The 72089-nt window shown below is 34.2% G+C and overlaps 1 protein-coding gene and 1 pseudogene across 1 annotated transcript; one reads left to right on the forward strand and one right to left on the reverse strand.

Moving 5' to 3' along the window:
• Positions 1–19610: 19610 nt before the first annotated feature.
• Positions 19611–28779, reverse strand: LOC133200001 (uncharacterized; annotated as a pseudogene).
• Positions 28780–29769: 990 nt separating this feature from the next.
• LOC133199758 (uncharacterized) lies at positions 29770–30527 on the forward strand. The gene is made up of 2 exons (XM_061335611.1): positions 29770–30054; positions 30277–30527. Exons 1-2 carry the CDS (start codon positions 29888–29890, stop codon positions 30503–30505), a joined length of 396 nt encoding a protein of 131 aa, XP_061191595.1. The 5' UTR covers positions 29770–29887; the 3' UTR covers positions 30506–30527.
• Positions 30528–72089: the final 41562 nt, after the last annotated feature.

Genomic DNA, 72089 nt, shown 5'->3' on the forward strand with positions numbered 1-72089 from the left:
CTGCCAATACACTGCAGACAACTCCTGTTCCACGTCATTTTTCGAAGTACGACGTCACAGGTACACTGGTTTCCCGAACTTTCTGTTACAAAATGGCGAATGTGCGAATAGGCACTGAACGTAATATAAGGTATTCTGTCATTGTAGTACAACACTTAAACTTTACTTCATTAGCAGAATGTTTTCTTTTACCTGAGCAATCAAATATCACAAGAGGAAATGAAAGCGAATAGTGTTTAGTACAGAAAACGGACTATAAAATTTGAAGCTCCAGGATCCGCCTACTTGTTTCACCTCAGCTAAGAGGTGCAGATTTAGTGTGCACATCTAAAGTTTTCGATCTATTGTGACGTGTCACTCGGGGAACAGTAAAATCATAAAGAGAACGACATTAGTCTATGCAAGAACAGAACATCTGTGATATAAGAATTATTTGTATTTATCGATTCCTGTTTTCAAATAAAAAAGATTAATAACATTTTAAAACTGATGTTTTTCAAGGAGAAGTAAATTAATATTCTGTATCTCAGCTCTCTGATTTGATTCTCAAAAATTTCCAGCCCTCTCATTCCTTTCTCAGAATCAAATGATCAGAGATCCACAAATATATAGAGAATATACTTGGATAATAAGGATGAATACATGCGTATATTAATCTACGTTTTTTTTTGGGGGGGGGGGGGTAATTATTTATTTTGTTTAATTCGTAACATCCAGAAGAGGAATCCAAAAATCGGCATGAGTATTGAAAAAAATACTTTGAGAAAATGACTAAAGTAACAGTGTTTGCATTACATTTTGAAGATATTCCATACATTATATAAGAAATCCAATAACCTTTGCCCCCTCCCCCTTTTCACTCAGTCTCTCTCACATACACACCAGGTCCGTAGTCCTGAATAAAGCAAATAGAAAGATCTTTTTTAATTTTAGTTAGTCTGAACTTAAAAAAAATACGCCATATATGACTGACACTTTGAGGGGGCACAACCGTTCATTATTTTCAGTTGGGGGGGGGGGGGCTCAACTACTATGACCAGCAAGCAAGAAAAAATAAATTATTTAGTTAATATATGGCAGCGAAATGGGACATGCATAGAAATGCCGCTACCCACTTTAAAATAATAGTCAAAATAAATTTTCAAAGTTTCCGTAGTAAATTTAGTGTATACGGGAGAAAAAACAACAAATGAAAAAATATTAGACTAGCGATCCCATAATGTCCGTTCCTTCTCTTTCGCTAGTCTAACATCACTAAGCGTCCTCCCTTTGCGTTGATGAAATAAATCTTAAACAAGAACTGTAAACCATTTGTAATTTTTGATAAATTAATTGTGTCTTCTGTGTTTATTTGATAAAATTAATACATTTAGTACTAAAAAATCATTTCCGTTGAACTCCATGTTTATATACATTCATAAAACGTGATAGAAAACAGTTTCGGGTTTAAAAGAGCTTAACGGGGCTCAAGAAAATTAACACACGTGTATTATATATTACATTTTCACCGAGTACCCCGGTACTCGATCGAAAAAACGTCCGAGTAACCGATTATCAAAAATTGACCGATTTGACATCCCTAGAAATAACAGCTCTATAATCATGTAAAATTATGTCCCACGATTTATAAATAATCAGTTGATATATGTTTATTGATACATCTACATCCCCTTCCACCGACCGCTTATGTTATTTTCAGGGTTTAAGAACTACCCAGCGGTAATATGAGAAAGGTTATGGCAAAAGACGGTATGTTGAAATACTAGTAAACTTACCTGTGTAACTTTTTATGTTTTTATGTATTTCACAAGTTGAAAAAGATTGGAATTGCTCATTTGGCGCTGTATAACTTAAATCTTCAGGTACATATCTAAACTGATCTGCCTTTAGTCAGTTGATGAAGTTTTAATTAGAAAAATATATTTGCTGTCTTTACATGTAAGAGTACAGCGTTTTGAAGAAATGGATGTCCTCATATTTGTTAACCGCATCTGATGCAAGCCAATAATTCATCATGTACAATATTATCATACTAACGGGAAGTTACAAATAGCTTCGTGAGATAATGGGGGGGGGGGGTTACTTTGCTTTATGAATTGAATTAAATAGATCTAAAAAGCCCGATTAAGGGATTATGCATCCCCCTTCTGTTCCGCACTTGCAAATGAAATTCGGTAAGTTTAAGAGTGAACTGAAAACCCTTAGCGTAAAGATATTCCATGCTTGAAAAAGAGAAATTAATTTTTGAAAGAATAATGGGTAAATTTAATCATTAAATACATATAAAATATGCACATGAATTTGATATTCATGATAATTTGTCATGATAATCTGATATCATTATTATAATATTTTGAACTATTTATATACTAGTGTTGCGTTGTAATATTTATCAATAAAATCTCCCTCCCTCCCTCTCTCTCTCTCTCAGCGGAAATGTCTCGACTCCGCATATAACGATCTGATTGAAGAAGAATATGTTGAATCTTTTTTGGTTGCCTCTACGTTTTTCCCAGTATTTTCTTATTTTAATAGTTGGTGCCCCCCCTTTTTTTTTGTTTTTTTGTTTGCTTATCTAGTTTTTAGGTCACCTGAGTCACTCAGGTGACCTATTGCTATCCGTTCTCGTCCGTCGGCGTGCGTCGTGTGTTAACATTTGAACATTTTTAACTTCTTCTCTGAAACCGCTCAACCAATTTCAACCAAATTTTGCATATAGCATCCATGGGTGAAGGGGAACAAAAATTTTGAATTTCATGGTCCCTGCCCCCCTGGGGCCTGAGGGGTGGGGCTAAAACCACCAAAAATAATGCAATCTTTAAAAATCTTCTTCTTTACTCCAGGACATCAAGCAGTCAAACTGTTGGCATCATTGTAACAAGCATTGAGCCCTCTACTAAAATTGTGAAATTCATGGCCCCAGGGTCAGGGGTTCTGGCCCCAGGGTGGGGCTATATAGATCATATAGTGAAAGTGCATTATTTCTTTGAAAATCTTCTTCTCTGCTCCTGGGTATTACATAAAGTAACTAAGTACATAGTTATGAAGAGAAAGAGTGCCTCTTCCAAAATTCTGAAATTCATGGCCACAGGGTCAGGGGTTCTGGTGTTAGGGCGGGGCTCTATTGATTATATAGTGAAAATGCATTAATTCTTTAAAAATCTTCTTCTGTGCTCCTGGGTATTAAATAAAGTAACTAAGTACATAGTTATGATGAGCAAGAGAGCCTCTTCCGAAATTGTGAAATTCATGGCCCCTGGATCAGGGGTTCTGGCCCCAGGGTTTGGCTATATAGATCATATAGTGAAAGTGCATTATTTCTTTGAAAATCTTTTTCGCTGCTCCTGGGTATTAAATAAAGTAACTAAGTACACAGTTATGAAGAGCAAGAGAGCCTCTTCCAAAATTCTGATATTCATGGCCCCAGGGTCAGGGGTTCTGGTGTTAGGGCGGGGCTCTATTGATTATATAGTGAAAATGCATTAATTCTTTGAAGATCTTCTTCTCTGCTCCTGGGTATTACATAAAGTAACTAAGTACATAGTTATGAAGAGCAAGAGTGCCTCTTCCAAAATTCTGAAATTTATGGCCCCAGGGTCAGGGGTTCTGGTGTTAGGGCGGGGCTCTATTGATTATATAGTGAAATTGCATTAATTCTTTGAAAATCTTCTTCTCTATTCCTGGACATTAAAGTGATAAACTAAGTACATAGTTATGATGAGGAGGTGGGCCTCTTCCAGAATTGTGAAAGCCATCGCCCCTGGCTCAGGGGTTCTGATGTTAGGGCGGGGCTCTATGATTATATAGTGAAAATGCATTAATTCTTTGAAAATCTTCTCTGCTCCTGAGTATTATTTAAACAAACTAAGTGCATGGTTTTGATGCATAAGGATGCCTTTTCAAAAATTGTGAATTTCATGGCCACAGGGTCAGGGGTTCTGGTGTTAGGGCGGGGCTCTATTGATTATATAGTGAAAATGCATTTATTCTTTGAAAATCTTCTTCTCTGCTCCTGGGTATTATTTAAACAAACTAAGTGCATGATTTTGATGCATAAGGATGCCTTTTCAAAAATTGTGAATTTCATGGCCCCAGGGTCAGGGGTTCTGGTGTTAGGATGGGGCTCTATTGATTATATAGTGAAAATGCATTGATTCTTTGAAAATCTTCTTCTCTGCTACTGGAGATTATTTAAACAAACTAAGTGCATGATTATGATAGGCAAGGATGCTTCTTCCAAAATTTTAAAATATATGGCCTCAGTTTTTGGGGTTCTTGAGGAAAGGGGGGGGGGGCTCTATTGATTATATAGTTAAAAAGCATTAATTTTATTAATTAATCATTAATTAATCCTGTCTGCTCCTTAGCGTTGAGCTGATAAATTGCTTAGCTATGATGAAAATGGGAGCTTCGAACAGAATTTTTAAATCTTGTGGTCCTAGGGTCAGGGGTTCTGGCATAAAGAAGGGGGGGGGGGGGGCTTTTGATAATATAGTGGAAAAGTGTTAATTCTTCGAAATCCATAGTTATGATGATGAGGGTAACTCTTCCAAATTTGTAAATTTCTTGACCCTTGGTCTTTGGTTCTTGTGTTAGGGTAAGGCTTTGTTGAATCTGTAGTGAAAATGCATTGCACCTGTGAAATTCTTCTATGAATTTGTATTCTACTGAGAGAAGTTATTCCCCTTTTCCGTTCACCTTTGATAATTAATCACTGTAAATAATGTATTGAAAGATTAATAGAATAAGATAATTATGCAAAAATGTTTATCATATAATTCAAAAAGTATTTTCTTAGTTTTAATAATCAGGTAGACCTGTAAGTAATTGATAAATAAAAATGAGACAAAAATAACTTATCTTATTAAAAGTTCTTCAAAGACCATAAGAGAGGTCAATGCTAGAGGTCTTAATATGGGTTCAAAAATAGTACAGAAGCACTAATAGTTTGTTAATAGTCTGAATGGTGATAGTGTTAAGTGTGGGACAGATTAGAACTTAATTTATGAGTTGATACTGAATACTAACTAATTATTTTATTGATCCTGATCTTCCTACTTCTCTTGCTTTAGGGTAACAAAGCTTCATCTACCAGTGTATTTAACTTCTAAATTGTTGTATTATACTCAGGTGACCGTTAAGGCCCTTGGGCCTCTTGTTTTGGAGTAGGACTGACATCCTCAACACCTTACACACATACTCTTTGAAAAACGATGTTTAGTGCTTGATAATTTTACACCCCAGTACATAGTAAAAAACAAGCTTTAACATATAGCTTCTCAATGGCATCTCTTTTAATTTTATTCTTCCAAAGAATTCCTTAATTTCTTGAGACCCTTTCTTAATTTGTCTTCATATATTCTTTTCTGTTGTTTAATATATTTTTGTTGTTCATTAAGTTCCTCAGAAACATTTACTGTGACAACAGTCCGCAGTTCTCTAGGTATCTCCCCTCTGGCGGCCTCATCACAGAATTTGATAAATGAGCTTGGCCCCAGTCTAGTGTTGACTTTAATGGAATCTGTAAAAAAAAAAAAAAAACAGTATTTTTTTTTATTAATGTAATATACTCTCCCAGAAAAAGAAACACAACATGCGAAATCCCGACTTTTGTAGAGCACATTAAAGGTAGTACACAATCGATAGGCCAAATTTTTTCTTAAAATCAAGTTTTTAAATTTTTTTTTCAAGAATACAAACCCTATACAGTGTATTTACTAGTATATGTAATGTAAAAGAAATTCAACCGCACATTTATTGCCCAAAAAGTTTGAAATATATGCCCCATCAGACCCCTGTAAGAGATTGTGAAATCAGACATTGCACTTCAGAATAAACATTTTTTTTTATTACCAATCAATCTTTTGCAAATTTGCATTTTATAAATACAACGTTTCTGTTACTAAAGAGCCATAGCGCATTTGATACATGTAAGCATTTTCGCCTACTGTAGTAGTGATTTCTCAAATATAACCAATATTTTGTTATACTATCTTAGGTTATACATTAGTAAACTCAAATTACACTATAATAGTATTTAAATATTAATAGTTCCCTTTAACGATTAATATGGACATTATTCAGTTTGTATGTGTAATATAGTAAATATTAAGGTAGCTACCTAAACTATGACAAACTGTTGCAAAAGGCCACCCTTAACCAGAAAAAACAACTTCTAAATAATTTTATTTGGGTATGACTGCACCTTATTACATTTAGATAATTTTGGTTAAAGATGGTCTTAATATTGAAATGATAAAAATATATATTCAATTTTCCTTCTCATATTTCCGTAAGATTTACTAATCTGTCTAAAATTTATTATTAGAACATGAATGGCTTCGTGGCGCAGTGGTATGATCGCTGGGCTGAAAATCCCGTGATTCCGAGATTGAGACCAGTATTTTCTATTCATGTGCTTTTTAATATTTTTTTGCGTTTCTTTTCTACGTTTTTTAAAAATATTTTCTAATGAACACAATTTCAAAAAGTTTCAATATACACGTTGCACTTTGAAAGTATCTCGGGAAAACACAGTTCTAAACTATTTCATTAAATTTCACAAATCCATACCTCCTTCTTTTATTGTTAAAGATTTTCTAAACCTTTTGTCTGAAAATTAGAGTAATGAGCATGTAAATGACTTTTATATGTTATACTTGCACTTAAAAAGATATAATACACATCAACAAATGATATTTAATATGTTGGCTTTGAATTGAACAGGAATGTCTACGAATGAGTTCCTTTTAAATTCTCGAGTCGGCCGTGTCGTCGGCAAGGCAGCTCTGGCTCTTTTTAATACGATATGGGAAAAAGGTAATTTTCTACAATCCTGGATACAGGCAACAATTATTCCTATTCTAAAGCCTGGAAAGGACCATGCAGATCCACATAACTATAGACCAATTGCTTTAACAAGCTGCTTATGCAAAACCATGGAACGGATGATCAATGAACGCTTGATATGGTTTCTTGAAACTAATAATATTATTACAAATATACAGTGTGGTTTTTAGAAAAAACCGAAGTATAATAGACCATCTAGTAAGGCTGAAAAGTATGGAAAGCGATAGGGAACCCCCATGTCATTTTCTATATATTTCATTGAAAATCAATCCTGGCCGGTCAGGATGGTAATCATGACCATGTCAAGATTTCAGACATGACAAAGCAATGAATTTTATCATCTTGATCAAGTCAGGATTGATAACACGGCCATCATATCTTGACCGGTCATGATTCAACGTTGACCAAGTCAGGATTGATAAAATGGCCATCCTATCTTGGCCAAGTCAAGATTTATAACATGGCCATGCTATCTTGGCCAAGTCAGGATTGATAACACGGTCATCCTACAGTACCAACCAGACCCAACCTGACACCAAAGCAGTCCCAGAAAGCAGTCCCCGGGACTGCTTTGGGACTGCAAAGGGACTGCTGTGGGACTGCTCTAGAAAGCAGACCCAGCAGTCCCAGGGACTGCTTTGTTCACTCATGCGTGAAAAAGGTTCTGAGTGACATGATAGCTCCGCCCCTTGTGTATTCTGAATTTGCAGCTCCTTGTTGTTGTTTTAATTTGTTTACTTTCTGCAGAGAGGTGTTTAAGATAAAAGCAAATATTAAAAAAAACAAGTATTGATTTCTTACAAAAATTAAATAAATAGAGATAGTTATACATGTAATGACTAAATGTCTTCAGAGGGCTGTAAATTTACACAATTGTAGTCTAGAATTAATTGTAAGATGATAAAAGTAGTTAAAAAGGGAAGTCAGAGGATGATTTTTATCCCTTAAATTAAATTTCAATACAGGTGTTCGAAAAAAAAATTATCTAGGCCTATTTAATAAATTAATACTGTCAAATTACATATGTACTCAAAGTTTGCATTAGCACTATTTAAAAAAAAAAAACAACAACAAACAAACAACAAAAAACAAACAAACTTGTCATTTCACTAAGATACATGTATTTAGAGGAACGTACTGTACTGGATTTTTTTTCTTAAGTGAAAAAGCTAATGCTATGCTTAAAAAAGAGCACTCCATGCTATTTTTTACCACCCTCAAATAAAACCTAATAATTTATTTGATGACCATGAAATAAAATTATTCTACCATTCTTCTGTCACATAATCAATGTGAACAATTATTTCAATGATTTATTTATGAATTAGTTTTTAATTTATAAACAAGTCATTGAAAGAGTACATTTATTTAAAAGAAAAATTTGAAAATATCGGGAATTGTGACTTGTTTCTTATTTCTTTTGTTTGTGTTTACCTGGCCGGTTAATACAATGGGATTGTATAAAATGGTGTCAACACCTGAGGTTTCAATCGCCTTTGGGCATAATTAGCAGAAAGTTAATGCATGTTATTTGGGTATCAGTGTTACACATCACTGAACACGCTGGTCAACATTGACACTAATTTCAATCTATGTCATGCAAAAAATCTTAGTTTCAATAATTGTATATAAATTTATTTCGGGATTAATTAATTTTGAACGTAAGCTGAGGGTTCCATTTGCGTGATTTACAGAATGATGTACACTCGAACATTTATATAATAAAACACTTAAATCTGAGAATCTAAAGATAATTAAATTGGGAAGTCATTGAAAATAATCATGACTGAAATACAATACTCGGCAATGTTTCACAAAGAATTTTTCAAAAGCTCCAATACTTTAGAAAAATGCATTCAGAGTATAGTATGGGAATCGGCCTTGCTCTATAATTATTATTATCTATTTAAAGCTAATTCTGGTATAAAATGAACAATTCAAGTTTAATTTTCTATATAAAAAAATAAATATGAAAACCAATATCAATCACAAAAAATGAAGAGGTTGGTTTATTTTGGTTAAAAATTAATATACCAAATAATTGTGTTTAAATATTCATGTTATTAATAGGTGTGAACGTCTTCTTCATTCAATAATTATAATTTGTTTCTATACGCGTACTGTGATTTCCTTAACAGTTCAGAAATGACTGTCGTGTAAGAATTGTAAATATTTGTTGATACTTCTCAGAAAGAATTGCTCATCAATTTCAACTGCCTTTTATATAGTTACATTGTTTATTGGTAATCTCATTCTGAGTAAGCTCCGCCCATTAAATTAATTAACCCCGCCCACTGGGACTGCTTTCTGGGACCGCTGGGACTGCTCTGGGACTGCTTTAGCAGTCCCAGAAAGCAGTCCCCGGGACTGCTCTGGGACTGCTTTGTGTCAGGTTGGGTCTGGTTGGTACTGTATCTTGGCCGGGTCATGATTCAATGTTGACCAAGTCAGGATTGACAACATAGGGCCATCCTATCTTGGTCGGCCAGGATTGCATTGCGCCAGGATATATTACTTCCAAACGCAGCCAATATTTCTTCAAGCGTCAATCCTGGCCTAATCAGGATAACATTGCGCCAGGATGTATGACTTCCAAACGCAGTCATGATTTATTCAAGCGTCAATCCTGGCCAAGTCAGGATGTATTTCATCAAACGCAGTCAAGATAGCATTGCGCCAGGATGTGTGACTTCCAATCGCAGTCAAGATCGCTTTTAAGTGCTTCCCTAACAGCGAGAAACCGCTAGATTACACACTTTACGTTCGCCTTAGCTGAGAAGTATTAATGTAAGTACAGGTAATTTTACCCTGAATCTTAGTTTGTTGTTCTAAATATGTATTTTACGTAGAGTTTCTTTTCAATAAACGGTATGAACAGCAACAACCAAAAGAATTTTTAGTTTTCATCGAGGAAATTCGAATTTGTCTCTTCATACACGTTTGTATACAAAATTTTAAAAGAAGGCTATTTAAGAACAGGAAGGAATATGGTATTTTATAGGTCATTAAGAATCAATATGTTACACAATACATTCATAAAAAATCGATTACTCCCTAATCAAGACCTACTGCATTATATTTTGCATTGAAATGCATCTGACACATATATTATATAAATGTTACTTTTAGTACCAAGAACTTGAATCACGTCAATAATCTGACAGGAGTTTTTGTTTTCCGTCTTTAAGAAAGATACTACCTGACTACAACTGACACAAGGTAAGAAACTATGCAGTTACAGAATAGAAAATTTATTTCGAAATTAAGGCCTCATGGGGCATATCATGTAACAACTAAGGAATTAATTTCATAGCTACCCAAGTTATACTGTATAACCTGGGCTGGGGCAGTTTACGCATTATAAACAGCAAAGTTGTTTATAAAAAAAAGAGTAAACTGCTCCAACTCAGGTTATACCAGTATAACTTGGGTAGCTATGAAATTCATTCCTTATGATTTAATTCTCCATTATGAAGTTTTGAAACTAAGTTAAATTATCTTTCAAAAATGCTTTCAAATTGAACAAATTGTAAATGTAACGTCAAGCGGATTGAGACGTTTTTGACGCTAGTAATGCAAGTTGTACAATATGTACTAATTAGGGCCCCGCTCTGCGGTCCCCTATAGTGATCAGTATGTCCGTCCGTCTGTCCGTCCGTGATCTCTTGTCCGGAGCATATTTTCTCTCTCCTTGGCCCAATCTGGCTCATACTTCACCCACAGAGTGCATTTGGGTAAAGGGTGTGCACTGACCTTGAACCATGTTTATAGGTCTTAGGTTAAGGTCATAGCAGAATTATATGAAGAGTCCTTGTCCAGAGCATAACTTCTCTCCCCTTGGTCCAATGTGGCTCATACTTCACTCACCGAGTGCCACTTCTCAGTGGATGTACAGTGACCTTGAACGAAGTTTCTAGGTGAAGGGTCATTTTCGAAAAAAGCCTCTGTTTTTAAAATCTTTGTTCGGTGCATAATTTCTTTCCCTTAAGTCCATTCAGCCTCAAACCTTACCAATTGACTTAGGGTACGGATCATTTGTGATTTTCCTTCCATATTTCTGATAGAGGATATGCAACAATTTTCATAGAGGATATGCAGTATTCATGATTTTTGTGCCGTTTTTTGATGGAAGGTGTTGAGCACTCGTGATTTTCGTGGTATTTTTTATTATAACAAGATAACATACATTTCCTTGTTCATTGCTGAAAGCGGGGCCCTTTGAGATGGCCACCATCTCAATAATATCTAGTTAATTTATCCAATCAAATGACGCGTTACAGCCAAAATTAAATTATTTATGATAACATATCAATAAACATAGAACACATTAGTACAATTTACATTAACTAATTAGCTCATTGTTAAGTTTGTATAGTAATATAATAATATGAAGACAGGGCTAGAAATAATTATTTTTGTTTACTGGTCACACGGGCTATCGCCTTAAATTTTTACTGCTCAGATTTGTACTTTCACTGTCCCATTGGGCCAGTAGATTTTAAAAAGACTGGCCCAAAACCATAATACTTATAGTAATATTTTCTTATATTGTGATACTTAGAAGTACAACTTAACAAAACAAGAAACAGCAGAAGTTGGGGCACACAACCCTGCGAAGTTAACTAGCCCGACTGTAAACGAATCTCATTATGCATAAAAAATGCTGACCCAAAGGGCACTTCCCTTTGCAATGTACTAGCCCAGATTGAAAATTCACTGGCCCCAGACTAGCGGGTTATCAATTAATTCGAGCCCTGGATGACTTAGGTACCATGTAATTTGGAGAAACAACTCATTATTGAAATAAATATTGTGTAGAAGGTAAGTAAACTAATCATATAATCATTTTTTATATATATGGACCGCTCTCTGGGAAAAGGGGTCTTAAGGACATTTTTTTTTTTTGGAAAATGAGTTTTCCATTGGATATTGATGGCACTGCTCTGATGAATAATATTTCTAAGTTTGGTCGTTTAACCCCTTCACTCCCACATCGGTCAATTTGACCGGTGGCGCTTTAAAACACGACTTCGAGAAAATAAGATCTCCGTATCTATGATAGCATAAAGGTATATAAACTATATCATCTTTTTGGAAATTTTCTCTACTTTTAAACTATGTTAAAATTTTATGTCTTAATGTCCCTGATGAATAGATTGTACGTTTTGAAGAATACATGACTTTTTGAAAATGGCGCAATTTTCCATAGTAATTGACGATTTTCCCGACGATTGACATTTTTTTCCTGATTAACTTAATAAAGAAAATATGATATATTCTTAAAGCATATTTTCTCTGCTTTTAAAATATGTAAAAATAAATTTTACTTTAAAATATTTTGTAAAAACAAGAATTTTCTTACACTTATGTGTTTTTTCTTGTTTTTATTCGTAATATTTAAACAAAGCTCAGATTTACGTGTATTTCTGTACTGAAATAGGGAAAACAAAATAAAGCTGGTAAAAGTAGAGGAAATTTCCTTTTCAACAAGCCTTTACAAGTCTTCTTACTCTCAGTATTTCCTTAATTACGATAGTTTGATTTTGTGACCTTCGCATAATTTTCGTAGAAAAATCGGGGGCGAGCAATATTTAACGTCAAGGTCAATTTTGTTGCGTCTTACTCGGAACAACATATTGTTTTATAAGTACTATTTTAATATATACTTTTAATGAAATAAATGCTTTTTTGATTCTGCGTAAATGTACAGAATTATTTATATCGAAACGTAACATAACGTTTAAATTTAAAAAAGATAACTAAATTACAATGAATAACAAACACACTGAAAAATTCAAACTAAGGAATTAAAAAAAAAATGTTTTAATGATATTTTGTAGTTAAAATGTATTCAACAGGAAACAATCCAATTAACGACACGATTGACCGAATCAGTCGTAATTCGTGCATCTGTAACATCACTACGTTAGTTTAGATACACAAATCTCTTTTTAAAAAAAATAATTTAAATGTACATTCTTCCTGAATGAAATAAGAAAAAAATAATCCGCATTTAATTTTTTTACCGTATATCGGATGTCGACTTTATACGGTTCGAAGTTTATAGAGCGCATTTCGTATCCTGTTCTGACGAAAAGGCAAGTTACACGCGAATGCAGGTCAATGCTGTAACTTTGTGCTGAAACTTTGTGAATTTATAAAGATTTCGATAAAGAACACGTTTTATAAACAAGATTTTTAAAATAACTTCTTAGATTTTTAATAAAAATAGAGGGAATTCTGAAATATGTTGAGCTACGGTCTATATTTAAATCATGTACATATAATAAGCTTGTCTGTTTTGCTATGCAATGAAATCTTGGACGTCAAGTCTCAACTCTGATATCTCGACACCTCGGATATCTCGACATTTTCCGATGGTCCCGTCGATGTCGAGATAACGAAGTTTACCTGTAGTTTTTCGGCATGGGAGGGGAGGGTTTGGGGTTCAATGCAATCCCATGCATGCAGATCCTTGCATTATTTTGTCAATTAAAAACAAAACAGAAGGTTGCATTATCGAAATTCAAATTCACGTAACATAATTCCCTAAAAAGTCAGTAAAGCTGATCTCATTAGTCTGATCTAGGATTTTATGAATAAAATAGAGGGGGAAGGGGTCGCCACATAGCCGTACATGTATGTAGGTATAGTTTTCACAACCCTCTAACTCCCTATCCCATTTACAATTCTTATTCCCTAGTACGTAACAACGTCTAGCTAGTTTTAAGTCTTTCTATTAAGTTTTTTTTATTATGACCTCTTTCTTTGATCTTCTTAAGACTTTCATAAGTTCGAACCTCCTGGACCACAATCCTCGTGGATCTGCCATTTAATCTTGACATTTACTCAAACGTTACATTTATTGTTATTTATTTTAAAAAGCTGAAAATGCGCATTCATAAGACTTAAGGACAGATGATACAGACAAAAAAAATGGATGCCTGGAATGGTATATATTTTTGGACCTTTTTAGGTTGTAAATGATGTGAATATAAAATTTCTAAAATATTAAGAAATTGTAAACCTTCTATGACATTCAAAATTCTATCCTCTGAAATCATCCTTATTAATCTGTGGATTTTTTTTTCACTTAAAATCACGTTATTGTGAAACGGAGAATGAAAAATAATCAAAGTACTGAAAGCCGGGCTTTAATATGTTCGAGTGTATTGTCTAATCCTAAATTAGTACATACTTGAAAATCTTTCTTTCTGACCATTGATATTTAACAGGTAGAGTTTGTATGATTATAATTAACAATAACCCATCTACCAATAATTAAAATTTACGGTCCAGAACCCAACGTTAAGACCCCAGGATAGGACTTGGTGATATTTTTAATGAAAATACATTTATACCTTTCTAAACATTAAGCTCACAATGGATATGCATGGTAACAGTGCACTTTGAGTGGTTTTGCTGATTCATACAGGCACATATATAGTATCGGAGGAGCTAGGGGTGTCACCATTTTTCAATGGACAATTGAAAGGTTGATTGACTCTTCGCAATCAAATTTAAATTGGAACTTTTAACTCACTCTTCGTAATATAAACCAGGTATTTATCACGAGCGACGAACAGATTTACTAAAAGCAAAATGGATAGTCTAATTTTAATCAGATTGTACCCATCATTTTATTGTAGCATATTAAAAGTACGGTAATTTGGTAATGAATTAATGAAACTCGAAATGTGAAAGTAAGTTGTAGCCCACCCCTACTCCTTCTCCAACGGAATAGGATTTTCGGGATTGGACAATTCTCCTTTTTTCTGATAATGATACTACATGCCTGTATTAATCAGAAAAGAAATATTCTTTATTTTTGGTCCTCTAGGAAACCAGCTGCACGAAAATTATAATTATCTAATCTTTATGACATGAATATGAGTCTAGTTCTAGTTCCAGGTTCGGCCATAATGGTCATTGCCTGAGAAAATCATGATGTATTCAGGTCTTTATGTCTCGTACATAGATAGCTCTTCATTCTGAACAGGAAGTTTTGAAACAAAGACTAACCAACTTTTTTCTGAAAAATTATAATGTGTTGTACTTAGATAAAGACTAATGAACATTTTTATATGTTGTTTTCTTTTAATTATATATTAACATACACGATTTTTATTTCCCAGCACCCTTGAGAGCTTGCATGTGTTTTAAGACCATTTTTTTTTTTGGAATGCGCGCGCACGCTCAATATACTGTAAAGCGCTTTGGGAGCACATGCGAGATGAATCCAAGGTGAGAAGTCTCGAACAAAATTTTCACATTCAAAACATACCATTGACTTTTCACTAAAAATTTGATCTGAATTTGTAAGCATAAAAATTTTCGACGCTAAATTGATTGTTAAATGGGTATAAATAATTTATATATTATACATAAACATATTCACATGGAATTTCTATCTTAAGTTTACATTTTTATTTATTAATATTCCATGCTTCACAGAATATAAATCTTTATCCCAGTCATTTAAATTAATATTACTAAATTAAAATATTAACCTAATGGAATCGCATTGTTTATTTCATATTATGAAAGAAAACAAATAGTTTTGAACTTCATTTACATCACCTTTACACAAGATCTTAGTCGCCCGCGTGGCGCAGTGGTAAGAGCGTCTGCTCTAGAGTCGCGAAGTAAGGAGTTAATCCTTACGTCGCGGGTTCGAATCCCACTGTGGGACGTGGAGACCGGTCCTTCCGTTGAGACCGTATAAACAGAGGGTCCGTGTCGCAATAGGTGCTTGCACGAAAAAGATCCCTCACTGCTCAATGGCCGTAAGTGCCGAGTATAGGACAAAATTTGGAGCTCTCCACCGGCAAGTGGTAGTGTCTCCATATGAGTGAAAAAATTGTCGAGAGGGACGTTAAACAACATACAAACAAACAAACGCAAGATCTTAACCATCATAAGGATTTTTGTTCGAAATTATTTATTAGAAAGGAGAAAGTTATTTTAATTGCATTCAGGGTTATTGAAGTAATACCGTATTTTCAAACCCTTTTCTTTAAACGCATTCAAATTTTAACTTTTTTATTAGAGTAGTAATATATTGAAAACATTTCAGCATTACCAGTATTACAACTGTAAGATTAATCTTCATGAATATTTACATACATACATCATTAGGCTAAAAAAAATTTGTTTCCGGTTATACCCGACTGACCTCCTACACATTTTTTTTTCCAGAAAATTACGAGTATCCGTAACTGTCTCTTTGTTTTACGAATTCGTAATGGCGGCGCACTTGTTTGCTGCAAGTAGTCGATGTTCGCTGTTATTTTATGCCGTTAATATAATTATAAAATCATCATCTTTTTGCAATTATTTTGAAAGGAAAAATTTAATAAATTGTCTCCTGTTAAGCCGTTTTCACAAGATCAACCCTGAAAATATCAGCAGGAATTAACACGGTATCGTACCAAATTACATCTGATAAAAGACCACCGATGTTTTTAAAATTCATTATTACATTAAATTTCTTGCCATTCAAGACACCTGTTAATGCTATACTGATCTTAAAAAACAATTACAGATATCACGACATTGTCAGTGGGCTTACTGTTTATACATGCATCAAGGACGTAAATAAATATAGGTCAGACTAATTATACTATAATATCAGTAAACGAACAAAAAATGTCATACAATTTTTTTTAATTCTACCAATAACATATGGCTAGTGAGGGGAATATATAAGTCATTTGTTTTATTTAATGTCACTAATTTAAACATTTAAGGTCACTAATTTTAACTTTTAAGAAAACAATTAATTTTTTACAAAAAATGTTTGTCTGTCAATTACCAAACTTTTTTTAAAAAGAATGTTGAACCATATGGTTTGCTGATTTTTCTTTAGATAGATTTGAATTAGAATTTAATTTAAAAGAAAAATTAAATTCATATTGGTTTAATAATTTATGTAATTCATAGTTAAAGAAATGCACATATTTTTAGAGATATTCTTAAAGTTTCAAACAAACACTACTTTTATCGCCGACTAGATACACCATGTACAATTGTCAGGCGACCTAATTCAGGCATAACGCACATTAATTAATTCTTTAAACTCCAATTTACTTATCTATTTATTTGCTGAAAGACAAAACAGAGAATATAACCACTCACATAACATCGACGAAAACGATATGAAATATAGGCAACCTGTCGAAAAGCCCGCGCTTATTGAAAATAGTTCGATTACAATATGTATTCAGTAGCGTATGTGCACAAATTGTTATATCACGATAATAATAAAGTAAATATCTAATTCCTCTTTCAATTTAATTCTCAAACAAAAATATTGATCAATTAACAATTCCGTAGATTGAGATGTAAAAAATATTTGTTTAAGTATCGTCTTTCAATGTGACTGTTTTGTTTATCGGAAGCGTCTGCTTTGACGTTGTTAGACTTTTTGTTTACTTTTCTGAGCATGTGCTATTTATAGTGTGGCAGTCGATCACGATGCCTACAGCCAGGACTTTGCTTTCAGCAAAGCCCGGCTAAAAATCTATGAGGTTCACATTATTTTTACTTCTGTTAAAAGATGATTTAAGTTCAAGCGCCACTTCTCAGGCCTTTCCGACAAGCGGGAAAATATCCTCGAATGTGTTACGTAGGCGTCCTTGATAAACCTCTTTTCATGAACTTTGAAATAAATGTAGATGGAACCGTTTTCAGTATAGAGGTAAACTTTATTGGATGTAAAAATATTACATAAAATATACCGAAGAAGGGACTTTCAACTTAGTCTATCCAATACTTTAATAAATAGGAAGCGACTCCATTTTGTATATTTTTTTGCATCCGCTGATCAATGTTAATATATTCGAGGTGTTTTTTCCGAGAGACCCGAGAAGATACGATTGTTTGTTATTTTCATGATTTTTTATAAAAATTTGTATCATCTGTCCTTAATAGATTTCAAAAACACAAAAATTAACAACAAAGAACTCGAGGAATATAATCAAACACAAAGTATTATCCAACAAACTTTAACTCCAGGAGCGATGAAGTTTTCACGTCAGCAATTCCCTACCAGCTTGCAGAATGCCCTCTGGTAGAGATTGTCTCGGTTGAATCACTCTCGGCAACTGCATTTAGGTAATGGAAGAGACATTTTTATCCCCTTGATTCCTTGACAGACATATTAAACGTCCTTATTGAAATTATTAAATACAATTTCTAGTGATTTTTAGAACATGAAAATAAATATTTGCCGAAAAAGGGATCTTTTAGAGTTTACTTTGCGTTATATTTTATATTTTAGTGTGCTGACTTTTAAAATTAAACTTAACTTCATTTCATTTGAAATAAAGTAGAATTGAAACAAAATAAATAACATTAAACCTGAATTTCCATAAATTGAATGCTTTAATTTAATGATAAACAGGTGAACTTATTGGATATCCCAAGCAATATAAAAAGCGAAGTCAGCTGTGTCTGCCCAGTCTTTCCGCTGCATACCTTTACAAATCTTATTGGCCTACTCGGTATTGACATCGGGATCGAAATGCTTTATTCAAAACGAAAGTAAAACAAGTAAAAATAAACGACTTCAAAATCTGGAATAAACCAATATTTATGCTGCTGATCTGAGTATATATACACGTAAAATAATTTTAAGATATACTTTACGAAACAGTTTCAAATGACACATCAAACGCTACATTAAATGAATTTATGCAATTTAATATTTACTTGCGCAGAACACACGTTTCATGATATTTGATGTTAACGAACCAGTTTACAAAACTTGAAACTCCAAGACAGTACTAAGCTTCTGCTTCAATATAGGATGATTTTTAAAAATTGAATCAGTATCAAAGGCCTTCATGTTTTAAGTTCAAATAACAAGTTTACCGGTATTGGGTGTTAAAATGGGGAATTCATAGTTTAATCAATATTGATTTTACTGAAACGAAATTAAAAGGAGTGAATTACTCAAAAACATCTTCCCAGGTGGTCACGCAAGTCGTTTGATCCCCAATTCAAACGATGCGGTAAGCCTGTAGGTGACCTAGACTACCCAGAATTCCAAAGTACGCAAGCGCATTTGAAGTTCTTCGTAAGAAAACTAGTCAGCCCGCGGGCTGACTAAAAAATACTGCTGCGGCCATAATACGCTTCACATCTCCATGTGTGAGGTACCCGATATATCGATAATAGATATTATCGAAAAATCTCGCGAGTCACGTGCCGAGACTTACAGACCCTATTTACCATTTACAACACCCCTGTTTCGGAATCCTGCTTGGCATGCATACCGTAGCAAGAGAGTTAAAGAACGACTTAACTCATATTTGTTTTAAAGGGTTTCGTCAGATTGCTCTAAAAGTATTCGATTTAACATCGGTAATTTTTAAACTATATAAACCCCTCAGCTTCTTCTTAACGCATGTTACAAGGTCCAAAGTTGCCTGAGTGCTTCTTTCCATCGACAATCAAATTTTAATCTTTTCACTTCCTCGACAATTTATGGAACAAAAATGTTAAGCAGTCACCCTGTTCAATTTCAAAGGAAAATGGTTTCATTTCCACCTCTCTCATTAATAGAAGCGTTGTTTCATCTATCTGATGAAAAAAACAAGGTATGAAATCGGTGTAATTCCTTTAAGCAAAGTGGCCATTTCAAATTTGAATAATAAATCTCATGAGTGCACAATTTTATCGATGTGTCAGTATTTCTTTTCAAGTTCAAATCAAAGTCATTTTAAACCGACCAATCACTATCTTGTTTTACGTCATGTTCATGTCATTGGGGCGTGGAGATCGGTCCTTCGGATAAGACTGTTCACACTGTAGTCCCGTGTCGCTGGTACGAAAAAGACCCCCTTTACATTCTTCTCAGAAAATGACCCACCATTCTGATTACACCAGATAGTTACATATTCTGAAAAAAATAGATAATACTAAATTTCATATTATCAAATTTGAAATTTTGTTATTTTTATATATTTTGTTGGCACACTAAGTACTACGTACTACTTTGAAATTTCTTGATTTTATCATTGTAATTCTGTAATCATCATTGAAGACATGTTACTGATGTCTGTACCCTTTAAGACGTCCATTTTGGAACTATCCAAAAACAGATCTCGGGTCCCCTTCTTTAGATTTGACTCCTTGACCCCTGCTAGATGCCAACTCATCCCAGTAGATTATGGCCTGTAGAAGTTTGGCCGTCAAAGTTAAGGCCTTTTTGTAGGATGGGTCTTTTTGACAGCATCTTAGGCCTTTCTCAGAGATTCTCTTTTCACTTTCAAGCTGTGATGAGCCAGGAGTTTTGTTACCTGCAATCAAAGTAAATTGCTCATTTCTGATATAACAGATTATTTCTAATGGGAAACAAATCTAACTCAGAAAATGGAAATCATTTTAAATTTGACATTTCATAAGGTATAAAAAAAAGTTTGACTCACATGGCTATCAGAATCCTCTGGTGTTGAGGCATGCTTTCTCGGAGATCTCCTTGGAGTAGCTGGCAGGGTATTTTGTTGTGAAATGATTGGAGATGTGGTGCTTTGAGGTGACATCAAGGTCATGTATTTTGTTGTGAAATGATTGGAGATCTGGTGCGTTAAGGTGACACCAAGGTCATGTTCTGGCAGTGTGACTGTGTTTAGCAGTGTATTTGTGTTCGGTACTGACTGAGTGACTGCGTTTTCATATGGAATTGTATTTGTGATATTCAATGGTTCTGAGTGTGTGTGTTCTGTGGTAAAATATTGTGGGTTGTCATCAAGCTCTGAGGTGTTGAAATGACATTATTATCCTGTAAAGTTGTAAGGTGTTGATATTGTGTGTTGCATGTTGTACTTTGCTTTGTTGGTGTTTTGAGTGTTGGTGTATTAAGTGATGCCTGTGGTGTTTGCACTGATATGTAAGTGTCATGTGTGGACCATGGGAGTGGCTGTGTGTAGTTTGTGTATGGAGTCCATGTTTGTGTAATCAAGGTAGGCATCCCGATCTCCTACTCCAAAGATTCAAATGATTTTCCTACCATCTGAACAAATAAGGAAAAGCAGAATGTTGAAATAGTCATATGCACACTCTGGACAACTGATATAGATATAGATATATATATATATATATATATATTAGGGATGGCAATCGAATACAGAATTGCTAATCGGTTAACCGAAAGACGTTCCGACCGATTAATCGTATCAAAATACACATTTTTAACTTATATTTTATTTTTTAAGGAAAGTCTAGTTATATACACAAGAAAATTGAAAAATTATATATTTTATTTCAATTTTGAACATGGTAGTTTATATGTTGATGACTTTGTTCCGTGTTACAAGTCTAAAAATATGAATTTTATTGAGCGGCGGTTACAATCATGTCTAAACAAAATTCAAAATTGGGCCGATACTAATGGTTTTAAATTTTCAATGAATAAAACCGCGTGTGTACATTTTTGTTTAAAGCGGAAAAGCCATGATGATCCGAATTTGCAATTAAATGGAAGTCCAATAAATGTAGTTAAAGAAATAAAGTTTTTAGGTGTCATTTTTGATAATAAACTCTCTTTTATTCCACACATAAATATTCTCAAAGAAAAATGTTTAAAGGCACTAGATCTTATTAAAGTAATAGCAAACACAAAATGGGGAGCTGATAAAAGTACTCTACTTAAACTCTATCGCTCTCTAGTAAGATCGAAATTAGACTATGGGTGTATTGTGCAGGGGCTGACAAATAGATTTTTTAGGCACTTGTCTAAGGGCAAGTGCATGGTCAATATTCACTTGTCCTACCTGAATTTTTGCTTGCCCCACCATCGTGACCATAAACTTATACTATATATATATATATATATATATATATATATATATATATATATATATATATATATATAATTTCAAAAAATAGGAAGATATTAAATATATATATTACATATATGTTATATATGTAATTATACTATAAGAATATAATGCAAGCCCCTGTGCCTAGCTTTATTCAGTTGTTTATTTGACTTATATGTGGATTTAATTTTTTTTAAGTCACTTAATTGCCCACGGGCAAGTGGTTGATAAAATTTCACTAGCTCAACCCTAAAATTCACTAGCCCCGGGCGTCGGGCAATTGGATTTGTCAGCCCCTGTTGTGTTTGGATCAGCTAGGACTTCCTATATAAAAGCTCTTGACGCAATCCACCATCAAGGTCTTAGATTGTGCTTGGGGGCTTTTAGAACTTCTCCTAAAGATAGTTTATATATATGTAGAGGCAAATGAACCACCTCTAGACTTTAGAAGAATTAAACTTGCTTTACAATATAGAATTAAATTAAAAGCAAATACCGATAATCCTGCTCATGACTGTGTTTTTCATCCACAAAATGCACATTTATATGATTAAAACAAGAAATGCATAAAACCACTTTTCCGATACAACAAACCATATAAGAGATTCCGAACTACCCTTGGATATTGTAAAACCTTCTACTCTTTCTGAAATACCACCATGGAAATTAATTAAACCAGTAGTGAATAAATTTTTATCAGACCTTAAGAAATCAGAAACAAGTCCTCTCATTTTTCAACAGAAATTAGCTGAAATAAAATCTAAACATCCTTCAAGAGAAATTTACACAGATGGTTCTAAAGACAGAGGCAGGGTTGCTGCTGCTGCAGTGGTCAAAAATGATGTTTTTTCTACACGACTTCCGAACGAAGCAACAATTTTTACGGCCGAAGCAAAAGCTATACAACTTGCTTTTGAATATATAAAAACTTCTAGTGAAAATTCATTTACAATATTTTCAGACTCGCTCTCATGTTTAGAGTCCATACACAATATGAACACAGATCACCCATACATATTGGATATATTGACTAAGTTCTATCATCTTACTCAACAAGGCAAAGAAGTCGAAGTTTGTTGGATTCCGAGTCACATTGGTATTTCGGGTAATAACAAGGCCGATAGTTCTGCAAAAACTGCTCTTCAATATGAAATTGTACCTTTTAAAATTCCTTACACTAATCTTAAGTACTTAGTGAAACTTTACGTAAATTCCCTTTGGCAAATATTTTGGGATTTTTGTGATAATAAACTTTATACCATACAAAACAAAGTTAATCAATCATCTGACTTTGGCCTGAAACGTCAGGACGAAGTCATTATTTCAAAAATAAGAATTGGACATTCAAGGTTTACCCATTCATATTTACTGAGCGGGGAACATCAACCTTAATGCATATCTTGTGACTGTGTAATAACTATAAACCATATACTTTTAGAATGTTCTGATTTTACGCCTTTTCGAAATAAACTTTTTAATGGCGTGCAAACAATGCATGATCTTTTTACAAATGTAAATCCTAGTGCAATTTTACAATACTTGCAAGAAACTGATTTTTACAATAAGATTTAAATGTAAATATTTTTATTAGCATTTTTGTAATTTTCAATTTAACTGTTTTTATTTTTAAATTCCAAGTCCGTCGGATGGGACGTAAAACGGTGCCCCGTGTCAAGGATTACGACCCCCTTGGCACGCTAAAGATCGTTTGTCTGGTTTTCGATAAAGAGAAGGCTCATTTGGGGCCGCCAAAGAAACCCCAAAACTCTCAAAACCGTTCATACAGTATTTAATTCATACCGCAGAAATATGGCTGAAATATTGCCGACTCGGCGTAAAACAACAATAATCAATCAATTTCGAACGGCAAGAAAAAATAAGGGAAACCATGAAACATCTCTTAAATATCGCAGAAATTGATATTGTTACAACACAAGGTCATTGTGCATTGTCACCATCAAACAGAAACTGAGTCTGAAATAATTTACAATGTTTGTTTGAAAATATAATTTATAGATAACTGGAAGGATAGACAGAGTAAGATACACATTGCAATTACTCACTTAACAGAACTCAACAAAGATTTAATTAATATCATACTTAAGACAAGCTGGGTAACGACATGGTATTTAAACAGCAATTAACACTTTGCAAAGTGACCAATTACCCCCAATAAATTCAATCTTGAGAGTCTTAATTAAATTATTTACCTCCAAATCAGCCTAATTAAACGTGGAAACGTCATACCTTATCAATATTCAGTGTTTTTAACATTGTAGATCGTGTTTTAAGGAAATTTCCACCCATTTTAATTTTTTTTTCGACTAACCGATTATAGATTTTCTAACCGATTACCATCGTTCCGACCGAGTAACCGGTTAACCGATTACAAATTGCCAAGCCTAATATATATATATATATATATATATATATATATATATATATATATATATATATATATATATATAATGTCTGATAATTGAATACACTACCTGGGAGTTCACACAGCTTTCAGACTGTCCAGACTTGAATTGTTTTACAACGACCTGCATGCAGTCCTGCACACTAGGTTTTTGCATTATTTCAGAGCTGAACTACGTCTGCTGGTGGAACTACTGTAGAGAATAAAATACAGTCATATACTTATTAGCATAATAATTATCAATAGTGTAAAGAGCATTATTACATGTATCATTTTACATTGTTATGTAAAACCATACAAATGAATTATTTACCAGGAATATTAGATCTTTCCAAGGGCCTGTCCTCTGGAACAGTTATGTCCAACTGGCTATTTCCTAAGTCTTGGTGACACAAAGCCCAAGTCGATGTTATAGGCGTGTCTCCATTTACAGCAAGTGATTGAGAGGATGTTTTCCCCGGGAGATCTCCAAATTGACTGCACAAAGAAAATGCTAATATTCCTTTGGTAGCTAATGACTCGACATTACTTTCTGCCTTTTTCTCTTGTTTGTCTTGTATCCCGGTGAGCTTGAGATATAAGATACTACAGAGTCTCACACATCTGTTTCGTATTTGGATATTTTACTTGAAAAAAACGTTAAAGGTAATCTAACAACCAAGCTTTATGATAAAAAATGATTGACTAAATGATAGATTGTATTTGCTGACAAGGTCATTGTATCGACCATAGAACTTACAAAAGGATGACTTTAAACGAGACTGTTGATATTCGTCCTTCTTCAACTTGTTTTCAATAACTTAACTCGTTTTGAAATTGTTCATACATAGAACATGCTCTTCCGTATCGAATCAACTGAGAGATATAAACTCCGTATGCAGGTGACAAGGGTATATTGTTGCATAAGTAAGGAAAGTTGACGATTGAAAAGTTAGTCATCACGTTTATCATAAATGTTCCCATTCAATATATGAAATGTTAAAAAAAATCAAAATATAACTTGTTTTATGCTTTTTAACTTCGATCTGAAGTAAACCTCAAACAAAAACATGCTTGTTTGACTACTATGTGCAGTTTTTATCATTCTAATTTACTATAAATGTTTTTTTCCGGCCTTGAGAAAAATGTCTTTAATTTTTTTCCCAATTCAAAGGGAAGGGTGGTAGTTTAATAAAATAAACATTACAGGACATCTCTATATGAGTGAAAAAGTTCCGAATGTAAAACAACATACAATCAATCGTCATCTTCTACACCAGCACATGTAGGAAGTCTTCAGACTGAACAGCTGCTAAATGGCGCGTCACATCCAATCATCTTCTGCATGAGCTTTGGTAATCTACATTTGTAAATGCAAGGCACATCCACAATAGTTACTTTCTTGCGGTTTAGCTTTGCCTTGGTCTCTATTCTAGGGAGTGTATTGAAGTACTCTTTTTCTAGACAATGCACCAAATGAGGTCGTAAATATAATTTATCGAACTTCCCGATAATAACTGTAGCAAAACTGTATGGCAAACAAAAACAGTCAACACTATTAATATGCGGTTGAAACTGCGGACGTTGATATGATAGAAATCGCTGCCTTACATGCTTGCAGCTGACTCTGTAGTGATGGCGTGACATTACTATTTGACATTTAATCAAGAACATAAATCTGTCCCTCTAACTTCACAGATGACACCGAGAGATATGAAGGTCACATAGAGTGGGCAGATACTATCCTAACCGGAAAACCAGAAACATTATTGTACATTTTATTAGCGATAGAGTCAGAGTTTATTGAAACAAAAGAAATTTTAAAATCCTACAACCAAAATCCGACAATAAAAACGGTCCAATCTACATAATGAAGCTCTGACGTCCAGACGGGGAGAACTAAAATGAGAAAAATTAGAACAGCTGCCGGGCGTACGATGGACGCATTTATGCCGGACACTGTGGAACACGAGGGAAGAAAATAATAATCAACACATGAGAGAACCTCGAGAGTTTTTAGGATGACAACGAAGACGAACAAATCTTTGCTTCGACGCCAATATCATAAACAAGATCGTAATATTGTGTTTACAAACGTCTCCACATGTTTGCGTCTCTCAGACATTGGAACGTCGTCCAATCAGCGTTTACGTACTTTCGTTTTCATTTGTCAGATCAGCGTTACGGATGTCTCAAGCATACGTACAGTAACTTTATGTTCAAATTTATTTGTATATTAATATGTTTGTTACACTGTCCTCAAACTGATCTACAGATGTATATTTGGATGTTATTCGTGCTGAATAATCGGAAAAATTTCATAATCGATAATCAATCAAGATTGGAGAAGCTTATTCGATCAATGATCGATTTAATTGGTAATTCAAAAATTTAAATACAAAATTCAATTTCTTTCTAGCTTTTATTATTTATGGAACAAACCAATAATAAAATTATATCAAGTTTATTCTGAAGTCAACTTTTTGTTGTATAAATAATAAAGCAATAGAGAAAAACATGTTTGAATAGATCAAAAGTTCAACACATTGAACAAGTAACACTGCAACAGATAGTAAAGCAAGCGAATAATCTACCAATACTTGATGGTTTTGTTTAAAAAAAATTAGCAGATCCACATTGCTGTGGCTAAGTCTGCATCTTTTGTTAGAAACAATTTGTCCCCCACGGCTGAAGACCCTCTCGGACGACACAGAGGAAGAGGGAATAGCCAGTAGAGAGTCTTGGAAAAAAGAGCATTCTTTTTCACCACTCTAAGACCGTTAAATTTTGATCCATTTCTTCAATCTGACAGCCTAAATATCTTTATATTTCATGTTCTGCGACACTTCCTACATCCACACTCTCTCCAATACATACAACGTCCTCCAACCAGTCATCATTTAATTTTTTTTTCCGTTCTGTTCGACTCGTTCTCAGTAATTTGGAAGTGGTGGAACATCAGTATCTTTCTCTGCTCCTTCAGGTTCCTCTGTGTTGTTTTTCTCTTTTTTCAGGTACAAAGTCCAATCCTTTTGTAAAAAGATTCAGCAAACAACCCACGAGAGAAATAACCTCTGACTTTGTTCTTTTAGTCATTTCTGCTTGCATCTTTTGTTTAATTTTTTTTGAATCCTCATCCGATATCTCAGTTACCTGAAAGTTTTGTAACAATTGGAAGGACTTTGTGCATGGTGAGATGTTGATCTGCACAAACTATTGTGGTAGTTTTTTCAAACGATACAAAAATGTTTACCAAATTTTCAACTATGGTCAATTCATCAAAATTGAAAACAGAGCTCTTGAGAGTTGCGTTGGCGTGTTTAGGCAAGGGTGGATCATTAGCCAAGGCCATAAGAACTGGTGCTTATTTAAGGAGACGCTGTAGCATATACAGGGTAGAATTCCACCTTGTTTCCACATCAATCGAAAGCATGTGACCCACTTTACTGTCGCTGAGGAGTAGCTTCTGTTCATCATGCAGCATAGATGTCATGCTACTGGATTTATGAAAAAAAAACTACCAGTGTTCTAGCCGTCCATAATACTCTGCTAATCTCAGGAAATAAAAGAGAATTTTTCACAACCAGATTTATCCTGTGGCCATAGCATCCAAATCTATTCCAACCCAACAATTCGTAACCGTTTTGTTCATTCGCAGCGTTGTCTGACGTTGCTGTTGGTACTGGAAGGGACCAACTATCATGAGTATTTTAAGTTTGTTTGCTATATTTTGCGAAGTGTGACTCCCTGCACAAGTTTTACTGTTCCGAAAACAACACTTTGTAGGCACCAGTCATTTTCAATTAAATGTCAAGTCGTTGTAATAAGATTCTGTATTTAAGCTTGCCCAGCCATCATGTGTTATGGAAATGTCTGAGGAAAGCTTCAAACGGCTTTTTAGTTTGTCTTGACATAACTGCTTAAAAGTCTTACTTACATGCATCTATTATCTCAAACTTTACTTATATTCTATTTTTATAGTATTTTATAGTTCTATTTGAAATGAATTTATTTATTTAAAAAATAGGTTTTATTTCTTAAAATATTTATTAAAAAATGTGCAATCTTTTTCTTACTTTTTCCTATCTTATAACCTATTTATGAAAAATATTTAACAATCAAGACTGTGATATAACTCTAAAATTCTAATATTTTTATATTTTCTCATACCTAGGGTCTAAGAGTTCCACAAAGCCCTGAAGTAGATATAATCAATGATGCTCACTGGTAAAACCTTGCCAATGATCGACTTATTCAATACATCATCAATTGTTGACTGCCTTTGTGGACTTATTTTTCCGACAGGTTTGTTAGATTTGACAAAGCTATCAAGACGAGATCTAGACTTGATGTCCACCAAGACAAAATCATCGATTTGAAATTGCTTGGTGATATTTGTCTGTCCACAGGCCTTTCCTATAATGACCTAAAATGATATATTTAAAAATACAGGCTTGTAATGAAGTTTTGTTTTTAAATGTCTAATGAAATATGTATATATTGCTGATATTTATTTACCTGATGTATTGGGGCATCTTCATCTTCGTTAAAATAAAAAAACGCTCGAGTCATCTTGGAAATTTGGTTCTGAAATTAAAATATATATATATATATATTTGAAAAAAAAAAATAGTCCAAGCTTATAATTATTATACATACCTGCTTTAGAGCCCAGGATTTCCTGAAGGAACCACACTGTGTCATTTGCTAGAAAAGAACAGAGTAGCTATGTAAACACCATTTAAAAATTAATAATATTAATAATAATTTTTACAGGCTACTAAATATTGTGCCTGTAAACATTTACTATAGGAAAATAAATACCGTTTTCGTCATAATTTTCAAAGAAAAACTACCATCACTTTTTAACTTCGTCTTTTGCGAAAAACCTGATATCCCCCTCCTACCTATCCATGTTGTTAGCAATCTTGGAATTTAAGTCCCCTTGAACAATATCTGGTGTGTTCTTGACCTTAGTTTTAAGAAATTACTCGCCAGTATCATTCAAAGTCTGAAAAATTCAGATACGTTTTAGTGCTTGGATATGATCTGTATATATATCCTTATGTTATACTTTGAGTTTTGTTTGTGTGTTTAAAAGAGAATTGATAGAAAAACCTCGAAATTGTTGTCAAATGCGAATATCAAAGTTATTAACAGGGAACATCTCTGAATCACAATCAATAAATACTTTCTAAAATAAACTTCATCTCTAATTTTACGATGCGTACTTTATCTTAGTCCACTCTTTCCAATAAAGGTTTGCCCTGCCATGTTCATCGTTGATTACTTTGAAGACGTGTGGCTTGGATTGTCACCGGATAGTTTAATTGTATATCAACCTATTACAAAGTCCACAATAGGCAGAAGATATTTTAAACTGAGAGAGCATTGTTATATACTTCATCACATGATCAAGTTTGAGCCAATTAGAGATGGTACATTAGCTTTTGAAGTTTATCAAGTCCAGACATACTGGTTAAAATAAGCTATTTGGTACACATCTAACATCTCTTACTCATTCTTTTCCGACTTCTATTCTCACAATGTTAATTGAGGTTTTTCCCATAACTTTGGAGGAATACTATAGAAATAAACCTTAAATAGATTGTACTCGGCCACTGTCATGCCCTTGGTTTTTCCTGTTATTAAAACTTGGTCGAACTCTTTCCCTGGCAGATTTATTTCCAATAACATAGGTTCAGAATCCCTTATCTCCTGCGTCACTAATGAGATGCAGATGCCTTGGGTTATGCCCTTATCTCTGATGCCCGTATGATGCGGACAAACATTATCTTGTACGATCATAACAATGGCGAGTACTAGTAAGTTTCAGGCAATCAAATTAACAGAAGATGATGTTCCTGGTGCAAAATTGATTTATCCAGAGGTTGAAAATCACTCTGTTGTACAATTAAGAAGATCGCTACTTTGCAGAGGAGTTAAAACATCTGGAAATAAGTGTGATCTAGTGCAGAGGTAACATAAACTTTCTTTGTTTACATTATCAAGATATTTTCTGCTTGTATTCACTTCTTAAAAATCCTTTTCATTAGCTTTTATATAGTTGTGTTTTTTTAAATCAATGAATATGAATGATTTTATTTCATATCTTAAAAATGAACACACTAGCTTCTAGTACATGATTATTATACATGCATGACTAACTGAGTTTTAAACCAGATTTTCATTACTTTGCAGAGTAAAAGACTGCATTTCATCTGGAAACACGGACATACGTGTTAGTGTTGATGCTGGAAAATGGATGGACATGAAGGCATCAGATCTTAAAGCATCAACTTCAGATGATGCATCATCAAGCAACCCAAAAATTCCCCTAGTTTGTTGGAAAATTTTCCCATCTACAAACTTGCCACAATATTTCAATGAAGGTCATATTCATCATTATATAATTGAAAGTGTGCAGTAAGTAGACCAGCCTGGAAATGATTCTGGAGATGAAATTGATGACCTACATACATCAAAACCCTTAAAAAAAGGAAAACAATATTTCAAGAGTGGGCATGTCTGCAACTTGAAGGACTTTAAGTCAGGGAATGTTTATTTCCTGAAGGCCTCTGTAATGGCATCGTACAGAATTAAGACATCCCACAATGTCACAGTTGCAATGTCTGCAGAAACTGGTTTTGTGCAGGATGCTTCATGCACATGCATGGCTTCATCAATGGGAAGGTGTAGTCATGTTGCAGCTGTGCTATTTGCCCTTCTGGACTATTGTCAACAATATGGCCATGAACCTGCTGCATGTACCTCAAAAAGTGTGAGTGGAATGTTGGTAGGAAGAAAAGAAAAAATCCACAAAAATTTACAGAATCTAAGTATTCCGGAATTAAACAGAAGAAGATTGATGAACTGATCTCATATGACCCCCGACCACCAACATATCAGACTGATGACAATCCCGATGTTGAAGAAAACACATTTTGGCAGGAACTACAGTATCAAAACTGTTTCAGTAGTATGTGGGCCACACTTTCGAAATATAATTATGAAGATTATGACATAGATGACGAGCATGCAGAAGAGCTGAGGAATAAACGCAAGTTGCTTTTGGAAAATCTTTCGCTGTCCTTAGACACAGATACCACGGAAATTATATCTTCTCAGCGGTGTGATGAGTGGAACTGTCATCGACGTGTCCGAATTACAGCTTCAAAATCAAAGACAGTGGCTACACTTAAGGAGGAGAAGGACCTTGAGCTGAAAAAATACTTGTCATTCAATTTTTTTCATATTTTGTGTATTTCTAATTAAGTATGTCCCACATATCTTAAAGCAGTTATATCATTAGGTTTCTTACCTTATTTTGGAGATATTGATTGACAAATACTATGCCCTACAGTATCTAAGTGGTGTTTTAATTCTCCATGTTTCCGGGCTTATTACTCTGTCCATAATGGGATTTTTTAAGCATACACAAAAAATATCAAAGTGGACATGTATCTTTTAAAATATTTCAGAGTATAACTAGGATTTAAAATTCGAAAAAGGAAGTTTTGTGTATCACACTGCATCTGGATAGGGAAAATTACACACTTTTTAAGACAACTTAAACAATAAAAAACGTAATTTACAAAAAATTCTATCATTCAATATTTTTTAATTTACGTTGAAATGCAAATCCTTCAAATTATTGATTAACTGTAAAAATTTCGAATGGTGAAGCTGACTTCAATATTGCACAAGACATCGTTAAAGAGGACATAAGCATGACAAAAACGTGTCATGTTACATTTCTCGAGTACGGGAAAAACCAACTATGACGTCACTTGTAAGCTAAATAAGCGAAATAAGATATACCTACATAAGATTTCCGTCATCAGCCATGCAAAAATATTTTTGTGTTCCCCGTTTCTCAAAATATTTCATCATATACTGATTATGACCTGTTTTACATAATAATACCGCCCCTGTGTTCACTGAGTATGATCTTGCTGTACTAACAGATCGTGTATGACGTCACCGACTTGGTGGACGCGCAGTTTAGGGAAACAGAGGAGTGGATCAATCTTTTTCATAATTTGTTGATGTTTACAAGAATGTTAAAACTTTTTAATTTTTTTTATATAAGATGGTAATTAAAGTTAAAAAATTGTCAAATTATTATACAAGAACTCATGCTTTACACATTTTACACTTATATAAACGGAGACTATGACGTAGTTAAACAGAGTCATGTGACCATGTGTCCTTCATCCCCTTAAATCCGACTCAGCCATCACACATACTTTGTCAAACATTATGTATCCATCAACTTCATATCAAACTAGAGCAATGCTTTATGGGATTGAAAAGGAATCACTTGCTTTTTCACATTATACTAGTTCAAAGAAAGATGCTACTCCTTCATTTGAAACCTGTACGACAGGATTCTGGGTATCTCCAAAGAATCCAGCACTAGGATGTAGTCCAGATGGATTGGTAACCGATCCTAGTGAGCAGAATGGAGACATTCATGGTCTAGTGGAAATAAAATGTCCATATATCCTTAAAGATACAGAAATTGAAACTTCTGATTCATTTTTGTCTGGTTCACAGAAATCAATTTTTTTTCTCGTGAAAAGGAAAAGTGGAACCATTGCTCTAAAGCGAAACCATGACTATTATTTTCAAGTTCAAATGCAGTTAGGAATAATGGGTCGTAATTGGTGTGATTTTTATGTCTGGTCTTCCAAAGGATCTTTCTGTGAAAGAATCAGGTTTGACAAAACATTTTGGGAAAGTTTAGCTCAAAAACTTGTTAAATTTCATCATACTAGACTCTGTCCTGAGTATTTTGAGTTTAGAATTCCAAGGAGACTAGAACCAATTGATATATCAGAGTAAAATGACATAATTGTGGTTTAAAGAATAAAGTTTTATGCGTCCTCAGATATATGTTTTTTTTCTTTCTTACTAGAACATACCCTGCTTTCATATCCAATCAGCAGTCACTAAAGATTCTATGAATTTACTTGTTAAAACCACTTTTCTGTGTAAATACAGTCATGCGAGATGCTTTGAGAAAGAAAAACAAAGGAATAAAAATATTTGATTAGCGCAAAACTTTTGATCAGCCAAAGTAAAACAGGTTATGTTCTAAGTATGTTAGATCACGGAAAGTAAAATTTTAGTAAATGAGAAGGGTTTTGATGGCTTAACTCTGTTTATCTCCTCAAAATCACTAAAGTTTTATTTAATGTGATTTAACTATTATTTAAATAGAAATCCCTAAATACATATATAATCTCATTAACTTCAGATACATTTATTTAACTATTGGATCTTGAAAATTAACCAAACAACCTACAACAAATATTAATTGAGAAAATACTGGCTCTTTGGTGCAAACTTGCGCAAGTGAGATCTACTTCGAAACATTTTTGATCTGAGAGGAAGAAATCTTTTATACAGAAACTGAACCCATGTGAGAATTATTCTAGAAACCATAGAGGTGCTAACATTAAATCTGTATGATAGATCTTCAACAAGAAATCCATGTCTTAACCTCATGTCATGAAAGTTTATATTTTGGTTCAAGTTTGTGCTTTGGACCAGGTCTCTTGATTGGTGATCTGTCTGGATATTCACAATCACAATAATGACAATTTGTGAGACTAAAAAAATCAAGTATTTAACAAAAAATGTTTTAATTATGGTAGATAGTCCCTACAAATCTAAGAATAATGCAGGAACCTTATTAGAAATGTTGCATCAAGATTACACAAGTTTTTTGTTTCTCTTTTTATAAATCTTTGTAACAAATTTAAAAAAAATGTTTTCAAATTTAATTTCAGAATGACATAAATATGCATTTTTATTGCACTACAAAGCAGATAGTATGGATAGATCCCTTGGGAGTAACGAGTGGACATGCATCCATGCAGTTAAAGATTAATTAATGAGTTCAGTGTAAGGAGGCTAGCTGTCTCAATCATTTCTATTAGAGGATCTCTGATCAAGCAGCTCGTATCTGTATCCTTTGGGAAATAGACAGAAGAACTGCTTGTCACTTTATAGCATATGTCATTTGATGGCCAGCCTTTAATTTTTAAAATTATTTGATATAGATTAAGTTAAGACTAAATTGATATTGTTTAATATATTTTTATTTAATTTTTTTGAAAAATATCAACTAATTCAGAACATCATGTCTCACAAATCTGAAAGCTGGGGGGGGGGGGGGGTGCAGATGGACATTTGTCAAGCTCTAACACAACCAGTTGATTTATAATGTAATATTTGCTATAATTAATGCCTACACCACAGGAGATGTATAAATAAATATTAAAAGGAATGAAAAAATTCTTGAATCCTTGTATCAAGGTTGACATGATTTTCTTGCACTTTAAACTGTTTATGACAATTGAACAATACATTTGACGGGCGTATCATGCTGTGGCGGGGCACTTTATTTATGATAGAACACCTATTTGCGATATCTGTGACGCCGGATTCGTTTATTCATTCAAAACTGCGTTTGAACCCGGTTGACCTCTTAAAAAGTCTGAAACTTTTTTTTTCCGGATAAAGTGGATCAAATGTTCCAGTGTTAAATAGTTATCCGGAGGAATAGTTTTAGATTTTTTTTTTCTTAACAAGGACATATACTACAATAATCATGGATTAACATTACTTTGTTATTAACTTTTACTAAATAGTTATTGGTTTTACTGTTATATTTTATATTTTACTCACGATTTTGTGTTCAGTGTGATCAAATAAACGGCAAAACAGCTAAAATATTGACAATAATATGAATTATGATTTGACTTGTGTGGAATGACCTTGAAATAACTTGATTCCCCATTTTGTGCTTCCTTTTGTTAATACAGATTACCTTGCATCCTGAAAATTCTTCATTTCATCTTCAGAGGCAGATGTGAATCTATTTGCTGGTGGGGGTGTATGAACAGGCACATGAAGACATGACAGACCCCGAAACTTTCAGATCTTGCTCCATTTCATTCTCCCCAACACTCAGAGGTGCCAAAAAGGAAAGATCTAGTGATGCAAATATGTCATCGTCTAGCAGAAGGTACAATTCTGCATCAACCACATCAAAATTGCCAAATTCAGTATTGTTTACATTAGAGTGACCTGGGGTCAGTATACCAGACGGAAATTTAGACATACTTTAAGACATCGTTTTGCAAAAATGTTTTGTTATTGATGAAGTCCACTGCTTAGAATACACATAAAATCATAAATACAATTTGTGACGTTGGTTATATCTATTTTTAGGTCACCTGAGTCACTCAGGTGACCTATTGCTATCCGTTTTCGTCCGTCGTCGTGCGACGTGCGTTAACATTTGAACATTTTAAGCTTCTTCTCTGAAACCGCTTAACCAATTTCAACCAAATTTGGTATATAGCATCTATGGGTGAAGGGGAACAAAAATTGTGAATTTCATGGTCCCTGCCCCCCCCCCCCGGGGTCTGAGGGTGGGGCTAAAACCACCAAAATTAATGCTATCTTCAAATCTTCTTTACTCCTGGACATCAAGCAGTCAAACTGTTGGCATGATTGTAATAAGCATTGAGCCCTCTACCGAAATTGTGAAATTCATGGCCCCAGGGTCAGGGGTTCTGGTGCTAGGGCGGGGCTATATAGATCATATACTGAAGGGCATTATTTCTTTCAAAATCTTCTTCTCTGCTCTTGGTCGCCCGCGTGGCGCAGTGGTTAGAGCGTCTGCTCTAGAGTTGCGAAGTAAGGAGTTGATCCTTACGCCGCGGGTTCGAATCCCACTGTGGGACGTGGAGACCGGTCTTTCGCATGAGACCGTATAAACCGAGGTCCCGTGTCACAGTAGGTGCTGGCACGAAAAAGATCGCTCACTGCTCAATGGCCGTAAGTGCCGAGTATAGGACAGAAATTTGCAGCTGTCCACCGGCAAGTGGTGGCGTCTCCATATGAGTGAAAAATTCTCGAGAGGGACGTTAAACAATATACAATCAATCAATCAATCTCTGCTCCTGGGTATCAAATAAACTAATTAAGAACAAAGTTATGAAGTCTGTACAAAATCCAAAGTTTTATGATTTGAGAAATTTAATAATGAATTTAAAATTCATTGTCAGTAATACCAGAAATGTTTTCAATGTTTTATCTTTAGTTATTAATTGGACAAATGTTCGTGAACTTGGAAGTCAAGATGTCAGATTCTTGAAATATGTCAGTTGAAATGCATCGTTAAATTATGAATAAATAAAAAAAGAAATCTGTGAACACTTTATTACTTGCACTTCCATCTTTATCGTTATTCAATAAAATAATATTAACTCTCTCATCATGTAGCGTGAATAATGTGTAAAGATGCACAATTTGGATCTATACCTTTAAAGGGGCTGGGACACAGATTTGAAAATTTTGTATTTTCTAAATAATATCATGATTTATATGTTGATAGAGCACTTTTTTTTTATCTGAAAATTATTAAAACTATGAATTTCGGGATGTTTTTGATTGACATTTATCCTTGCACTCTCACAATGTAAACAGTATCCATAATACTTAAGAAAAGTAGAAAATATGTTGTGTATTAATGAAAAATTTGATAACCCCAATCCAGAAAATTTAGAGCAGAAATGTGAGAACGCAAAACCAAATCACTAATATTATCAGTCTGTGATCAGTGACGTGTGCAGACTAAACAAACTGAAACACCCGGTAAAACATAAACACTAACAATAACAGCTCGTGTCCTGTTTACAAACATAGGTGTTTGACGTGATGGTATTAAGAACGTCACTGTCATTAAATCCGAAGAATACTCGTGTAAGATCAATTCATTAAACTGAAGTTATTTTTTGAATAAACTTTGAATAAACAGAGAAATTTTAAATGTAAACATTGAAACTGTGTCCAGGCCCTTTTGATACTGCATTTGCCCTAATGAACAGCTGAATGCCCCTTGGATCTACATGTAAGATATTATAAGAATAATTAAGGACACCTTCATCAAATACTTTTTAGTTGTCACCGTGTAATTCAGCAGGGCTAAACCACTACATGTATGTATTAATGATATAAAATTAATTTTGATATAATTTCTAAATTAAGTGTTTACATTGATTATTTTCCAATATATATCACTTAAAATGCATTTGATGAGGGTGCCTCTATGAAAAATATACTTCCATTTGTTTTAATAATTATGTTAATGTCTTGTAATAAGTTGTAAGTTATAAAACTGGCAGTCCTTACAAGCACTCCCTTTTTGTAATTTTTGATACTCGCATAGGGATCTTAATAGGGCGAGTATGGTACAATAATCCTATTAAATTTTGAGCCCCTCTCCGTGGGGAAGGCTAAGGAAACGAGTCGCTAGTTTACACAACAAGTTGGTAACATGCCTAATTGCCCTGCCAGCTGCTCTTTTTGAAACATTCAATGTATCTCCAACAGTAAGGTAGAACGACCTTGTCAAGAAAAATCGCAACGAGACCAAGACTTGATTGAGGGGAGTCAGTGGGTTGTTTCTAAGACTTGTGAATTCAAGGTGATCTTTCAGGAAAGCAACAATAAAAAATATGATTGTTGAGGAAAAAAACGATATCTGTCGAAAATCCCCCATCACTGAAACCTTCCAACGGATTGGATCGATCTATGACTTCCGAAGGGCACGTACTCTCCGACGAAGTTGCAAGCGTCTTCTTACAGCCATTTTGGTGAGTAATCTCTGTAGCAATATCAAGATTTTTTGAGAAATATCAGATTTTTTTTTCTCAGCTGAGTCGGAAAAGACGTTGGTGGCACGCGCGTATGAGAAAAATCTCAGATTTTAGAAAAAAAACTGAAGATAAGTCGGAGTTTGAGAAAATATTTGTTTGGTGGCACAGTTCAGTGAGAAACAAACCAAATTTTCTGAGAAACTGTTTTGTTTGCATCAAGTCCTTTGAATATTTTTTTCAAGTCTTTCACTTGATTTTCCTTCTCCATATCGGCAGGTTTATTTGCACTTGGACCACCATTTGGATTCACCAATGAACGGACTCGATTCAAAAAGCGTTGGTTCAAGCAAGTGCTCTGTCAGTAAGATAAAATGGGTACACTCCACAAAGTATTTGGAAAGTTCCAAGTGTGCAAAAACACAAGGTAGCATCATCTTGAGAGAATATTGACAATAACAAAGTTCCCTTCTCGAATTGCGTCTTTAATGCACAATAAATTGGAAAAGTAGTGAAGGTTATGCTTGGCATATTTAAATAGATCATCATCTCCTTTCCTCTTGATACTGATACTAGTTCTATTAGGAAGCTTCAGCAGTAGAGGGTTTGCTAAGGATTTTACAAGTTAACCATAATTTTATCAGCAGCTAATGGGATAGATGTATATGCTCATTTCACATGCTTTTACTGGGCTAAAAAATAAATTTTCATTAAATGTATTTCAAACATTCAGATACTTTAGAAAATCATAAAACAGTGGAACCTGTCTTATCCGACAGGCACACAAATTTTGTTTTGGAAAAAAAACATGGTGACAGATTGCACAGCGTAAAAAAACATTAAAGAACAATAAATGGGAATTGAAATGAGTCATAATTTACAGTGAAACATTGCATAGGTGTCAGATTAGACAGTTTTCACTGTAGTATGTCAGTGAGTGGGATTACACTGTACATGTAATGGTTTAAATTTGCATTTTCCTAGGATGTCAGAAGCGAGATCATTGACTGAAAAAAAATAGGTCTTCTAAATGGCATTTTAATGATTTTATGTTTGTATGAGAAAAGTTTAAGAAATCGGAGGTCATCACGGTCTTTAATTATTGTGTCCCTAGAAAATGGAGAAGGGTTGCAAATTTAAGACATGACAAGGTGTCCAAAATAGTGTTTGTTGTGTGTGTTCTCTCTGTAATCTCGTGCCTCCACTTATTCAGTCATAGTCTACTATGTAAATCATAAAATGTCTCTTTCAGAATATGCATCAAATACTTCATTGTTTGAAATCTACGTACGTCTTTACATTATTTATACTTCAGTATGTCGATCATGAATCATAGCAATGATGAACCAGAACAACTTCATTCATTTGCACTGCCATTTCTTATGTCAGAAAATCTTTTAAAATTCTTTTTTTTAATAAAGATTTAGAAAACTCTCAGTTCATGTTTACTGTTATTAAAGTTTCTGTAAAAATAAAGTTTTTAAATGCATCATATCCTTGTATCGTTGCAATGACCTTTGGCCTTATGTAAAATTTATTACTAAATTAAGAGGTAATGTATGTACCTTCATTTAGAAAATAAGATAAAATGCTCTATTATAAATATATTGATCAGATGCTTATTACAAAATACATTATGTTAATGTTGATTATGATATGAGAGTGCGTGTACACATATCCTTAATGCACAGTTATGTCATACCTGATTAGAGACCTTTAGTAACATATGTCAGTACTCATCAAAATTTTAAAGTCCCCTTTTAACTCTGAAAAAAGCTAAGGTAACACTGCAGAACAATAAAAAGAATTCAGTTTTGGAAGCATTTCATTTTCCCAAAGTTCCCCATCATATAAAATTGTTTCAAATTCGAGACCTTTATTTGTCCATATGATAAAGTGACACCAATTTGTTTGACTAATAGCCATTTCTCCTTGTACCTGGTAGTAGTATGCATAATTCCTTTTCGTAAATTTCCAATTCATCTAAGATACAAAAAAATTGATCACTTAAAAGCCCTTCTTTGGGATGCACATCTCAGGTGACCTATTGCTGTCGGTTTTAGTCCGTCGGCGTTCGTCGTGCGTTAACATTTAAACATTTTCAGCTTCTCCTCTGAAACCACTGAACCAATTTAACCAATTTTGGCATATAGCATCTATGGGTGAATGGGAGTAAAAATTGTGAATTTCATGGTCCCTGATCCCCTGGGACCTGAGGGGTGGGGTTAAAACCACCAAAATTAATGCAATCTTTTAAAAATCTTCTTCTTTACTCTTGGACATCAAACAGTCAAACTGCTGGCATGATTGTAATAAGCATTGAACCCTCTACCAGAATTGTGAAATTCATGGACCCTGGTCAAGGGTTCTGGCCCTAGGGTGGGGCTCTAATGATCATACAGTGAAAATGCATTAATTCTTTAAAAATCTTCTCCTCTGCTCCTGGGTATTAAGCTGATGAAATAAGTACATAGTTATGATGAGCAATGGTGCCTCTTCCAAAATTGTGAATTTTATGGCCCCTGGGTCAGGGGTTCTGGTGTTAGGGCGGGGCTCTATTGATTATAAAGTGAAAATGCATTAATTCTTTAAAAATCTTCTCCTCTGCTCCTGGGTATTAAGCTGATGAAATAAGTATATAGATATGATGAGCAATGGTGCCTCTTCCAAAATTGTGAATTTCATGGCCCCTGGGTCAGGGGTTCTGGTGTTAGGGCGGGGCTCTTATGATTATATAGTGAAAATGTTAATTCTTGAAAATCTTCTCCTCTGTTACTGGGTAATAAGCGGATAAACTAAGTACATAGTTATGATGAGCAATGGAGCCTCTTCAGAAATTGTGAATTTCATGGCCCCTGGGGGGGGGGGGGGGCTTATTTATTATATACTGAAAATAGGTTAATGCTTTGAAAATCTTCTCATCTGCTCCTTGGTATTAAGCAAACAAACTAAGTACATAGTTATGACGAGGAAGAGTGCCTCTTTCAAAATTGTGAATTTCTTTGCCCCTGGGTCAGGGGTTCTTATATATGGGTGGGGTTCTATTCATTAGTGCTTCGAAAATCTTCTCATCTGCCGATGAGTACTAAGCAAACAAACTAAATGCAATAATATCAATGTAAGTGTATTAAATATTATTTTAAGTATATGTGCCTTTTCTTTGCTCCTGGATATCTATGAGGCAAACAAAGTACACAATTGAAATAAGTTAAGCAAATGAGAGTTAATCCCCATGCTAGTTGATGTTAATCAAGAAATCCTTGTGTATAATTATTATTATTATTATGATTATTTGATTGAATGAGAATGCTAAGTATATAGAAACAAAATAAAATGAATGTTTGGTTTAAATGAGCAATGCATGCTCAAAGTCAGATTCTTGTCTGGAAAGCTATATAAAATATGATAAAGATTATTTATATATTTAGCAAAAGTAATTGTACACAGTATGATCACACTGTTGTGATCTGTTTGACAGTAGATTAGTTGATGTCATTGGCGAAGTCATGGTTGACAATAGACTGGATTAAGTTGTTTATACTTTATCGAAGAGAACAAAGAATCACAGAGAGCCAGGTGACTTATTGTAATAAGTGACAAGTGGCAAATAGACATGTTGTATACCCAAGTTTGCGTGTATTGAATTGTAGCACTAGACAAGTGACAAAAACATATCTGTATATACTGAATACCTTACACAATAGGCAAGTGTCCATTGTATTTGTATATTTTACATTCATTTTCATCCTTGTAAGAATTGGGAAAATCAAGTATGATCCCAAGGATATCATTCGGGTCTAGCACGTTACAATAAGCAAGTGTATTTTTACTAGATTTTTGAAATTATTGGGCAACATTGCTTCGTCTATCAGTTAATTTTTTTTATACTTCTATGAACCTTTTACAGTGTTGTATTATACTCAGGTGACCCTTTAGGCCCTTGGGCCTCTTGTTTATTTTTGTCTTTGGTTGGTATTGACGGTAAGCAGTCACATTTAATAATACAATGTGAAGAGTCCTTTTGTAACTCGATTAATTTCAATGTTCTGTACATGACCTTTGTCATTTTTTTTTTGGCTTTAAAAGCTCTGGAAAATACTCGCAGTTCGACACCCAGCCTTAGCTTTGACGGTACTGGTATCTTTTCACCAAGCGGTGATATTATTTTTTCCTATAGAAATCACGAAACCCCGCAGTCGACGTCGTTATCATGGTTATCTACATCTAATCCTAAGTCCTTTGCACCTTTTCTCTGATTTTAGAGAGACTGAGGAACATTTCCACACAGAGGAAATAAGGGAGCAAGAAGACAGTATTTCGGAAGGTGAAGAAAAGAGGTATTTATAGAACTATATAGATCTTGTCAGTGCATGTATATTTAGCAAAATATTCTCTGATGCACAGTGTTAGTACGTTCTTGCATTATATATTTTCTGTACTGTTAGGAATTTAGAAGAAATAGAAGCGTTAAAGATGAAAACAAATGACCTCCGAGAACAACTCAAGAACGTTAAGGAGAAAAACAGAAGAATGGAGAAGTTTGCACTCAGTAGCAAGCTATAATCAGAGGTAACTATTCACGCTCATTTCTTTGATACCTCGTAAAATAATTGGACCCAAAGCACATATACACACATAAAATTTTACAAATTAAACAAGAGGCCCATGGGCCACATCGTTCACCTGAGCACATTGGCTAAGAAAAAGCACAAATCACTTCAGTATTGAAAAGTTTAAAGGGGAGGGGGCTTGGATTTTGAACTACCTGAGGATGCTTCCATATCAATATAACAAATGGCTTTACTGTTCTTGAGCAGAAGATTTTTAAAGATTTTTTTCCTATACATTCCCTTGTTAAAAATTTGATCCCCCATTGTGGACCCTCCCTACCCCCCCCCCAAATCATTTGAACAAACTTGAATCTACACTACCTGAGGATGCTTCCATATCAATATGACTAAACATGGCTTTTCTGTTGATGAAAAGATTTTTCCCTATTTATTCCTATGTAAAACTATGATCCCCCATTGTGGCCCCGCCCTACCCCCAGGGGTCATGATTTGAACAACTTGAATCTACACTACCTGAGGACGCTTCCATATTAATATGACAAAACATGGCTTTGCTGTTCCTGAGAAAAAGATTTTTCAAGTTTTTTCCCCTATATATTCTTATGTAAAACTATGATCCCCCACCCTACCCCCAGGGGTCATAATTTGAAAAAACTTGAATCTACACTAACTGAGGATGCTTCCATATCAGTATGACAAAACAAGACTTTGCTGTTCTTGAGAAGAAGATTTTTGAAGTTTTTTCCTTTGTATTCCTATGTAAACCTTTGATCCTCAATTGTGGCACCACCCTAACCCTGGTGGTCATGATTTGAACAAAGTTAAATCTACACTATCTGAGAATGCTTCCATATCAATATGACTTAACAAGGCTTTGCTGTTCTTGAGAAGAAGATTTTTCAAGTTTTTTTTCTGTATAATCCTATGTAAAACTTTGATCGCCCCTTGTGGCCCCACCCTACCCCGAGGGGTCATGATTTGATACAAACTTGAATCTTCACTACCTGAGGATGAATCCACATCAATATGACTAATTGTGACTTTGTTGTTCTTGAGAAGAAGATTTTTCAAGATTTTTTTTTCTACATATTTCTATGTAAAATATTGATCCCCCATTGTGGCCCCACACTACCCATGGGGGTCATGATTTGTACAAAATTTAATCTACATTACCTGAGAATGATTCCATATCAATATGACTTTGTTGTTCTTGGGAGAAAGATTTTTAAAGATTTTTTTTCTATAAATTCCTATGTAAAATTTTGATCCCCCATTGTGCCCCCCCCCCGCCCGGGGGTCATGATTTTGTACAAACTTGAATCTACACTACCTGAGGATGCTTCAATATAAATTATGACTAATTTATGGTTTGGTTGTTTTTAAGAAAAACAATTTCAAGATTTTTCCTACATATTTCTATGTAAAACTTTGATTCCTCATTGTGGCCTCACCCTACCCCAAGGGGTCATGATTTGAACAAACTTGAATCTGCACTACCTGAGGATGCTTCAATATAAATTATGACTAATTTATGGTTTGGTTGTTTTTAAGAAAAACAATTTCAAGATTTTTCTTACATATTTCTATGTAAAATTTTGATCCCCCATTGTGCCCCCCCCCCCCGCCCGGGGGTCATGATTTTGTACAAACTTGAATCTACATTACCTGAGGATGCTTCAATATACATTATGACTAATTTATGGTTTGGTTGTTTTTAAGAAAAACAATTTCAAGATTTTTCCTACATATTTCTATGTAAAACTTTGATCCCCCATTGTGGCCCCACCCTACCCCTGGGGGTCATGATTTGAACAAACTTGAATCTACACTATCTGAGGATGATTCCATATCAATATGACTAATTGTGGCTTTGTTGTTCTTGAGAAGAAGATTTTTAAAGTTATTGTTCTATATATTCCTATGTAAAACTTTGATTCCTCATTGTGGCCCCACCCTACCCCAAGGGGTCATGATTTGAACAAACTTGAATCTGCACTACCTGAGGATGATTCCATATCAATATGCCTAATTGTGGCTTTGTTGTTCTTGAGAAAAAGATTTTTAAAGATTTTTTCTATATATTCCTATGTAAAACTTTGATCCCACATTGTGGCCCCACCCTACCCCTGGGGGTCATGATTTGAACAAACTTGAATCTGCACTACCTGAGGATGATTCCATATCAATATGCCTAATTGTGGCTTTGTTGGTCTTGAGAAAAAGATTTTAAAAGATTTTTTCTATATATTCCTATGTAAAACTTTGATCCCCCCTTGTGGCCCCACCCTACCCCTGGGGGTCATGATTTGAAGAAACTTGAAACTACACTACCTGAGGATGATTCCATATCAATATGACTAATCGTGGCTTAGTTGTTTTTGAGGAGAAGATTTTTAAAGATTTATTCCTATACATTCCTATGTAAAACTTTGATCCCCCATTGTGGCCCCACCCTACCCAAGGGGGTCATGATTTGAACAAACTTGAATCTGCACTATGTAATGAAGGTCTCACATACGTTTCAACTTTTACAGTCCAGTGGTTCTTGAGAAGAAGATTTTTAAAAGATACCACTAAATTTTCACTAATTCTTAATTATCTCCCCTTGAAAGAGGGTGTGGCCCTTCATTTGAACAAACTTGAATCCCCTTTACCCAAGGTTGCTTTGTGGCAAGTTTGGTTGAAATTGGCCCAGTGGTTCTTGAGAAGAAGATGAAAATATGAAAAGTTTACAACAACGACGACGACAGACTACGGACACATTTTGATCAAAAAAGCTCACTTGAGCCTTTGGCTCAGGTGAGCTAAAAAGTATTCCTAGATTAAAAAAGAGATTTTTAAAAAGCATATATGACAAAATCTTTTATAAGAGAACATTTTACAGTCACGAAAGTTTAGGGATTTATCTCAAATATTGTTATTAAATCTTTATATCGCATTTTTGCTGAATTGAAAATATATTAAACTAATAAGCTTTCAACATCTTTTAAAGCATGCGGATCACGATATGCTAGAAAAAAAGCTCAATTACGACGGCAAGAGTTCTGTTTTTAAATCCATACACGGTGCAATAACTGAAATCTGGGCACATGCGATTTGAATATAAAAAAAATCATGTAAAGTATTTGTGCTTCTTTGGATCATCGAAGTGTAATATATTTGTACATAGACATGTAGAAATATTTTTCCTTTATGCAACAGCAGGAAGAGGAAATTGAGAGACTGAGAGGGAAAACTAAAGAGCAAGAAAAAGGAAATTTGTTGCATCTTAAGGTAATACATTGTAAATTATAAATTATTAACTGTTGATACGTAAAAAAAAAACAAAAAAAACATGAAAATCAGTATTTTTCGGTGGGAGAGATTAAAAAAATCTCGATACACGTATAGTTGTACGATGAAGAAGAGACGATATTGTCTTGATTGAGTTATATGCAAATAAAACCAATTCAGTAAATTATATTTTTTTTTCTTGCTTTAAATTAATATGCACGTGCCTTAAACACTCCAGTTATGATGAAAAAGAAGAAATCTTGACAATTAATTATTTCAAGAATTAACTTAGAGACCTAATATTTATACTTGGTAATGAATATTTAAACATTTATACGTTGTAATGAATATTTTAACATTTTTACTTGTAATGAGTATTATTATTGTTTCGTTTGTATATCACGAATTAAGAATTTTGTATAGAAATTCGGATAGACCGGGTTTTGCTAAATTAAAACATTAAAAAATCGGATAGACCTGTAATTTCTAGCAATACATAGGGAAGTATTGTTACGTGCAAAAATGAATACGATTTGCTGGTGGATGTAATTTAAACAAATCAAAATTCATTTCTAGTTAGATCTTATAATTTAAGTCAGTGAATACTCGGATTGACTGATGGCGGTACTTTCTAATAATAGTTGTTTCTTTACGTTTGGCAATCGTTATTTTAAAAAAAAATTATTGAAACGAATAAAGCTCTGTAGAAAATAAAGCTTTGCTTATGTACTTTATGTAATTATTTTCCTCTTAATAAATCAGAAGAGTACTATCAAATAGAGATACAGAGGGAGAAAGAGAGGCGCTCACTAGCTGAAGACGCTGCAACAAGAGCTCGGGCAAAGCTTACAGAAAAACCAGTAAGTTAAAAAAGTGAAACCACTTAATTTTACAAATAAATAATATAGGCATACTTGACTCATAATCTGCAGGAATCATCAGTACAAAACATTTATGGTTTAGACTCGTGATAACGATTTAGTCAGCTGACCACAGCGGTACAGACTTTCTGTTCATAGGAAAATGTTACATTCGCATTTGGAATGGTGCACTGAACCAAAATTTATCTATCTTAAAACTTTTCAACCACTAAGTGCACTGGACTGGTAATGCATGCTACTCGGCTCTTATCACTTTACAGATGTGTGATATTTTAAAATGACAAAGAAGCAACGCATATATAAAATGCTTATTTGGGAGGTGGAGTGGGGGTACTTTTTTATTGTCTCAAGGTATTCTCGCCATTTTAATATATAAATGTTTGTTCGTTTCTTTCAATTAAATTGCGCACAAATTACGTTTCAAAATTTAGGAGAAATAACCCAGAAATAACAATTTGTTAGAAAAGCTTGTTTTTAAACTTAAAAGTATACATTAAATGACTCATCTATCCGTGTTTCAAGTTTCAAGTTAATTTTAGGAAATGGAAACACACTTTTAAAAAAATAAGGAACATAATGCATCATTAGAGTGCAAAATTTTTTTATAATTTCATTTTTAAAGTTCCTAAAAGTTTTCACGTTTTAAGTGTGTCCAGAATTCTTCCAATTGCCAATCAAAAGCGCTCTCGTTCTTTATTAGTCCCCTACCGGTGAAACCGGAGGGGACTATAGGTTTCCTCTGAGTCTGTCCGTCCGTCTATCTGTCTGTCCCTCTGTCTGTCTGTCCCACTTGGTTTTCCGCACTTTTTTCCTAAACGCTTGCAGATATTGAGCTGATTTTTGGTATGTGAGTGTATCTTGATGAGTTACAGATCAAGTTTGCATTTCATTCCGCTTCATTGATTTTTGACGGAATTACGGCCTTTTCAATTTTTAAGGGTTTTCCGCAATTTTCTTCTAAGCGCTTTAGGATACTGAGCTGATTTTTGGTAAACGACTTAAGCTTGATTAGTTATGGACCAAGTTTGCATTTCGTCCCGCTTCATTGATTTTTGACGGAATTATGGCATTTTTCAATTCTTAACGGGAAACTGATTACACTTGCCGGTAGGGGACTAGTATTGCTAATGCAATACTCTCAGAATGCTTGTTAAAAAAACATTTTTGTTAAACTTATGTGGAAATATCCTAAGGTAGTGTACATTCAAGTTTGTCCAATTCATGAACTTCGGCGGTAAGGTGGGGTGAAATGGCAGATCAAATTTCGACATAGGAGTACATGTACATAAAAACACTCAAAATCAGCAAAGCGTTATTGTTCATATTTATGTGAACGCATCCTCAGGCTGTGTAAATAAAAATTGTAGGTAGTAGGGGTAGGTAGGGACCACAATTGATGATCAAAATCTTACATAGAAATCTGTGCAAAAATATCATCTTTTCTAGAACAGCAAATTCCTGATTAATTAAATTTATATGGAAGCATTTTCAGGTAATGTAGGTTTAAGTTTGTTCAATGGTGATCCTTTGTGGTAGGGAGGAGGCACAGTAGGGGTTTTACAAAGAAATGTTTTGGAAAAATAATGAAAATCTTCTTTTTGAAGAGCAACAAAGCCATAATTAGTCATTTTTTTCTGAAGCACCCTAAGGAAGTGTAAAATAAAGATTGTTTAAATCATGCTCCCACTTTTATATTTAAATTTTTCATAACTGAACTGACTATTTTTTCCTGGCCAAAGTACTCTGGTGAGCGGTGTGGCCCATGGACCTGTTGTTAATAAATCAAAATCAACTGATTAAGATTACTTACACCTGAAATGCTGTATAAATACACATGTAATAACCAATTTAGCTAAAAAAAACAGTATTTCCTAATTAAGGAAAATGTTTTTTTTTGCAGGAAATCAAGAAGACGACCAAAACCACTAAAGAGGAAAATAAACAAGAGGTATGCTTTAAATTATATTGCAAGTTTCATTAAGTTAATGTGGGATTTATGAATTTGTTTAGAATTCAAATTCAAATTAACTTTTTACAGACTACATCACAAAAAAGGAAAATATTCACTTAGAGGCCCTGGGACTATGAATCGGCCGAATCTGTAAGTTTCGCATTACTTTTAAGGTTTTGTATGGAATAAAAATGACATAGGATACCTATAAAAGAATCTAGAATTTGAAACATCAAACTACATGTATTCAATATTCAAGAAGGAAGTTTGATAACTACCCAATTAATAATACCCGGTAAAACAGTTTACGTTTCATAACTGTAATGATCAGCCTCTTGAAAATTATTAGTTAATGCAGTTGTCTTGTCAGAAATATCTTCATAACACTTCTATAAGCATTTACATTTGAAAATGAAACATTAGTGGCTATAATGTAACAGCTTTAAAAATATGCAGTCACCATCAATTTAAAGGCTTCAACAAGACAAGATGATGGCCTTATATTGTCCTTCATTTGACTAATAAATACATTTCAGGTTCTTATAAAACATTTACATATTTGTAAGTTGCAAGTTTGAAAATGTGACATTTTTTTTTTACATCGACATGAGTAACAAATTTAAGTTTAAAAGTGCCAAAATTCCCAGAAAAAATAAAGGAATCGGAATTTCCTGGTAATATGCACATCTACACATTGTGTCCTAAATATCTGCAAAGTTTGACGAAATTCTGTGCAGCGGTTTAAGAGAAGTTGCGCTGACAAAAAAACAGGACTGACTTACTGACTGACGGACGGGTCAAAAACATTACACCCCACGCAACTTGTTGCGTGGGGTATAAAAATGCACATCTAACTTGGAAGAGCGCCTGAATGGAACCACAAATGCATGTATAGAAATCTATCTTAAAATAAATATGTTCGGTAACCACGTTAATATATACTGAAACGCAAAGGAAACGCAACAAGCAGTAATCTACAAATATTTGAATTTTTTATCTAATAATTTTCAAAAATGAATACAGTAAGCTTAAACTCGATATAAAAACATCAGAGATTTGTTAAAAATGTTAAATGATTATCTTTTAACTTTAGAAAATAATTCATGACTGTTAAGACACCCCCACGCCGGCCGTTCAATAACAGCGTGCAAGCCTGCCATGCACAACAATTGCAGCTTGATTTCTACGATGCAATAGGTTCATCAATATCGAGATCTGAGCAAAAGGAATATTCATTGCCATTTTAAAATCCTGTTTTTAAGATGACGAAGTCGAATTTCCTCTAGCGTAGCGCAGTGTAGTAACCTTTGGACTTACGGTCCAAAGACCGTCATTCTTGCTAATGATACGTAAGAGCCTCTTGAAGCGTGATGTATTGCATATTTGCATCTGTAACTCTCCATCACCTTTATTTTGAGATTTACCAGCTAGAGCAATGAAAATGCGTACTTAACTCAGGAAGCCTTGGCATAGCTTACGGAAAAGAAAGGATAATTTATTTTTCGGAATAACAATTATTAAATATTAAAGTGTTTTCAAGTGAATAAAAGCTTTAATACTTGTATGATAGGTTGTCTTTGGCATAATCGTTTAAATAGTTCTTTACACCAACAGTTATAGCACATGCAGAAAGACAAAAGAGTGCATTTCACTGAAAGAAAGGATAACATATATTCTATGATTTTTTTTGTCCCACTGAAAAAAGTATGATTAAAACAAGAGGCTCAGGGGCCACATCGCTCACCTGAGCACTATGGCTAGGAAAAAGCAGAAATCAGTTCAGTCTTGAGAGGTTGAAAAGTTTAAATAAAAAAGTGAATTGAACAAATTTGAATCTACATTATCTGAGGATGCTTCCATTTTAATATGACCAATCATGGCTTTGCTGTTCTTGAGTAGAAGATTTTTAAAGATTTAACCTATGTATTCCTATGTAAAACTTTGATCGCCCATTGTGGCCCCACCCGACCCCCGGGGGTCATGATTTGAACAAACTTGAATCTACACTACCTGAGGATGCTTCCATTTTAATATGACCAATCATGGCTTTGCTGTTCTTGAGTAGAAGATTTTTAAAGATTTAACCTATGTATTCCTATGTAAAACTTTGATCGCCCATTGTGGCCCCACCCGTCCCCCGGGGGTCATGATTTGAACAAACTTGAATCTACACTATCTGAGGATGCTTCCATGTAAATATGACCAATCATGGCTTTGCTGTTCTTGAGTAGAAGATTTTTAAAGATTATTCCTATATATTCCTATGTAAAACTTTGATCGCCCATTGTGGCCCCATCCGACCCCCGGGGGTCATGATTTGAACAAACTTGAATCTACACTACCTGAGGATGCATATAAATATGACCAATCATGGCTTTGCTGTTCTTGAGAAGAATATTTTTCAAAGATTTTTCCTTTATATTCCTATGTAAAACTTTGATCGCCCATTGTGGCCTCACTCGACCCCTCGGGGTCATGATTTGAACAAACTTGAATCTACACTATCTGAGGATGCTACCATATAAATATGACCAATCATGGCTTTGCTATTCTTGAGAAGAAGATTTTTAAAGATTATTCCTATATATTCCTATGTAAAACTTTGATCGCCCATTGTGGCCCCACCCGACCCCCGGGGGTCATGATTTGAACAAACTTGAATCTACACTACCTGAGGATGCTTCCATGTAAATATGACCAATCATGGCTTTGCTGTTCTTGAGAAGAAGATTTTTAAAGATTTTTCCTATATATTCCTATGAAAAACTTTGATCGCCCATTGTGGCCTCACTCGACCCCTCGGGGTCATGATTTGAACAAACTTGAATCTACACTATCTGAGGATGCTACCATATAAATATGACCAATCATGGCTTTGCTATTCTTGAGAAGAAGATTTTTAAAGATTATTCCTATATATTCCTATGTAAAACTTTGATCGCCCATTGTGGCCCCAACCGACCCCCGGGGGTCATGATTTGAACAAACTTGAATCTACACTATCTGAGGATGCTACCATATAAATATGACCAATCATGGCTTTGCTGTTCTTGAGAAGAAGATTTTAAAAGATTTTTCCTATATATTCCTATGTAAAACTTTGATCGCCCATTGTGGCCCCACCCGACCCCCGGGGGTCACGATTTGAACAAACTTGAATCTACACTACCTGATGATGCTTCCACTTAAGTTTTATATTTTCAAGCAAAGTGGTTCTTGAGAAGAAGAATTTTTAATGATGCCATTAATTTTTCACGAATTCTTAATTATCTCCCCTTGGAAGAAGGCGTGGCCCTTCATTTGAACAAACTTGAATTCCCTTTACCCAGGGATACTTTGTGGCAAGTTTGGTTGAAATTGGCCCAGTGGTTCTTGAGAAGAAGATGAAAATATGAAAAGTTTACAACAACAACGACGACAGACAACGGACAAATTTTGATCAGAAAAGCTCACTTGAGCCTTTGGCTCAGGTGAGCTAAACGTAATAAAAACCACAAACAACTTACCAGAAAGGATAATGAACAAAATCATCAAATCAGAAATTGACCTCCACATGATGTTTATCTGAGGGAATTCTTTAGTTGATGTGTAGAAAGTGAGCGTCAAAGTTGTTCTACATAGGGGGAAAAACTTTAAAAATGTATCATCACTTGAAGAAATGTGACAAAATGCGATGATTTTTTTTTCACTTCCAGATACTGTTGAGTGAGAAATAGATTCTTTTGAAGAAGTGGACTCTGAGGAAGTCTTAGAAGAGAATCTTGAGGAACATGTACTTACTTCCAACATGGAGGGGGTTGATTCAACAGGTGGAACTGGTTTGAGCATTGAAGACGAAGGTGAAGAGGAGAGGGAAGATGTGGATGTCATTGTGGTAGACTAATAAGAAATTAAAATAAAACATGAAAATTGTCGTTTAAAATTGTGAAAAGTTAAGAGTGCATTTAGCATTTACTTGTTTAATATTATTGTCATAATCATTATCATGTAAATTATTCCTTTCCTTTTATTTTGATGTTACGTTTGAGAACTTAAATATATTAAAACAAATAATATGATTGTCATTGCTGTCAAATCATTAAAAAGGGCTAAAAACACTGAAAAGTAAAATTAGAGTGCTTTTACTTTGAGTACAAAATATCTATGGAGGATTTTTTATGCCCCGCCATGAATATGGCCGGAGCATATAGTGTTTGTCATGTCCGTCTTCCGTCCTTCCGTCACACTTTGCTTTTAGCTCTGTTCAAAGCTCAGTTTCAAAGAAACTATCCAAGATATTTTTTATCAAACTTCATATGCTGATAGATATTGATGAGAGCTATGCAACTGCATCAACATTTTTGACCTTGACCTTTCCTTTGACCTTGACCTCACTTTTCTTAAATTAGTGTTTAGCTCAGTTTTAAAGATACCATTCAAGATAGTGTAATCAAACTTCATATGTTGATACATACTGATGTAAGCTATTCAACTGCATCAACATTTTTGGCCTTGACCTTTCTTTTGACCTTGACCTCACTTTTCTTAAATTAGTGTTTAGCTCAGTTTTAATGAAACAATTCCAACATATTTTTAACAAACATCATATGTTGATACATACTGATGAGAGCTATTCAACTGCATCAATATTTTTTACCTTGACCTTTCCATTGACCTTGACCTCTTTTTTCTTAAATATGTTTTTAGCTCAGTTTTAAAGATACCATTCAAGATAGTGTTATCAAACTTCATATCCTGATGCATACTGATGAGAGCTATTCAACTGCATCAACATTTTTTGACCTTGACCTTTCCTTTGACCTTGACCTCACGATTCTTAAATTAGTGTCAAATTTCATATGCCGATACATACTGATGAGAGCTATTCAACTGCATCAAAATGTTTTGACCTTGACCTTCCTTTTCTTATATCAGTGTTTATTTCAGTTTTAAAGAAACCATTCATAATATTTTTATCAAACTTCATATGCTAATACATACTGATGTATCCTTTTCAACTGCATCAACAATTTTTGACCTTGACCTTTCCTTTGACCTTGACATAACTTTTCTTAAATTAGTGTCAAACTTCATATGCTGATACATACTGATGTAAGCTATTCAACTGCATCAATATTTGTTCACCTTGACCTTTCCTTTGACTTTGACCTCACTTTACTCAATTTGTGTTAAATTGTTGCATTACTAATACACCTTCGGCGGGGCATTCATGTCCTATGGACATATTTCTAGTTTCTTTCTTTTTTTTTTTTAACAATGAATGACCAACTCTGTTTACAAACATGACAATGCGCTCGAAAAAATAGCGTCGGGTATGGACTCTTAGCATGTCAAATATATATATTGTTCAGATTAAAATATGAAACGTTCAAGATTATTATTTCACCTATGAATAATTACTATAACTTGAAATTGATGCACACATATATTTTTTCTGTCATAACTAATCAGAAAATTTGAAAAAAAAGATGAAGAAATCACTTACCAGGTCACACAACTTTGTTTCAATAAACACTCGAACATTTGCCGGTACATGAATTTTCCAACATTGCACATCTCCAGATTGTATTTCAACAACTCTCAACTCCTGAATTCAAATTTCTCCAGTGTTGGAAAATCGTCTAAAAACAATGGTGTCAAAGTCTCGCAGGCTGTTGGGTGAAGTGGTTGTGTACAAACCGGGACCTTTCCAGTCACAACCAAGGAGCCCTCCAGTGGAGGGTTTTTATGAGTAATTATCAATGAGAAACACTGACCAGCAGCATTTGTAAACAAAATGCAACAAGCGCAGACAGCAAAGTTTAGAAAAATCATCCTGATCGTATTCGTAGTTCTTTCTGCAGTTAAGTTTGTGTATTGTGACGTTACTCAAAAATATTTAATCTTACATAAGCTTATTCGTTTCACACTGGCTATGACATTTACTGTTTTGAAATCGTAGTATTAAATGAAATAATATTAGGAACTTTTTAAATTTTTTAATAAATTGATTTGCGACTGATTTTCTGATTTTATTTTTTTAAATTTTTTTTTAATTAAAATTAAATTTTATTATAAGAAGAGTTCACATATGCCCCCATTTTTTTATGGATCCTCAGAATATAGTACAAATGAGTTCACATTTGCAATGTGGATTTCAATACAAAGCAATAGAAAGGTCAGAGGTCATCATGTAGAGCGGAGTTTGCTTTTTCAGCTCCGAAGTTAGTGTTTTATTTGAGTGTTTATCTAGTGGACAATTTGTGTGAAAATGAACCAATTGTAAGTGCTTTGTGTATATATTCTGCAATCTGAAAATTTAAGCTCATATATATATGTTCTGAAGATAAACTTTTGGATCCCTTTGTTTAAAAAACCCGGTAACAATTCAAGGCTTGTCGCCATTGTGAGTACATACTCACCACAATACTTGATCATTCGACCTGTTAATCCAAAATGGCTAGGAACAAAAACACAAAAGACAACCCACTGAAAAGATTCAGATGTGATAGCAGCACCAATTCAGAAAATTTAAGTCAGCTTAACGATTTGCTTGATTCAATGTCTGGTGATGAACATTCGTTTAAACAGGCTATAGCCCTAACCTTACAAAAGGAAAACTTCAGAAATGCTATCACAGAGGTTCTTGTACCAGAAGTTTCATCACTTCGTGAGGAAGTAAACGATCTGAGAGACAGGGTGGAAGAGATGGAGCAATACTCAAGAAGAAACTGCCTGAAGATCACCGGGATACCTGAGGATAAAAATGAGAAAACTGATGAGCTTGTATTAAATGTCATAAACAATCTGATTTTCACCAAACAAGATGAGAAAATGTCCATTAATGACATTTCAAGAAGCCACAGGGTGGGTAAATTCAATCCAAAATCAAACACAAGACCCAGAGACATAATTGTCAAATTTGTTAGTTACAGAAATAAAGCAAAGGTGTACTCAAAAAAAAGCAATCTTAAGTCTTACAATCAAAATCCAACCAAACAGACCGATCCAATCTACATCAATGAGGCATTAACCAAAAAAAGATCTTCACTTTTGTGGATTAAGTCTTACAATCAAAATCCAACCAAACAGACCGATCCAATCTACATCAATGAGGCATTAACCAAAAAAAGATCTTCACTTTTGTGGAAAACACGTAATCTTGTTAAACAACATGTCTTGGGCAGCTGTTGGACCTACGATGGCAGAATTTTTGCTAAAACTACTGGCCCGAGGGAAAAGAAAATTTCGATATGCTCAGAGGACGATCTGATAGCATTCCAACCAGAAAATGCTCGTGGGGTGTGACACAGATGAACTATCAATTGAAGACGAACAGGAAATCCAGTCCTCAACTCCTGTAAGTGATACCCGTAAATAAATATGTACATATACCCACGTGTATAAATAAACTCTGATCTTTTGAACGCTTTACTTCAACAATGATACTCGGGGTGTTCAGAGTGAGACAGATTAAAACCCTCCGCGTGAAATTCGTGACTCATACGGATTATCTTAATCTTAAACCAGCCCTTTGCTTGAAAATATTTATCTTAATTTTTATTGAACAAAAGAAATATATATTATTAAAATATAAGCATACATGTATATATCTATACATTTTGTTAAAAAAAAAACTTCGGAGCTTCCCCATTGCTTCGTGAACTGTAATGTACATATTACGTGTGTATTTCATGCTATATTTAGTACTCTGTTTATACAGACCAAAAAATACTAGATCTTTTGCCACGCTTTCGTACAGCGAAAGTATCTTTGTTTGTAAATATGAGGTTTACTGCTATTTACACCTAAACTTATTGGCATGCTTTTGTGTTTACTTTGTTTACAATGTTTTGATGTTCTTTATTGTGGTCCGCCACCTTTATTATGTGGGGAAAACATGCATGGTCTTTGACTCTTGTACTCGTTTCAGTTTCAATTCCATTTACATTTGTTTTTTTACGTTCCATGTTTTTTTACATATTGAATTTACAACACATTCTAGCCATACTTCTGTATCAACTACCCCTTTTGCGGCGGTTCGTTATATTTTTTTCTTTCTCTACCCATGTGTCTAATAATATTATCATACTCGGAGATCTTATGTTGATTTTCTTCAAATAAATCCAAATCATGAAATCTATAATATTATGAATATTGCTGGGCTTTCAAATGTAATAAATGAGCCTACGAGAGAAACACAAAATACCAAAACGTTAATAGACCCTATTCTTATAAGTCAAGAAAAATTTGTGTACGATTCAGGTACACTAATGGTTGACAAAAATATTAGTGACCACAAAGCTACGTACATATATATACAACAAAATTATTGTAATAGTTCTTCATATAAACGAAAAATATGGAGCTATAAAGAAGCAAATTTAGAAGAACTTAATATACAAAAAACTTGGACTTCTAAAGAAACTTAAATTTTCAGTGTCTAGAGATACGCTATCCAAAATTTACGTTTCCTTTATTCGACCACAACTTGAGTATGCATCTGAAGTTTGGTCAGGCTGTTCGTTTGCAGATATTGAAAAACTTGAAAAGGTTCAGTTAAGCGCTGCAAGGATTGTGACGGGTCTGTCTGTATTAGCGTCAAGAAACTCGTTGTATGTTGAAACAGGATGGGAACCTCTTATAATAAGAAGGGATAAAGCTAAACTTTTAGCAATGTTTAAAATCCACAATAACCTAGTTCCTGGTTATTTAAAAAATATAGTACCAGTAGTTAGAAACAGTGTTTCAAATTATAATACTCGTAATTCCAGTAATTATTTTTTACCGAAGTGCAGGCTTGAATTACTAAATAAGTCATTTGTCCCTGATACTATTCGCAAATGGAATTCATAGAGTAACGAAACAAGGGAAATAACTTCAATAGGAATTTTTAAAAGAAAATTGAATAATAATAATGACAAGCCTCCCAAGTATCTATCATACGGCAAAAGGTATTTGAACATTTTACATACAAGATTAAGGCACAATTGTATTTTAAATCATGACTTGTGATGTAACATTATAACGAATCCAAATTGTTCTTGTGGATATAAGGAGGATAGTCATTATTATTTCTTTGTGTGTAGAAAATATCTTCAAGCTAGGCGTTTAATGTTGAATGCATTACTTGTAATTAATAATGTAAAAATGTTAAATGTGCATAAACTGCTATGGGGAGATGAATCATTATCTTTGCAGGAAAATGAAAAAATATTTGGTATTGTTCAAAAATTTATTCAGGATACTGGTCCTTTCAACTAACACTTACATGTACTTGTATTTATTACCTTTTAAAACTATTTTAATATGGTTATTGACGTCATTATAATCATCATTATATCAACTGATATTCCTTAGCAATAATAACTATTGTCTTTGTTCTTCTACGTTCATGTGTAATATTGTAAAATTGTAAATTTTTGTAAATGTTGTATGGCTATTAAGATTTTATGTATGGGAGAGGACTATCTAAGTTTTTAGAACTTGTGTCCAATCCCTTTGACACATTGTCAATCAAATATGTTCAAAACAAAAAACAAGCAATAGATTCTCTTTTATTTATTCATCAGCTATCATCCGTAAACTTTTCTACAGAAATAAAAAGATGGGTGAAATTAGTCTTTAAATTTGTTGATGATATGGCCAAATATGGAAAAAAAAATCCTGTACGGCTCATAACTAGAAAACTATTAGACCTAGAATCATCAAACTTAGCCAATATATTAATCTTAGATAGAAGGTGTGTCGCGACCTATTTCAAGGTCACTGTGAACAATTATTGACACAAATTAAATGGCCATTCCTTAAATACAAAAAGTACATGTTTTTGCATACATATACGTCAACAAAAGTTGATAATGAAGAATTAAACATGTAAACAATACTTTTAAGAATAAAGGATTGTATTAGCTGAAAGATCTTAAATAATTTTGAATTTTTTCTTACATTCAGAAATTCACTTACATGCATGTATGGTACATGTATATACATATGTTTGCTTAACATTGCAGAAACTGATTGTTCACATAATGGATGGTAAAAACAGGGCTTGAAGAGGGCATTTCCTACGGATAATGGACTTACTGGCTGTCTTAAAATCCTAACCAGCTACAGTGATTATGCGGAAAATTGGATGGCCAAAATCAGTAACATGTTCCGGGGGAAGATGATTTTCCTTCCCCACATAATAGGAATATGTGGTATTGAAGCAATCGAGAACCCCCAACATTTTAGACTTAGACATTTGGAAAAACTAAAAACAAACAAAACACATGTGCCACTAAAGATATATGCAAAGGCCAGAGGGAAAGGTAATGCATTAAAATCAACTTGATAAAGTGCAAGAGGCCCAATGGCCTAGAATCGCTCTTCTGAAAATTGTATAACCTACAATATCATCTGTTTTAAGCCTCTTGATAACCTTTATATAAGTATAAAGCCTTGAATTTTCAAAATTATGTCAGCGTGGCAACAACTGACAAAGTTTGATAATTCTAAGCCAATTAGTATCTGAAATAAATTTAGCCATGATGTTGCAAATGTAGGACTCAAGATGCGTCAACTGACAAAATTTGATGATTCTAAGCTAGTTTAGTATCTGGAATAGCCATCAAATTCCTAAAGAAGATCACGGTGACCTACTTTTTGGTTGATACACTCCGGATACCCAAATGCATCAACTAACAAAGTTTGATAATTCCAAGCCAATTAGTATCTGAAATGATCAAATTAAGCCATGAAATTGCAAAAGTAGGTCACAGTGACCTACCTTTTGGTTTACACAATTTGAGGACTCCAGATGCATCAACTGACATAGTTTGATGATTATAGGCCAATTATTATTTAAAATAGCCATCAAATTCCTAAAGCAGGTCACGATGACCTACTTTTTGGTCGACGCACTATGGGTACCCAAGATACATCAATTAACAAAGTTTAATAATTCCAAGCCAATTAGTATCTGAAATATTCAAATAGAGCCATGAAATTGCAAAAGGTCACATTAACCTACTTTTTGGTTGATGCACTCCGAAGACTCAAGATGCATCAACTGACAAAGTTTGGTGATTTTAAGGCAATTAGTAACTGAAAAAGCCATCAAATTCCAAAAGTAGGTCATGGTGACCTACTATTTGGTTGACACACTTTGAGGACCCAAAATGCATCAACTGACAAAGTTTGATGATTCTAAGCCAATTAGTAACTGAAAAAGCCATCAAATTACAAAAGTACGTCAAGGTAATCTACTTTTTGGTTGACACACTCGTACCCAAGATGCATCAACTGACAAAGTTGGGTGATTCTAAGCCATTTAGTATTTGAATTATTTTCATTAAGCCATCAAATTGCAAAAGTAGGTCAAGGTTACCTATATTTTGGTTGACATACTCCGGGTACCCAAGATGCATCAAATGACAAAGTTTGATGATCTTATGCCTCAAAGTGTCAAAAATATGCCTCTAAAACAATTTGAAAATGAATACCTGTAAAATTCCAAAAGGAGGTCACTGTGACCCATTTTTAATAAATCTGTTTTAAGGTCCCTAAGTGCATCAACTTGCAAGGTTTGATGATTCTATACATCTTAGTATCTGAAATAATGGCCTTTAACATTTACAAAACGATTAGCCATAAAATTCAGAAAGTAGGTCACGGTGACCTACTTTTTGGTTGACACACTTCAAGGTCTCATGATGCAAAAACTGACAAGTTTTGATGATCATAGGCTTCAAAATATCCAAGTTAGGCATTAAAATGAAAATGAATACCTGCAAAATTCAAAACGTACGATGTAGGTGGCTGGATTTCAAGGACTTTCACAGGCAGATAAATCTTCATACTTTGCTCTCTGTTAATGTTTTTGATTTATTTCAGTGTTTTAGCTAAAAAATGTAAAGTTTATCTCGGCATATGTAAAATATTTGTTGTTGTTTGTTTCTTTGAAGCAATAAGTTTAAAGAGTATAATTAATATTACCAAATATTTGTAAGATTACATGATTTTTATTACGTACAAAAGTAAGAATACAATATGTCTGAAAACTATGAAGCTTATAAATAGAGACAATTGCGTACTTATACATGTATATCACTGAGAATACAATATGTCTGAAATCTATGAAGCTTATTAATAGAGACAATTGCGTACTTATATTTGTATCTCACTGAGAATACAATATGTCTGAAATCTACGAAGCTTATTAATAGAAACAATTGTGTACTTATACATGTATATCACTGAGAAATCAGCTTATAGTAATTTTAACACACATATCGAGGGGACATATAATAGTTCATTTTTCTCCATCTTTTCTGTTGTGTAAGCGCATGTATCCATCAATGACACTTTTATCAGCTGTTATTCTGCTGACGGCAAGGCTTAATAATTGAACACTTGGTAATGCGCGGACTCTACTTAAAGCAACATAAGCTTGACCATGTTGAGATAATGAATTATCCAGTGTAAGGGCAGCTTCACCTACAGATAATCCTTGTACTTTATGCAATAAAGAGTAACAGGGAATATTTCTCTTATAATAAGTAAATCGCCCTCAACTTAAAAATTCTTGTTTGTACACATCTGGTGGAATTAAATCTAATTCATGGAATTTAAATTGATATGAAGACTCTGAACTCTGCCTCCATTTAGAGATAGTTGTATACAAGAAATAACACCACATGCACCATTTATTAAACCATATAGAAAACACAGATTGCGAAGTAGCATAACTGTCGAACCAACAGAAACGGTTAAAGATGAAGGTAAACCCCCTTCATCTCTATCATTTTAACATACTCGTAAAAGTAAAGTGCAGTACAGAGACAATGGATTTGGAATTATATACTGAAACCCAAACGAAACTCGAAATACTGTTCTAGGGGGAAAATTACCGGTATATACAGGATACAACTTTGTACCGAAAATTTTAAGGACATCTTCATTTTCGTAAATATCAATTATTTAACGGTTAAATTTTCTGACAATTTCACAACTACACCGTGTGTCCTAAATATCTGCATAGATATGATGAAATGATACTAAAATGACTGATATTGTGCTCTATTCTATTCGGCATAGCTTTGTTACAAAATAGTCCATTGAACGTTTACGGCCCTTGAATCGCAAAAGAAATCCACGGACAAACAAGCTTGGCTACGCATCGTTTACATTTACCTCGTATCGATCGATATGAGTGTCGATATGAATAGCTTACGTTTACCTGAGCTGCGAGAATACCTGAGGACACGAAGTGTGACAATCACAGTTATAATAAGGTGTCTCTTAGGGAAATTGCTTTGTCAGTGCTTAGATATTCTACTCAGTCCAGAAGAAAGATCCCAATCGACTCAGACTGCACTGACCTAGAAAATATTTCTATAATCAGGAAAGCAACAACCTTTTTTGAACTTAACAACATTTCAAATACAAATCTACAAGAGAATGTTGACCAGCTCTACAAAATAATTACCATTAATAAGAGTGATGTGAGTATTAGAGACAATCCTCAAATAAACTGCCATACCCTCAGGAAAGGTTTAATAACAGCCTCAAATTTTAGAGAGGCTTGTAATTTTATTGACAGACTCTCTTATCAGAAACTTTTATGAGGAAAATCATGGGTGAAAGTCATCTAGAGGAACATCTTCTACCACCGCCCCAAAAATAGGGTAGGAGAAAAGAATCAATTGCAAGAATTCTGTATGGAGGGGGTGTTAAAAAGCAGCATTCATCTTTATGTAAATCTATTATGGATAATGAAGATGGGCTCTTAATGAGCGAAAAGTACCCTGCATTATCATGTAGTGCCGATGGTATAGTTTTTGCAGATGCAAGATACAACACATAATAAAACTGGTAGAAATAAAATGTCCATATTCCTTAAAGCTGAACATGATTCGTAAAAGCAATGTGTCCGCCATTTTTGTTCGGATTCTCGCTATATCTGAGGACCCCTATATAAAGGGCCTGACTTGGACACTGTTCAGTATAATCAGTCGACACCGGTGTAGACGGACGTATGCTATACAGCACTTGGTAGCGACAAAAATAACTGTAATACCTCGTCTAATGCAGGAAAGTAAGATACAAAAGAAACTTACAATTATAGTTGTAATACCTCGTCTAATGCAGGAAAGTAAGATACAAAAGAAACTTACAATTATAGTTGTACAGGTCAGTGCAGTATACAAACAAACACAGATACACGTAACTACAATAAAATGTAAACAAAGGTAATGCACGATAACCAGCACGAACACGGGTCGCCATTCCACGCCGATACCCGTGACAATAAAGCAGTCAGGTGTAACGAATGCGAAGAGTATACCCTGGTGTTGATGTATCGTAGATATAATATCGAAAATGGCGTATGCCTATTTACGAGTCGTGTTCAGCTTTAATTGAAAAAAAACCCCTAAAGATGTGGCATTGTAAAAGGACTGTCAAGGTAATCAGTGATATAATTTCTCAAATTATCGCGATTTTAATACCTGCAAACCCTGAAATTTTATGTACGAGTTGACAAAACTCACTTTCGGTTAATTTAACTGGTTTTTTTGTTTGTTTGTATGTTGTTTAACGTCCCTCTCGAGAATTTTTCACTCATATGGAGACGCCACCACTTGCCGGTGGAGAGCTGCAAATTTTGTCCTATACTCGGCACTTAAGGCCATTGAGCAGTGAGGGATCTTTTTGTGCCAGCACCTACTGCGACACGGGACCTCGGTTTATACGGTCTCATCCGAAGGACCGGTCTCCACGTCCCACAGTGGGATTCGAACCCGCGACATAAGGATCAACTCCTTACTCCGCGACTCTAGAGCAGACGCTCTAACCACTGCGCCACGCGGGCGACAATTTAACTGGTAAATTTGGGTCGCTTCGATAAGTTCTACTTTGCATTTGCGTATTGTCATATTATTGTGCGCATGTTGAGACAGTCTGTATGAATTAAAAGTGTCACCTCTGACAATAAGTAATTGAAATAATTTGATGAAAGTCGCGGTTTCATTACCAAATCCCCACAAGTGTCTGTTTACAATATGGAATTTATTCTTGAGACGCACGTAATTCTTAAAAACTATAACGGCATTTCGCAAGTTTCATTGACCTCTCAACACCGGTGTGTTGTCATTTTTCATTACGAAATAAAAATATTGCTTCCGAGGGTATTCTCAGATTTTATGCATATCGCATGCAACTGTGGGGAATACTCAGGTCGGTAAATTACTGAAATTTAGAGGATACGTGATATGTTTCTGCTATGACGAGGGGAACTGTCCAATTACGTATGAATGTTATGCCTCCACCAAGATGCTAAATATCTTGAGTTTTGTTAAAATTGGACCCACCGAACTCCCAGATGATATCGACCTTAACTTCTCTTAAAACTTTAATGTTGCAGTACATTGTATTATCTTTATTTTATTTTAAACTTCATATAGTAAAACTGGGTGCCCTTAAGCTTGATAACTAGATGATTGTATCTTGTATAACGTCCCTCTAGAGAATTTTTCTCTCGTATGGAGACATTGCCATTACCGGTGAAGTTCCTGCCGCGAGGGGATGCTCCGCTTAGCGGTGTTCTTGTTTGTTTGTTTTTTTTAATTATTTAAAGGTACAAGTAACTTTATATTCAAGCAGGGGGAGGATTGTAGTGTCTTACTTTATACTGTAAATGGAATATTTCCATATACGACTTCCTATCCGGTAATATCGTGGTCATCTGTCATGATACCACTCAAATATGCAGCACTTTCATAATATCATGTCACTTACTCAAACCTTGTGAAGTACCGATACCTGGCAGACTAATCTGAATGCCGCAAATCCATCTTCTGTTTTACGCATCACCTCAAACCCATCCACTGTTTCTCCAATCTCTGTCATGTGACATGTCTTTTTGACATGTTTTTATAATATCCAGACCTCTAGCCTCTTTTTAGCAGTACATCTACTTCTATGGCTTTACAGTGTCAATCTTTCTATAACTCATCTATCTTAGCAGTACACATATTTTTATGGCTTTACAGTGTCACCTACTTTTATGGCTTTACAGTGTCACCTACTTTTATGGCTTTACAGTGTCAATCTTTCTCGAACTCATCTATCACTTCAGCTATTTCGTATTCATTGGGGATGGAGGAAACTCAGTGTCAGCGATGTGAGGAAAATGAAGTTACAAGAGACAATATGGGTTGAAAGAAAAGATGAGTTTACAGAAATCCAACAATCAAATTCAACTAGTTTACATGAAAGTATAATATAACGAGATAACTACCTATTCCGAAACTCCTTATAACTACACAATTATATCCTTTTACTCAGATAAATATCAGATTATATAAGAAGATAACTAACTCGGTATGAAATAATTAATTAGTTTTTAAATAATTAATTAGTTTTAACGAGATACTACATGTTAACTCAAACAATTCTTTCGTTCATTGGATTCAGGCAAAATACAATTAGTATAAGGACTATAAATAAATATGACTCTCTTTGAAAACAAATTGAAACTTTAAACTTTAGACAGCCTTGATATATTGCACTTTAAAATAAGTGACACATCCACGTAGATGTACCGCTGTGCCATTAGAGGTGTTAAGACATCGAATCTGAGGAGTTTTATATTTCTTTTGAAAGTTAAATATTCGGGTTGAGACACCATGATTCGAAATATATGCTTACAAAATTCTTACTACAATTGAACAGTATATAAATAAAAAAAACAAACATTTATTTTCCATTTAAAAATTAGTTTCTCGTTTATATTTTTTCACAAACTAGAACTGTCCAAAAGGGACAAATACCCCCCGCTGGGTTTTTCAGAGAAAGTACCAAATCACTAATGTTTTCTAGATGTGAGAGGTGTTCACAATTTCCTTAAACATTTACAGTGAAAATTTAATCACTCATTATATATTTTTATACGTCCGTCTTACGACGGGACGTATTATGTTATAGCGTTCATGTTTGTCCGTCCGTTAGCTTTTTCATGTCCGGCTCATAACTTTAATACTATTAGGCCTAGAATTATCAAACTTTGTCAGCTGATACATCTAGGGTAGAAGGTGTGTCGCACATTAAAACCAGGTTGCTCTGACCTTTAATAAAGACGCTATGGCCAGATATGGAAAAATCATAACTAGAAAACCATTAGACTTAGAATCAAAAAACTATGTCTTTCAACTTTTAAATTACACAGTCCCAAAAGATGTCAGAGTATTGCAGTATCTTTATTAAAAAAGTGTTAAATAAAGAAAATACTAGTCTTACTTTTTTCATTATGTTCTTTACAGCAATCTGTAACAACAAAAATTCCACCTCTCTCATGGGTGTAATGATCAGGCACTGGTCAAGGAAAATTTTGATAGCAGAAAATTGTATGTCAAATTAGAGAGAAATTAATGAGTTTAGTGTGAGGAGATAACTGGTAGAGCATCTCTGATCAAGCAGGTGTTATCTACATCTCTTGGGAATTGGGCAAAAGGAATCAGTCTCTTAATTAATTGCTTGTGTTGTATTGAATTGTTCTTGTTGGCTAGTCTTACTTTCAAGATAAATTTGATGTAATTAAAACTAATTTGATATTGTATATAATAATTAAAAGTTATATGATATTGTATAATATAATTTAAACTAATTATTTATTGTACATTTTTTATTTGAATTTTTATATCTTTACAACAAATTGCAGACTGCCTTGTCTCGCTAAGATGTCATTCAAACAATTGAATCTAAACTGTTTATGATAATTTAACAATATTTGATGGGCGTATCATGCTGTGGTGGGGCACTTTATTTAATGAATGAAACTAAGGTGCAGCCTAATAAAACATAAACACTAATAATTACAGTGTTTTTTATTACATTGAAAAGATAGTTTGCAACTATCTGCCATCTTTGTGAGACATGACACTCTGCAAATTGATTGTTGAAAAAAAGAATATCATAATTAACTAGTTATAATTGTAACGGGGACCGTTACAGATGTTCCCCAAACGCTCCCTAACTCCCTTTTGGTGTCTTATTTCCTGTAAGACTTCATTAAATAAGGCAATCAAGTATATTTGTTGTTTTACGCATTACACGCGCGCGCACGTGCATGCATGTGCAAGATGACCATGTCACTTGTCTAAACTATCGATATATTTTATAAAACTGTGTATCGAAGAATTTCATCAAAAAGTATAAAAGTAAACGCTATATCAAGTATATTGGTCATTTCAACATTGCACGCGCGTGCACGTGCAGGCATATGACCATATCATCTTGTCTACACTTTTAATATATTTCTATCGTTTGAGTTTCGAAGCATTTCATCAAAAAGTTGAAAAGTAACAGCTATATCAAGTATATTGTTCATTTAACGCATTGTACGCGCGCGCACATGCATGCATGCATGCATCTTCTTGCATTCAATTTTGATAGTAGCATAATGTAGGAATCTATCATACCTATTTATGTTCTAAATTTCGTCCTGTTTTGTTGAGAACCAAAAAAGTTATAGCCATTTAAAGTTTAAGCCAATCAGATTGCAGCGCACGTGCATGCGCGTGTTTTCATGATAATCCTTATACATTGTCTTGTAGAACCTTCTAATGTATGACTGTTCTAAATTTCAAAGTATTTTGTCAAAAAACAAGAAAGATATTGAGACTTTTGTTTCAGCCAATCAGAACGAAGCGCACGTGCATGCGCGTGAGTTCATGCTGATTTGACCATGTCATCTTGTCTAATATATCCTTATGTTATGATTTTCAAAGCATTTCGTCAAAAAATATAAAAGTTACGGCTATATGAAGTATGTAAGTCATTTCACTCATTGCACGCGCCCGCACGTGCATGCATGTGCGCGCAAAATGACCTTCGTTCCGCAAATCTACACAACATGCCTATTAACCCTAAAAAGGTTTTAACTCAATTGGATGAGCAGTTTCCGAGAACACTCGCGGACAAAAAAGTACCGGAGAAGAAATAAGAAGAGAAAAGAATAATAATAATAATAATAACTAGTTATAATTGTAACGGGGACCGTTACAGATGTTCCCCAAACGCTCCCCAACTCCCTTTTGGTGTCTTATTTCCTGTAAGCTTCATTAAATAAGGCAATGAAGTATATTTGTCGTTTGTTGCATTTCTCGTGCGCGCATGTGCATGCATGTGCAGTATGACCATGTCATCCCGTCTATACTATTAATGTATCTTTATATTATCAGTATCAAAACATTTTATCAAAAATATATAAGTTCCTGCTATATCAAGTATACTGGTCATCTTAGCATTGCGCGTACGCGCACCTGCATGCATGTTCATATTGACCATGCCATCTTGTCCACACTTATAATATGTCTGTTTATTCTTAGTATCAAAGCTTATCATCAAAAAATATAAAAGTTACAGCTATATCAAGTATATTGGTCATTTAACAAATTGCACGCGCGCGCATGTGCATGCATGTGCATGATGTCCACATCATCTTGTCTACACTTTTAATATATCTGTATATTCTTAATATCAAAGCTTTTCATCAAAAAATATAAAAATTACTATATTAAATATATTGGTCATTTAACACATTGCACGCGCGCACGTGCATGCATATGCATGCATGTGCATGATGACCATGTCATCTTGTCTACACTTTGAATATATATAAATATTTTGAGTATCAAATCATTTCATCAAAAAATATAAAAGTTACGACTAATCAAGTAAATTGGTCATTTTACGATTTGCGCGTGCGCGCACGTGCGTGCATGTGCATGTTGACCATGTCATCTTGTCTACACTTTTAATTTATCCTTATATTCTGAGTATCAAAGCATTTCATCAAAAAATATAAAAGTTACAGCTATATCATGTATATTGGTCATTTTACGCATTGCACGCGCACGCACGTGCGTGCACGTGCGCGCAAAATGACCTTCGTTCCGCAAATCTACATAACATACCTAGTAACCCTAAAAAGGTTTTAACTCAATTGGATGTGCAGTTTCCGAGAACACTCGCGGACAAAAAAGTACCGGAGAAGAAATAAGAATAAAAAAGAATAATAATAATAATAACTAGTTATAATTGTAACGGGGACCGTTACAGATGTTCCCCAAACGCTCCCCAACACCCTTTTGGTGTCTTATTTCCTGTAAGCTTCATTAAATAAGGCAATGAAGTATATTGGTCGTTTTTTGCATTTCACGCCAGGCACGTACATGCATGTGCAGGATGACCATGTCATCTCATCTATACTATTAATGCATCTTTATATTCTGAGTATCAAAACATTTCATCAAAAAATAAATAAGTTCCGGCTATATCAAGTATATTGGTCATCTTAGCATTGCACGCATGCGCACCTGCATGCATGTTCATAATGACCATGCCATTTTGTCTACACTTATAATATCTCTGTTTATTCTTAGTATGAAAGCTTTTCATAAAAAATATATAAAAGTTATGGCTATGTTAAGTATATTGGTCATTTAACACATTGCACGCGCGCGCATGTGCATTCATGAGCATGATGTCCAAATCATCTTGTCTACACTTTTAATATATCTGTATATTTTTAATAAAAGAAATATAAAAATTACGGCTATATTAAGTATATTGGTCAATTAACACATTGCACGCGCGCGCACGTGCATGCATATGCATGCGTGCATGCATGTGCATGATGACCATGTCATCTTGTCTACACTTTTAATATATACAAATATTTTGAGTATCAAAGCATTTCATCAAAAAGTATCAAAGTTACGAGTATTTCAAGTATATTTGTCATTTTACGCTTTGCGCGTGCGCACACGTGCATGCATATGCATGTTGACCATGTCATCTTGTTTACACTTTTAATATATCCTTATATTCTGAGTATCAAAGCATTTCATCAAAAAATATAAAAGTTACAGCTATATCAAGTATATTGGTCATTTTACGCATTGCACGCGCACGCACGTGCATGCACGTGCGCGCAAAATGACCTTGATTCCGCAAATCTACATAACATGCCTATTAACCCTAGAAAGGTTTCACCTCAATCGGATGGGTAGTTGACGAGATCACTCGCGGACAAAAAAGTACCCAGGAAGAAGAAGAAGAAGAAGAAAAATAATAATAACTAGAAACTCATTGCCAGCAATGAGAGGTCTTCCGTCCGATTCTGAAAATAAAAACGAAAATTCAAGCTGAAAAAGAAATAAAAGAAATTCAGACAATCTGGGAATTTAACCATGGTCGTCAGCGTGAAAATCCAACTTGCTAACGTTAACCATTCATTTTTTACATCATTCCGGTCACGACCGGAAGTACCGGAAGTAACGGCGATACAAGATTTTCTCACGATTCATATAACTGATGACTGACCATCAGTCCTGAAAGTTTTAGACTTCAGTCGTTTACTGTTGCCGAGCAATATTGTGAGATCAAATTCTAATTTTGAGGACAGGTAAACACGAGACCGGAAGTGAATTTTATAAAAATCTTTGACTTTTCTCTAGACATTTGCAGTATATACAACATACATAAAGTCATTTCAAGTACTTTATCGATGAGCAATATTTATGAGAAAGTTAAATATCAAAGTAAAGTAGTTTATCTCCTAAAACCGGAAGTTGACGTTTTTGTTTCCGGTGGAATCTAACATATTTCCAAACAGCAAAAGAGATGCAATAAAGTGATGCAAGCATTAATTTAAAAAAGAAAAGTTAATTTTTTTTAGATTTCTTTGATCACTTACTGTGACAAGCGGAAGTGACGACTGACGCGTTTAACCCAAATGGTTTTGCCTACTCCTCAAGGTCTATTACTCATAAAAGTTTGGTGTTTTAATCTTTTACCTGGTTTTGAGATCTCGCTCAGATAACTTCACATTTTGAGGACAGGAAAACATGCGACCGGAAGTGAATTTTTGAAAGATATTTACGATTACTCTAGACATTTGCAGTCTGAACATATTTAAAATTCATTTCAAATACTTTTTCTAGAAAAAATATTGATGGAAAAGTAAAATACTCAAATTATGTAGTTTTTCTCTTATAACCGGAAGTTGTCACTTTTGTTTTCGGTGAGACCAACATCTTTCGAATCTGCGAAAAAGATGCAATAAAGTGATGCAATTTTTAATTAAAAAAAGAAAAGTTGAAATTTTCGATTTCTTTGATCACTTCCTGTGACGACCGGAAGTGACGACTGACGCTCTGTACCCAAATGGTTTTGCCTACATCTTAAGGTCTATTGCTCATATAAGTTTGGTGTCTTAATCTCTCGCCGTTTCCGAGATCTTGCTCAGAGAACTTCTCATTTTGAGGACAGGAAAACACGCGACCGGAAGTGAATTTTACAAAGATATTTTATGTTACTCTAGATATCTGCAGTTTGAATAACATATTTAAAATTCATTTCAAATACTTTATCTACAAAGGATATTAATGGGAAAGAAAAATACTAAAATTATGTAGTTTTTCTCTTATAACCGGAAGTTAACGTTTTTGTTTCCGGTGGGACCAACATATTTCGAAACTACAAAAGAGATGCAATAATCTCATGTAAGTATTGATTTGAAAAAAGAAAGTTGAAATTTTATGATTTCTTTGATCACTTCCTGTGACGACCGGAAGTGCCGACGACGAACGAAAATGCGATTCCACAAATTTACAAGTCACGATCTATGCTCTCCAATAAGTCTCCAGTTCATATCTTTAGTCATTCTTTAGAACACTCGAGGACAAAATTTCATTTTAAAATCAGGAAATTGCCCGTAACTTGGAACCAAAATGGAATTTTCCAAATTTTCCTTGTGATGAAACAAGTTCATACAATGACTAATTTTTCCTGAAAGTTTCACGAAAAACCACTGAATAGTTTTCGAGAAAACGCCTGCACAAAATTTGGTCAAAAAAAAAATAATAATAATAATAACTAGAAACTCATTGCGAGCAATGAGAGGTCTTCCGTTCGATTCTGAAAATAAAAACGAAAATTCAAGCTGAAAAAGTGATAAAAGAAATTCAGACGCTGGAGATTTAACCCTGATCGTCAGTGTGAAAATCCAATGTGATTTCTTTGATCACTTCCTGTGACAAGCGGAAGTGACGACTGACTCGTTTAACCCAAATGGTTTCGCCTACTCCTCAAGGTCTATTACTCATAAAAGTTTGGTCTTTTAATATTTTACCTGCTTTTAAGATCTCGCTCAAGAAAATTTCTCATTTTGAGGACAGAAAAACACGCGACCGGAAGTGAATTTTTGGAAGCTATTTAAGGTTACACTAGACATTTGCACTCTGAATAACATATTCAAAATTCATTTTAAATACTTCATCTATAAAGAATATTTATGGGAAAGTAAAATATTCAAATTATTTAGTTTTTCTCTTATAACCGGAAGTTGTCGTTTTTGTTTCCGGTGGGACCAGCATCTTTCGAATCTGCGAAAAAGATACAATAAAGTGATGTAATTTTTAATTAGAAAAAGAAAAGTTGAAATTTTCGATTTCTTTGATCACTTCCTGTGACGACCGGAAGAGACGGCTGACGCTCTGAACTCGAATGGTTTTGTCTACATCTTAAGGTCTGTTGCTCATATAAGTTTGGTGTCTTAATCTCTTACCGTGTTTGAGATCTTGCTCAGACAACTTACAATGTGATATTCTTTGCATGTAAAATTATATTTATATAT

Source organism: Saccostrea echinata, unplaced genomic scaffold (genome assembly GCF_033153115.1).
Source record: "Saccostrea echinata isolate AGI-Se365-2 ecotype Australia unplaced genomic scaffold, CSIRO_AGI_Sech_v1 ptg000036l, whole genome shotgun sequence".
Taxonomy (NCBI): Eukaryota; Metazoa; Mollusca; class Bivalvia; order Ostreida; family Ostreidae; genus Saccostrea; species Saccostrea echinata.

Bases quoted from the DNA above. Each gene is read 5' to 3' on its own strand.
- LOC133199758 (XM_061335611.1), top strand. From the start codon at position 29,888: ATGGCGAGTACTAGTAAGTTTCAGGCAATCAAATTAACAGAAGATGAT. The intron at 30,055-30,276 runs GTAACATAAACT...ATTACTTTGCAG, and splicing joins AAGTGTGATCTAGTGCAGAG to AGTAAAAGACTGCATTTCAT.